The following is a 72,089-nucleotide window of genomic DNA, read 5'->3' on the forward strand; positions in this document are numbered from 1 at the left end:
CAACGGAAGCATATGGTAATCAACTCATCTCAACTATCTCAACCTATGTACTCGGACTCTGCATCTTACTTAGTCTGGCATTATGCTGGATCGGTAACTCCCCTTTCTTGGAATTCTCCATGTTGAACCTCTTCAACACTTTATCCAAGTAGGTACTCTGACTAATTCCAATTAGTCATTTACTCCTGTTTCTCAGTATCCTTTCCTAGGATATATGCAGCTTCTCCAAGGTCCTTCATAGCGAAACACTTCCCAAGCCAGGACTTAACGTCTTGCAAAGTTAGGATGACATTCCCTATGAGTAGTATGTCATCCACATACAGTACCAAAAAGCTAACTATACTCCCACTAGCCCTAACATATACACAGGACTCATCCTAACTCCTCGAAAAACCAAACTCTTTAACTTTCTCATCGAAGCAAAGATTCCATCTACGAGATGCTTGTTTCAGTCCATAAATGGATTTCTCAAGCTTACACACTCTATTAGGGTACTTAGCATCGACAAAACCCTCTGTCTGATTCATGTAAACATCCTCAGCCAACTTTCCATTAAGGAAAGCGGTTTTGACATCCATTTGCCATATTTCAGAATCATGAAATGTAGCTGTGGCTAGCAGAACCCCTAATAGACTTAATCTTTGCTACTAGTGAGAAGGTATCATCATAGTCAACTCCCAGAGTTTGAGTAAAGCCCTTCGCCACCAGTCGCACTTTGTAAGTGTGCACCTTCCCATTTATGTCGGTCTTCTTCTTGAAGATCCATTCGCATCCAACTGTCTTACGACCTGGTACATTGTTAACCAAGTTCCAAACTTGATTGTCATACATGGACTGAATCTCGCTGTCCATAACCTCCTTCCATTTAGCAAACTCGGGGCCTGCCATGGCTTCCCTATAATTATTAGGTTCATCCAAATCTATCAGTGTACTGTCACTGATAAATGTATCACCTTCAGTGGTGATGTGATAACCATAATAAAAATTAGGTGTGTTCCTAACTCTAGTGGAACGCCTCGGAGGTAAGGACTCATCTATCGCCTCAACAAGAGTTTCCTCCTCAGGTTGGTCGCTAATGTTTGAGGTTCCTTCACCGTTTGACTCTTGAAGCTCTTCCAGGTCAATTTGCCTCCCACTGTCTCCTTGGATTATAAATTCTCTCTCACGAAAGACTCCTCTCCTTGCAACAAAGACCACATTCTCACTGGGTCTGTAGAAGAGGTAACCAAAGGATTTATGTGGGTAGTCGATGAAAATACACCTCTCACTTCGAGGTTCGACCTTGTCGTATGAATCACGCCTCACGAAAGCCTCGCAACCCCAAATCTTGATGTGTTCTAAATTAGTAACTTTCCCAGTCCACATCTCGTGAGGTGTTTTGGCAACCTTTTTGGTAGGCACTAGATTAAGGCTATGGGCGGCAGTCTGTAAGGCATACCCCCAGAATGAGATTGGTAACAAAGCTCGATTCATCATGGAACGAACCATGTCCAACAAGGTTCGATTGAGCCTCTTAACCACACCATTTAGTTGTGGTGTCCTAGGAGGTGTCAATTGTGAGACAATCCCACATTCCTTAAGATAGTCAAGGAGCTCAATACCTGGATACTCTCCTCTCCAATCGGATCAGAGCATCTTGATGTTCCTGCCCAGTTGATTCTCCCCTTCCTGCTTGAACTCTTTGAACTTTTCAAAGGTTTCTGACTTATGATTGACTAAGTAGATATATCCATATCTACAGTAATCATCAGTAAAAGTCACATAGTATCGATTAGCATCCCTAGTGGCGGTTTTGAAGGGTCCACACACATCTGTGTGTATGAGGTCCAACTAACCTTCACCCCTCTCACAAGAACCATTGAAGGGTGACTTTGTCATTTTTCCAAGTAAACAAGACTCACAACTATCATCTGATTTTAGGTCAAATTATTCTAAAACTCTAGCCTTTTGGAGTTGGCATATGCGCTTCATGTTGACATGTCCAAGATGATAATGCCACAAGGATGCTTTATCCAAAGTAATAGAAGAATCAATATGAAATACATTATTTCCTAAGTTGTCTACAATCGAGACAGTTTCATATACACCATCACAAGGTAATGCTTTAAAATAAAACACATCATTATAAAAAGCATCAATAGCACCAATTTTATTATCAAATAAAAATGTGAATCTTTGCTTTTACAAACTATGAAGGGAAATAATATTTCTCGCCATTTCTGACGAGTAACAACATTTATCAAATCTAAAGTTAACACATTATTAAACAATAAAGAATAAACTCCAATCTTGGTCATAGGTGATGCTTTCCTATTGCCCATGATTAAGTTTATCTTCATGTGCTCCACTTCTTCACTACTTCTTAGGCCGTGCAAATCAGTATAAATGTGAATGCCACAACCTGTATCATGCACCCAAGAGTTAGTATGCAATGAGTTATTAGACAATATGGTATAAATACCTACATGGGTGGGTTTAACTTTCCCATCCTTTACATCCTGCAAGTACTTAAGGTAGCTTCGCTTCTAGTGCCCCTTTTCGTGGCAGTAGAAGCATTGTGCTTCCTTTGGGTTTGAAGAAGGAGGAATGGGACCCTTCTTCGTCCCACTTGAAGAGGATCCATCAAGTGACTTTCCCTTGGTACCCTTCGAAGGGTCTTCCTCTTCTTCCCTTTCCCTGCCCATTTGCCAGAATAGGGGCTATTGTAGGAGTAGGAGTAGAAGTAACAACCGATTTACCTTTAAGACCACTATCAGCGATCCTTAAAAGTCCTTGAAGTTTGCTAAGTGTGACTTCCTCCTTGTTCATATGATAAGTCATTCGAAACTGGTCATAACTTGGAGGTAAGGAATGGAAAATGATATCAATCTCCATGTCCTTAGGGGAGTCCACATTAAGCTTCAGCAACCGGTTCACGAACCTTTGCATTTTCTACAAGTGACCGGTGATGGGTTCACCATCCTTCATCCTGTCTGTTATCATGGAGGAGATGATTTCATACGTCTCTTGACTTGCGCTCTGATGGTACCCTTCCATAAGATCCAGGTGTATCTCATAGGGGTAGAAATCTTCATAGGATTTATGGAGTTCGGGAGTCATAGTAGCCAACATAATGCAGGACACTTTAGTAGCATCCCTTTCATGTGCAGCATTCTCCGTAATCTCCTCAAGAGTAGCAGTGGACTCATTGATAACCTTAAGCTCCTTGTCAAGGACATATGCATTGTCCTCATAGCGGGTAATCATTCTGATGTTCTAATCCATTCATTGAAATTAGAACCATCAAAAGTGACTTTCCCACACAAGTTCATAAGGGAAAAAGAGCCTGTAGGGTTTGAGCCAACAGCAGTGTTGGAAGACATCTGAAAGAAAAGAAAGACAAGTTTTAATTAGATAGAGAGTCCTTAATAAGTCACCCAAATGAAATATTAAGGCTAGGATCCTACAAACTATTTCATAATTTAGAAGCGGGATGTCGTAATCCAAGCTATAAAATATTTGAAGGTAGGTAAATGACGATTTACCAATTTCCACCATTATAAACAAAATAAATTATTAACTTTAATTGGATTTGAAACTCCGAGATCTTTTGAGATACATTGAACTTTCAATGGCATGTTTAAATCTCGATTGTGCCCTCTCAAGTTTGTGACTAGGATGCCGAGGATCACAAACAAAGTGTGAATAACCATGCAAATTGACTTGGTACCCTTAATTATATATATATATATATATATATATATATATATATATATATATATATATATATATATATATATATATATATATATATATATATATATATTGGTAAAAGTTTATTTGAGACGTACAAAATTTTCTCAGGCTGTGGGACCAAATTTTTGTAGTAAAATAATCTAATATGATACAATTGATAGAAATATAATACAATATATTCTAATGTTATATGTTTTACAAATATTTCAATGTAAAATGTGTTAAGAATATTGTCTTAGAATATTAGAACATTTTTTAGATTGAGAACATTTTAGAACAAAATTTAGCGTATTACATTCAAGAATACGCGTGTCCTTTTCTTAATTAGCTTCAGGGGTATTTCTGTAACTTTGCTCTAATGAACGAGTTTTCATCTGATTTTGTTTCCATGTTTGACGTAACTTTGGTCGAGAGTATCGATTGAGAACATAGTGATTTGTTAGGATTTCTACGAAATTGCTTCTAAATCTCAATGATTTCTACGATTTTTATTCCTAATTCATTGTGTTTTGTTCATCGATTCTTATAGAAGAAGTAACTGCATCGTCATCGAAGAAGTTAGGTGTAATTGTTTGTTTTATCGAAAGGTAAAAATCTTCACTTTTATTTACCTTTTTTTATTATTAAACACTCATATTTGTATTTATTTCATCTATTCTAGTAACCAAATCAGTTATTTAACATTTTTTAGCCTGAAAGGAGTTAGGTTTAACATATTGTTCATCAAAAAAATAAAAATTCTTACTTTGCAGAACTTATTTTGATCTATTCTATTAATCGAAAAAATTATTTAACGTTTTGAGTTTGAAAGGAGTTAAGTTAAACATATTGTTCATCAAAAAAGTAAAAATCGTCACTTTGCATAACTTATTTTGATCATTAAACATCGATTCGTGCATTGTAATTTTGTAAGGTGTAAGCTTTCACTACATTTATGATATTTAACTCATATGTGATTAATATCTTTTATTAACAATTTATTATTAGCTATTATAGAAACAGGTCATTTGGGAAAATCATGTGATTGATATATGTTATAAACTATAATATAATTTTTAAATCATGTATGGATAATATATGTTATTATTATAATTGTTTGTCATATATTATTAAAATCATATGTGATTACTATGTTTTATATACACAAATATATTCTATCATATTTGATTAGCATATGTTATGAACATTTTCATTTTATATTGAAGTGTTTTAAAGTATATATAAATAATATTTGTTTTAATAATAAATGTTTATATTGTGATTGGCAGGTTCCGTTGCTTGACAATTCCTTTTAAGTGATAATGTGAATTTCATTAGAAATGAAGGTCAAATTAGTTCTTTTTTGAGATTATTGAAGATGTTGAACATTCAAGTCATCAAAACCATAACTACAGTGTTTCAGGTAAATTTTATTTTAAATACTTATTTAATCAGTTTTGATTACATAAGTAGTTCATTGTTTTTTTAATTATTGATGTATTTAGAATTGAATCTGTTTTGTTAATCTTATGTGCTTATTCATTAGGTTTTTTTTAATAAATCTATTTAATATAGTATTAATCATATGTGATTAATAACTATTGACACATGTTTAGTTTATCTATGTTGAAGTCTGTCTAGTAATCACATATGATTACATAAGGAGTTTATTATTAATCACATGTGATTGTTTGATTATATAGGTGAGTGTTCTACTTCTTCAATTGATGCATATTCAAGTAGTAGGATGAGTACAAGTTGTGTATCAGATTTTTACATTTCATAGGTTCTACATGATATCAAACCAGATGTTACTGAAGAGTTTAAATTAACTAAGTCAATGAGGTTCAAAGATGTTCTTGAGGGAGTTAATTTTTATAAAAACAAAATATGCAAGGCTAGTTTTGATGTTTGTTTGAACACATTAAGTAAAGCTGGTGATATAATAAAGCATAGATACGTAGTTTACAACTAAATGGGTAAACCAAAAATAAACCCAACGAAATGTAATACAATCTACAGGGTGACAGAATGTAAAGATAAAATTATTGTGAAATGTGTCAAAGAAACGTGTGAGTATAGGTTTGAAAAGTTTCAATAAATGCACAACCACGAACTTGATGTCATATTTCTCTTTAAAATTTCAAGGAGTCTTTGATATTCTGACAAGGAGTTCGTTATTCGGGCTTCTACAACGAAAATGGGTGCTACAAAAGCTTACAAACTCAAATCAACCTTGAAAGGTAGCTTTGATCATGTAAGGGGAAAGGTTGTATATTACAGAAAATTAAAAAGGGATATGGGCACCATAATTAGATTCAAAAATGCTTAACTTATTGTGAACAATATGACTGATCGGAAAAGTATTTATCTGAATTATTATTTTTACTATCGATGCGATGAGAATCAACTCTTAAATGCAATGTTTTGGGCTGATGAAACAAACAAAGCATACTATAGTGAATTTGGAGATGCTATGTCGTTTAATGCAACTTTTTGTACAAATAAGTTAGTGTTTATGTGTTTAATCATATGTCATTGATTAATGCTCAACAACTCTGCTAATGAATTATTTTTCTAATCACATGTGATTTATCATTTATTAACAAGTATATTGATGTGATTATGATTGTAATCCTATGTTATTACAGTCAATAAGCATATTAATTTGGTTTTCTGTTTAATCACGTGTGATTAATTGTTAATTTATAAATATTTTAATTGTATTTTGATTATGTCGTTATATATGAAACAGGTATGCATTGGTTTTTGTTCCATTCACCGTCATTGATCATCATAAATCATCTATTACTGTCGGAGCTGGTTTGTTAAGCACGAAGGATGTGGATTCATATAAGTGGCTACTTGAACAATTTCTGAAGGCTCATAAAATAAACAAATAAACAATGATGACTGGTTTTCAGTTTTAACTAATCAAGATGCAACACTAAAGCAAGTTGTTGAGTCTATTTTTTTTATCAATCAAAGCACAGATTGTGCATATGGCATATCATGAAGAAAATGCCAAAAAAATGTATTTTTTTGTCAAGTTTTTCTTTTGTTTACTCAGATGTGTATAATCAAACATGATTTTACACATATATGATTGAATATATTTGGATATATAAAATATGAATAATTATATATTAAATATTTATAATCATATGTTTTAATCATATATGATTGAATATCATTGGATATATAAAAGATGTATAATCATATGTGGTTAAGACATTTAGGATTATACCATATGTTAATCATATATGATTTAAAACAATTTATAATCATATGTGATTAAAGCGTAATTGTTTTTATTAAATTTGTAAACTTTGAATCACATGTGATTGTTACAACTAATTGTGGAATTTCTTAAATCACAAATTTGAAGAAAAGATTCAAGAATCTTGTTTGGAATATTTATATCGACCGTCATATTTTCGAGAGGAATTGGGAAATTTTGATGACAGAATTTAATCTTGAAGATGAAAGGCGGTTTAAAGATATTTTTGAAAATAAGGAAGCATGGGTACCATCATATTTCCATGATTTTCCAAGGTGTGGGTTGATGAAGACAACATCAAGGTTTGAGAGTATCAATTCCATTTTCAATGTTTATTCACAAACCAAAAACTTCCATCTAAATTTCATGATGAGTTATGACAATTCTATTAAAAACCAACAATATAAACAACGTGAACTTGATCATAAAACGAAAGAACCACATTATGTTTGGAAGTCACCACATATTATAGAACAACATGCAACAAAGGTGTACACGAGCAAGTTGTTTTTTGAAGTTCAAAAAGAGATTTATAATGGAGGATGGTTTGGTCATGTTAAAGATTTAGGCAAGGGAGATGGGTTATGCACAAGAACCAGAAACATGAAGTAAAAGCAACACATAAGGTATTTTATTTTTGATTTAATATCTTTATTTTTATATTTATGTTAATGTTTTAATCATATGTGATTTATCATAACAAATATAAATCTTTTAATATTAATATGTATAATCTAATGTGACTATAATACCTGTTATTATAATCACATGTGAATATGAGTACATATGATTATAAAGATAATGAATTTTAGATGTTATCAAAGAAAATTTTAATTGTTTAAATCACATGTGGTTATAATCAAATATGATTAAACTTGAGTGTAATCATATGTGATTGTTGTAGAAAAAATATTTTTCATATATAAAAGATTGTAATTAGATTTGATTATTCCAGAATGTGTGATCGTTTATTTGTAATGTGTAATCATATGTGATTTTTTATTGCTACAGGTTGAACTAAAATATGTTGAAAAAGAAGTTAATTGCACTTGTGGACATTTTAATCATTTTGGTATATTATGCTTTCAGAGTATTGATGGACAAAATTTTTAATAAAGTACATGAACAATATATTCTTATGCAATGGAGAAAGAATATAATATCTTCAAATTATCATCTATCGAGAGACCATTTTGATGAAGAGGATGCATTTGTTACGAAACTGGTTAATGAAGTATTTTTCAATATTGAATATTATTTAGATATTGTTAGAGTTGATAAGCAGAAGCTAGCATCTTTTGCTGAAAAAAATACAACTTTTATTGAATGATGTGTAGTGCAATTCTACATGCGAAGAGCAAATCACAAATTTGAATGTCCATGAGAAAATTTATAATGTTACTATTCCAGAAGAGGTGAAAAATTTTGTTCCAAATGTTCAACATAATAAAGGATGTCTATATAAGAGGCTTGTTGGTGAAATTGAAAAATCAATTATGAAAGCTCAAAAAGAAGTCCGGAAAATGCTTAGTATGTGGTAAAAAAGAACCACACAACAATCCTACTTGTCTAAGCAAATTTATTGCAAATACATTATGTATAGAATTCTTATCACATTCATTTGTGATTATTAGTTTTCAAATTTTTAAGCATAAAATGTTTCATAACAGATGATAATCATATGTGATTTTAGTTCAGTTTATTCTTCCTCAGACAACTTTTTTTTGCTTTTGCTTTAGTGTTCTTTTTTATTTAATCTATTTGTGTATATTGCAGATGGTAATCAAATGTGATTTTACCAGAATATGTCTTATTCATAATAGATTAAAATCATATGTGTGATTTTGTAATGTTTTAATTTCATGTGATTTAATTATATATAAATGTATAATCAAAGATTCTTTATAATAATAGTAATTGATTTATAAATTATAGAGTGTTCATCAAAGATTCTTTATAATCATATGTAATTGATTTCACAAGTGATTTTTGAATTGCTTTAATATTTGAAATCACATGTGCTTTAGAAATCATCTGTTATAGTGTTCATAACAAACACAAATGATATGTGATTTTCAAAATCACATATGTGTCTAATCAGATGTGATTGATATATAAATCTTACAGTGTTCTTAACAAAGGCAAATGATTTGTGATCTAATTATATGTGCTAATGACATGTGATTATTGAAATCATATGTGATGACACAAATAATCACAATGTTAATCACATGGCATTGTACAAAGAACTAGAGATTTTATAACTATTAGTAATAAACTAGTTATCTATATTAATATCATCATATCTTATCATGACTTGTATTAATCATTTGCGATCTTTTTTTAAATATTGCCTTTTTGTAATCACATGTGATTTTTTTATACATATCAGACAAATCTTACACTTTATTTTATACTTATCACATATAATTATAAGAACAAAAGACATTTAATCACATATGATTAATATCCTTTATACACCAAAACAGATTCAATCACATGTGATTATCATCTATATGCTTATTAAAACAAAACAGTTAGAAATTTGTAAATCATATGTGATTTAAAATGAAACATTGTATAAACAATAATTTACTGTTAAACAAAAAAAACAGACATTGTTTTCAAAGGAATAAACTAGTTATCCATATTAAGATCCACATATCCATCATATCATTTATATGTTCAAACATTCATATAATTAAAAAAGTAAAAATTGTATTAAAAAGCAACAAACATTCATTTAATTAATAACTAAAATTGTCTTAATAAATCAATAAAAAAAATTATCCATATCAGCATCATATCATCAAAATTACACTCAGCACTTTAGAATCTAATATCCACCACTTCTCCTTCACCTTTACATTCACCACTTCACCTTCATAATAATCCACATTCACTATCTCCACCATATCTACTTGACCAAGTCACATGCATTTTCAAGTTAATCTCTCCAACCTTTTTTTGATTTTACCAAATGCATTTTTTGTACCATTTTCTATTTTCTCTTTATCTTGTCTGTTGTATTCATGTAAAAGCTTGTAGATTTCGTCCTTCATTAAATTAATTTTAGAATTGATGATTGTGTAAGCATATCTGGTTCTTACCTAATCAAGCATCGCATCCTGAATTCCTTCTTTTGGAAATCTAGTTTTTTATTCTGTTTTCCCCATATATGTTTCCATATATCTAAAAAGTCCTAAAAATAAGACCTAAAAATTTCTTTTTTAATTTAATAAAATCTATTCCAAAAACTTCATCAATACGATCTGGGTAAAATCTATGTATCAATCATCATCTCAAATCAGAGTAAATCACAAAATGCAGAACGAGGTGGTGTGTGCTGTGCAATCATCCCAAGCCTTCCCCTTGGAACTAGAAGTACCTGCAACATAAACTGAAAACCGTAAGCACAAAGCTTAGTGAGTTCCCAAAAGTACCACATACCAGACATATATATATATATATATATATATATATATATATATATATATATATATATATATATATATATATATCACATAATGGCCCCCGCCCAATGAGTAAACGGGCCTCGTCCTAACTCACATAACGGGCCCCGCCCCAAATGAGTATAAAGGGATTAAATTCCACAAATTGGATCATGCTTCTAGAAAAATCATATCCGTGGAAGTGTAAGACTCCACAACGGTAGATTCTACCCTGGAAATCCAGAAAGGCTGGTAAACCAAATGAATAACCTTCGTACGCTAACGCCAAGTCAAATATCATTTTCTCAATATGGATGGAGGATGAAGGAAGAACACCTTACTTTTTTCAAAAGACGGAAACAGAGTAATTTTTCCCACTAACCTAACTAATGATTTTAACTCACTTTGTTATATTGTAGAACGCCCCTCCCCCCCCCCCCCCCCATACAATCCATATAAGCATAACAGTTAATAGCATACATAATAACCAACGGGCCCCGCCCAATAAGCATACAAGCACATACACATACCAGTGACACATAGACTACGAGGGTTCTAACATAACAGATCATGGGTCGACATTGGTGCCTTTGACTCGCAAAACATGGTGAGGAAACTCACCTTGCACTGCTGAAACAAAATGATAATCCTTGGCTTCTGATCCGATAAATCCCCAAGCTATCAATATCAAATAACACCCGACTAACAATTAGATTCCAATCTATAACTATCAATCCATACGTAGGGTAAAAAGACCATTTTACACCTTAACTAGTTTTGTCCAAGACTAAGACCCAAACCTACAATCTAAAAGGCCCAAACCAATTAATCATCCAAGGCCCATACATGGCCCAATTTTCCAAATTGAGCCCAAACCCTTACACGGGCCTTACCCCAGGGCCCACTAATTCTCATAGTCCAAAACACTTGTACTCAGATGGCCCAACAAGGCCCTAAGCATCCAAGTCCAAAATAATGGCCCAAAATTGAAGCCCAAAACGTGAAGCCCATCAGACTAAGTACGAGGGGTATACTCAGCACATACGTGCAACGTACTCGCTTGAGGATTTGTATGCTAAACGTACCTACTTGTACGCCTATCGTACTCACCCATTCAACCAAAAATAAATTTTAACTCTCAATGCATTAACACATTGCTTCTAAAATGTAGATTTGACTTCCCTGCGCTGGATTATCATGTAAAGTTGCTAACTTTATATTCATGCATGAGACCCAATACTCCATAAAGTTGGTACCTTTATGCGTAAGGAACTCCTAATAAGCTCTGATCAAAAGGAATAAGTCCTTCAAATGTCTTAACTCAATCACCAACCCAAAAGGGGGCCAAAGGCATAAGATATCAAGCCATAAAGAGATGTAAGCATTTACAAGCAAAGGTATGAACTTGATACCTCAAAAGTCTTGTGAATAGGGTGAAGATTCTGGATCCACAAACTCCCCACAAGGCAAGGGACCTTCAATCTTCTTCACTTCCACCACAAAGGGAAAAATAACCACCAAAATCCTTTCAAGAATTCAAGAACACCACCAAGAAAGCTTAAGGGTCGATTTAGGGTTTTAAGAGGTTTAGGGGCTGGTAAAGAGGCCAACCCTATGGACTTAAGGTCCTTAAATAGGGTACCACACCTTAAAAATTAGGGTTTCAACATCACCGAGTATGCTAAGCGTAACCCTCACACGCCCAACGTATGAGGCCCCGCAATCCCGTCTGCACACTCACTTAGTACACTAAGTGTACCATGTGGTACGCCCCGCATACTACTCCAAGGATCAAAATGCAACATTTTCAAAATAAAAGGGAAATAAGGAACATACCAGAAATCCAAGTGTTACAATTCTCCCCCACTTGAATCAGGCATCGTTCTCGAAGTCCGCTTCCCTAAATAACTTCGGATAATGCTCTCTCATTTCATCTTCAGGCTCCCAAGTCCACTCTGAACCCTTGTGGTGCTGCCATTGCACCTTCACCAACTCAACAACCTTGTTCCTCAATGTTTTCGTCTTCCGATCCAGAATCGCCACCAGTCTCTCAGTATAATTTAGGCAGTTATCCACCTGAATATCCTCTAAAGGTACCACTGTGGAATCATCCAATAAGCACTTATGTAGTTGAGAAACACGGAGTGTGCTATGAATCTGACTGAGCTCTATGAATCTGACTGAGCTCATTAGGAAGACCCAAACGATAAGCAACTTGACCCACCTGAGCCAAAACCATGAAATGAACAATATACCTGGGGCCCAGCTTGACCCGCTTCCTGAACCGGATGACACCTTTCCCAGGTGACACCTTCAGGAGAACCGTATCTCCCACCTGAAACTGTAAATCTGACCGACACCTATCGACATAACTCTTTTTCCGACTTTGAGTTGTCTGGAACCTACTCCAAACCTGTTGAATCAGCTCAGTGGTCTTGAGTACCATCTTGGTACTCCTCATAACCAGCTAATTGACATCGCCCCAACAAATCATGGTCCTATACTTCCTTCCATAGAGCATCTCGAAAGGAGGTCGATTAGTGTTGGCGTGATAACTGTTCTTATATGAAAAATCCGCTAACAGAAGATATGTATCCCAACTCCTATCGAAATCCAGAACACACGCCTGCAGCATATCCTCAAGGGTCTGAATAGTCCACTCACTCTGACCATCGGTCTGCGGATGGAAGGTTGTGCTAAAATGGAGACAAGTTTTCAACTTGTCATGGAACCTATCTAAAACCTGGAAGTAAACTGGTCATATTTTTCAGAAACCACCAATATCGGCACCCCATGACGTGCCACAACCTCCCTGATATAAATCTCATCCAGATTCTCTACAGATATACTCTCCTAAATCGGGATATAGTGCACACTCTTGGTCAAATGATCCATAATGACCCAAATCGAATCCATTCCACGTGCAGTCTGGGGTAGCTTTGTAATAAAATCCATGGTGATATCTTCTTATTTCCATACGAGAATCCCTAACAGCTACATCTTGTCGTGAGGTCGCTCATGCTCGACCGTGACTTTCTTGCAAGTCAAGCACCGCTCCACATACCAAGCAACATCCCGCTTCATGCGGGACCACCAATAATCAGGACGAAGATCCATATACATCTTCGTTGCCCTAGTATGAATGGCGAACCTAGACTTGTGGGCCTCCTCCATCATAATATGGCATACACTGCCCAATACGGAAACCAAAGTCGCCGATGCAGAGTCAACAATCCACGACTATCATAAGTGAAGGAAGCCACTTGACTCACAATACGCTCTCTCTTTCGGTGATCTTCTTTCAAAACCTTAACATGTGCCCCACGAATCCGCTCCAACAATGGAGTAATCACGGTCATCCTCGAACATATGTCTCTGATCGGAGCCGCGACTGCCTTGTGGCTAAGAGCATCGGCCACCACATTGGCCTTACCCTGGTGATAAAGGATCTCACAATCATAATCCTTAACCACATCTAACCACTGGTGTTGCCTTATATTCAGATTCGACTGATCCATCAAGTACCTCAGGCTCTTGTGATCCGTGTAAATAGTACAACGGACCCCATAAAGGTAATTCCACCAAATCTCGAGGGAGAAAACCACAACCCTTAACTCCACATCATGTGTTGGATAATTCGCCTCATGAGGCTTCAGCTGCCTCGAAGCGTAAGCAATCACGCGAACCCTCTGCATCAACATTGCCCCATAATCCTGTGATCGAAGCAACACAACAAACAACGAAATCATCAATACCCTCCGGCAGGGTCAGAATTGGCATCTCATACAACCGCTGTATCAAAGGTTCAAGAGTTTCCTACTGCTCAGGCCCCCAACAAAATGTAATCGTCTACTTTATCAGTCGGGTTAATGGAACAACTATCTTAGAGAAATCCTGGATGAATCTTCGATAATAACTTGCCAAACCAAGAAAAATATGAATCTCAGATGGAGACCTCGGAACCTCCCACTCCATCACGGCCTCAACCTTGGCCTGATCGACCAGAATACCTTTCTGGTTGACAAGGTGCACCAGAAACCGCACTTCGGGCAACTAGAACTAACACTTGGAGAACTTTTAGAAAAGTCTATCCCTCCTCAAAGTCTCCAATACTTCCCTCAAGTGCTCCTCATGGCACTCCTGAGATTTGGAATAAACCAAGATATCATCGATGAAAACAATAGTAGAACGATCCAGCATCATTCTGCACATGCGGTTCATGAGATCCATGAACGCAGCTGGAACATTGGTGAGACCAAAAAGCATCACCACGAACTCGTATTTACCATAACGAGTCTGGAAGGTTGTCTTTTGCACATCCTCATCCCTGACCCGCATCAGATGATAACCAGATCACAAATCAATCTTGGAGAACCAAGATGCACCCTGAAGCTGGTCAAATAGATCATCAATCCTCAACAGTGGATAATGGTTCTTCACCATTATGTTATTCTGCTCCAGATAGTCAATGCACATATGATGAGACTCATCCTTCTTTTTCAGAAACAGGATCAGTGCTACCCAAGGTGAACTGCTAGGTCGAATAAACCCCTTGTCAAACAGCTCCCGCAGTTGTGTAGACAACTCCTGCATCTTGGGGGGAACCAATCGATACGGTACTTTGGTTATCGGAGCCACACTAGAAAACCAGATCAATCCTGAAATCTACCTGCTACTGAGTAGGCACCCCAAGAAAATCCTTTGGGAACACATCGGGATAGTCCCACACAATCGACACATCATCCACGGTCGCCTTACCCTTATCCCGAGTATCCATGACATAGGCGACATAATCGGAACAACCCTACTGAAAATAGTGTCTGACCCTCGCTGTTGAACACAAAATCGGCCCGCATTGAGATCTCTCCCCATGAATCACTAACTCTACCCCACTTGGGTTTGAAACCGAACTAATTGCTACTCACAATCGATCATTTCCCTATTAGGACTCAACCAATCCATACCCATAATAACCTTGTTCCCACGCACAGGAATGGGAACCAAATCAACTAGATACTACTCGCTGAACAATTGGAGAGTACAATCCTGATGAAACCTCGCAACCTGAACATACATATCATCAGTAATCCCAACATCTAGAGGACAATCTAGCTCCCCCAGAGCTCTAGCAAATATCTTGCTAAGAACAAGCGATACAAAAGACCGGGTAGCCCCTGAATTAAACAATACCAAAGCCGAAATACCATTCACGAGGAACGATCCTAAAATAAAACACATAAATATAAGCATCAAATCAATATAAATAAAGAGATAAGGGAAAGATACATACCCATCACCACATCAGGAGGTGCATGAGCCTCCTCGACCATTAACTGGAAAGCCCTGCTCTTTACCATAGGCGCATATGCCTGGCCCTGGCGGCCGTTAGTAATCCGAAGACTTGCAGGAGCTGGTGCTGACATCGGTCCTGCTGCAGCCAAACTCGGACAATGGGCCTTCTTGTGGCCCCTCTGATTGCAATGAAAGCAAATCAGATAAAATACCATGGTGGTGGTGGTAGTAGTAGTATAATCCTTGCTAATATGACCAGCCCGGCCGCACTTGAAGCAGCCAGAACCAACCATCCTACACGTCCCCTCGTACTTGCCGCAACGGCCTCGGATCTACTGGCCCTTCCCTCTTGTATCAACAACCTTGTTCCTCTTACCCGAACCCTGTGATACTTGAACCCCGTACGGCTTCCTCTTCCTCTCCATCTCAAGGTCAATCTCTCTCTAGCCATCACTATCCTATCCTCCAACGTCTTGCAGCTAGATCTGCTCACAAACTGTCGAATGTCACTCCTCAACCTCTTATGATATCAAACCTTCTTGATCTCCTCATCTGCCACATACTGTTGAACCAAAAGTGCCCTCTCCCGGAACATAGTGGTGATCAGAGCCACCGTATCCGTAGTATGGCAGAGGTCCTAAAACTCTCGCGTCAACTGCTGTACCTCACATACTGTTGCGAACTCAGCCCTGAACCTGGTCAGAAAATCATTCTAGGTCATCAAATAAAAAGCATCATCACCCACTGTGCACCCGACCTCCTCCCACTAATCTCATGACCTGTCCTTCAGAAGATAGGAGGCAGGTCCAACCATTGCCTCCTCGAGGCAACTGCTGGTGCGAAAGGCATTATCATCATCTGCTAGCCACCTCTTTCTCACTATTGGGTCCTTCTCCCCGTGATAGTTTGGAGCTCCACGTGCCTGAAACTCCCTGAAAGTCTATGAACACGCCCCAACCAAGGCAACCATCTCTGAGCGAAAGGTGCTCAACCGCTCATCCATATTCTCCAAGATGCCCTCCTTGATCGTACCAAAGATCACAAGAGTCTGATCGAGAATGTAACGCGTAATCTTAGACGTGATGAACTCCCTGGTCTGATCATCCAACTGCCCCGCTCCAGAACTTGAGCTCGAGCCCTCACCAGCACCAGAACTGATAACAGGTTTGCCTTGTAATGTCACCATACTGATAATAGAACAAATAAACCATCAGAATGCGCATCACAATATACATCAAGTGATCACAACTCCACAAGATTCCTGCTTTCATTGCAGCTCTCCTTGAATTGAGTATGGATCCTCTGCTTCTAGTAGTATGGGCCTATACTACCTTCCACATATATTCGTACTTCCTTCAAGAATTTCTTTAATGCCACCAAGTCACCTTATATCCATACAACTTCCCCTCACAGATAAGGCTCACAACACTATCTCATCCTAGGTTTTCCTAGGGCAGACTCTACACCACTCTCCACCATTAGCTGCAAAAGGAAATCCCACTAACTTCCTCTAACTATCTCACGAATACAATTACATATTAGTAAAACCAGATAATTCTTCGAATGAGAGGACTCACACTACAACACTTAGACTCTAACAAGATTTGCGCAATAGAGTAAATCACAAAATACGAAACGAGGTGGTGTGTGCTCTTCAATCATCCTAATCCCTCCCCTTAGAACTGGAAGTACCAAACATATATATATATATATATATATATATATATATATATATATATATATATATATATATATATATATCACATAACGGGCGTCGCCCTAACCCACATATTGGGCCCTGCCCAATGAATATAACGAGCCCCGCCCTAACTCGTATAACGGCCCCACCCAACTGAGTATAATCGACCGCGCCCTAACTCAAATTACGGGCCCCACCCAAACACAATTCATATAAGCATAATATTTGATAGAATACAAAATAACCAATGAGCCCTGCCCAATAAGCATACAAGCACATACACATACCAGTGTCACACAGACAACGAGTATTCTAACTTAACAGATCATAGGTTGGCTTTGGTGCCTTCGACCCGCTAAACACAGTGAGCAAACTCACCTAGCAGTGCTGAATCACACTTATAATCCTTGGATATTGATCCGACAAATCCCCGAGCTATCAACATCAAATAACATCCAACTAACAATTGGATTCCAATCTATAATTATCAATCCAAACAAAGGGTAAAAAGAGCATTTTACCCCTTAACTAGTTTGGTCCAAGACTAAGGCCCAAATCTACAATCTAAAAGGCCCAAAACCAATTAATCATCCAAGGACCATACATGACGTAGTATTCCAAATTGGGCCCCAACCCTTACATGGGCCTTACCCTAGGGCCCACCTATTTTCCTAGTCCAAAACCCTTATACTCAGATGGCCCAACAATGTCCTAAGCATCCAAGCCCAAAAGAATGACCCAAACTCAAAACCCAAAATGTGAAGCCCATGAGACTGAGTACACGGGGCGTACTCAGCACGTACATGCAATGTACTCACTTGAGAGCCTGTAAGCTAAGTCAACATGCTTGTATACCCATCATACTTACCCATTCTTCCAAAACTCGATTTAAACTCTTAATCCATTAAGACATAGATTCCAAAACATAGATCTGACTTCCATCAGTTGGATTATCACGTAAAGTTGTTAACTTTATGTTCATGCATGGCTAAATGAAGCTATTAAGCTTAAAAAGGACTTAATATGTGACTTAATGCATGCATGAGACCCAATACTCCATAAATCTGGCACCTTTATGCCTAAGGAACTCCTAATAAGCCTAGATCTAAAGGAATAAGTGCTTCAAACGTCTTAACTCAACCACCAACCGAAAAAGGGACCAAAAGCATAACAAATCAAGCTATAAAGAGACCTAAGAATTTACAAGCCAAGGTATGAACTTGATACCTCAAAACTCTTGCGAAGAGGGTGATAATTCTAGATCCACAAACTCCGCACCATGAAAGTCACCTTCAATCTTCTTCACTTCCTTCACAAAGCACAAAATAGCCACCAAAATCCCTTCAAGAACTCAAGATCACCACCAAGAAAGCTTAAAGGTTGATTGATGGTTTTAGGAGGTTTAGGGGGCTGATAAAGAGGCCAGTCCTAGGGACTTGAGGTCCTTAAATAGGGTACCACACCCTAAAAATTAGAGTTTCAACATCACCGAGTACATTAAGCGTAACCCTCGTTCTCCCCACGTATAAGGCCTTGCAATCCCATCTTCCTACTCACTTAGTACGCTAAGCGTACCATGTTGTACGCCCCGCGTACTACTCCAAGGATCAAAATGCAACATTTTCAAAAGAAAAGGGCAATAATGAACAGACCATAAATCCAAGTGTTACAATATCTCATTACAAATACTCCACAGTCTCTTTATTTATTTATTTGTTTTACATAACATATCTGTTAGACTTGGTTGGAGATTTGTCTTCTAGAGCATGACATCTTGGATGTTTGATCTCCTGTAAATATTTTGTGAACTATTTTTTTCTGAAAATTGAAAAAGAAGTAAGTTAGTCACATACGATTAAACATAGAAAATATGTTATCAATATTTACATAATCATATGTCATTAATAATGTGTGTTAAAATATAAAATCATATGTCATTACTATTGCTTATTAGTATCTATTTAATCATATTTTATTAAAAATATTTTTATAATCACATTTGATTACAAGCATCAAATAATGTTTTATGTTTCAATCATATGCTCTTTTTTTTATGTAATCACATGTGATTACAAATATTTTATTCAATCATAAAACAATCAAATGTTACTTACGAGATTTGTAAGTACAGGCATGTACTAGTCTTTGATTGTTGCTTTGAGATGTTGTTGTCGAGTATCACTATGTTCGCGTTTTTAAGATTAAAAACAAATAGGTACATGTGGGTTTCTCAATAAATAGGGAAGAATATATGAATTTAAATATGTATGGTTATATTTAGGAAGGATATAAATTATAATAAGATTTTAATTAACTTACCAGATCATCATTTTTCATTTGAGTTTTTTCTTCATCTCCATTCAACTAGTCTATGAGGTGTTGATTGAAGATTTTGTATTTGTTCTCATCTTTTTGCATTGCCTCTATTTCTATTTTTTCTTTCATTTCTTTATCTACCTTTTTCTTCTTGGCATCTTTTGGTGGTTTTGGAATTTCTTTTGTAATTCGCTCATCCTCCATGTACCTTCTCTAAACTATGAATCATGTGTTTTATAGTTTTAAAATATTAATTTAAATAGCTAATATTAATGTAGTATTAGAATAACATATGTTTAACTTATAGTTATTTGGATGTTGAAGAAAATTATGTATGGAGATTTTTATGTCTCTATCGTTCTCATTGTAGTTTAGCAATTCAACTTATGAGTTAATTACATCCGAATACAAGTATTCTACAAGAAACCTACTTTCAAATACATAATGGATAACTACTCGTTTTTTTATTGTAACTAACAGTTGATCATTGTAAATATTAAAACCGTTTACTTAATTCATATTTTTATATATTCATAATTGTAATCAAATGTGAATGAACAATGTTGAAAAACTATATTTAACAAAACTTGTAATCATATGTTATTATGTTTGGTAATCAAATGTTATTAACTAATGTTTAACAAGTATGCTAAACATTAATAACTGTAATAACATGTGATTGATTCATGTTGAAAAAGTATACTTAACATCACTTTAATCATAAGTGATTATTATATTCATAATTGTAATCGCATGTGATGGATCAATGTTGAACAAGTATGTTATTTTTTTTTATAAGTAATAATCACATATGAATAACTTACTATAAACTTCCTTGCAATTTGAACATCTATTCTCCAAACATTTCCTCTTCAGATGTCAACTTTGTTTTCAAGCAAATAGCTCGTTCTTTATAAGGAGACCTCCTTACTTGAACATGTTTTGTTTTCCTCTTTTGGCGAGGTTTTTCCGTTATAATTTAGTTTTTTGAATCTTGAGGCATAATTTGTTTTCATTGAAATAGGAATTTTAAATCTTTTTGGTTTTTGAGCTTGAACTTTATCCACTATAGGATTCTGTGATTGTGATTATATATAAAACATAATATTACATGAAGAGGAAATATGATTACATTTATAAACATATGTGACTACAAGTTTCAAAAACAAGAAATATTACATGTGTTGGTGTTAGTTGGCTTATGTTCAGATCATATGATGGCATTAGGCTCCTGTCTTGAACTTCAACTATAAATAGGCTCCTCTCTTGAACTTCATCCACTATAGATTCTTTCCCTTTAAGTTTTTCTTCTTAAGAAGGATTTTGTGATTGTGGTTATATATAAAACATAAAATTAACTAAAATTAAAAAATTGATAATTACTTTTAATCACATGTGGTTTTACATTTAAGAAATACTGAAATCATATGTGATTATATTTATAAACATTTGTAATTATAAGTTTAAAAAACAAGAAATATTACATGTGGTGGTGTCATCTGGCTTATGTTTAGATCATATGATGACATTTGGCTCCTCTCTTTCTTTTCTTTATAATCATCCATTGTTTTTTCGTAAATAGAGTTGACTCCATGATCATTAAGTAACTCCATTGTTTTTTCATAAATAGAGTTGACCTCATCATCATTAAGTAACTGTGATTCTAAAAATTCGACTGTCTTCCCAAAAATACTTGTGATAGTGTTCTCTATAGTTTTGTCAACACTGTCGACATCTTCTTTGTTTATTTTTCTAAAAAAGATAACACAAATGAAAAAAAATAGTATTTTTTCTAAAAATAAACAATGTTAATATGAGATTTTATTTAAGTCAAATCATTATTTATATTATTATTTTATTTGAAAATGCATGCGATATGGTCATATATATACTGATATGTTTTTGAATAATCATATGTGATTATACAAAAGCATATCAACATTTATAGACAATATTTAATGAAGAGTTTCATATAATATAATCATATGTGATTATCTGTTATATCCAAAAGATTTTTAAGTTGTTAAAATTACATGAAACAAAATTTAAAATAATTAATACATACAAAGAAAAGTTGTTCTTCAATACAACATTTTTATCAGATAAAAGTATTAAGTAACTTCTTCTTCACCAACATTTTTGACCATCAATTTTGTATATAAGTAAAATATGTTAATAATCATATATGATTGGATGAATATATTATTTATAATCATATTTTATTATAACATATGTAATCATATATATATATATATATATATATATATATATATATATATATATATATATATATATATATGTATGTATGTATATACTCATATTTACCTCCCCCAACAATTTGTAGATGTTCACCAGTTTTTCCTTCTCTAGCATTCTTCCATTCCATAATCATCCACTCCATACCTAAATATAAATAAAAAAAATTATAATCATATTTCATTATAACATATGTAATCATATTTACTTTATAAATGTATATTTTTGTTTACCTCCTCCTTAAACATCTTGTTCTTCTTCATTATGACAAATGTTTTCATTATTCCCAGCAACTTGACCATTATCACCTCTTACATCTCCCGCACGAACTTTATGTTTCTCGCCACCTAAATATAATTAAAATACATAGTTAACCACCTGTGAATGTAAAAAGATATTTATAATAAGAGTATATGATTGAGAAAAATATACATATGTGATTATACAAAGATATTTTTAATATTCAAATGTTAATTACTAACAGATGCAGGTTTTACCTATTTTTTGAACATATTTTTCCCTTCTATTTTCCCTTATCATCAATATCTTTTTTTACCAACTCCTTCATGTACATTTCCATCCAAACCTTTATATAAATAAAATATGCAGTTAATCACTTGTGATTCTATAAAGATATTTTATAATAAGAACATATGATTTAGAAAAGTATTATATTTCTTACCTCATTCTCTAACATTCTCACAACCTTCAACGTTTTCATGCTCATTATCATGATCATGATCATCTTCATCTTCATCTTCATCTTCTTCATCTTCATTATGATCATCATCATTTTGCTTTTCTTCTTCATGACCTTCTTCCTCATCACTATAAAATTCGTCCATTATATTTTTCAAATGATTGAATCTTACATTTGTTGGGAAACTATTTACTATATTTTCAATCAACAAACTGAGCTTCCTACATTTGTCATAATCATTTCTTCATAATCCTAAATCAAAAATAATTTAAAGTTTATATTAGCATATATGATTAAACATTAACACTATTAAAGTTTTTTTGTATAACTGTTATAACTAATTTTACCTCCTCAATGATATCTTCTTCTACAAACTATTCATTTAAATGTCATGTACCAAATTCCTTCAATACTTATTTTTTGTATATTTCTTTGAGCTTCATATGCTCTGACTTCCAGTGACAGATAACTAGACACGTTCTTTGAACATTCATTACCGGGGAATGGACTCTATCTACATAAAGAAACTGCAAAAGAAGAAATAATTCTTATTACAATCATATGTGATTAAATTAATTTTCTTTATGATCACATGTGATTTTAATTATTTTAAAAGTTAATATATTCACATGTGATTATAATATTTTGTGTTTATTATCATATGTGATTTAAAACATGATGAAATAAAAGAGATGTTATTAAACGTACCAGTAAAAAATCTGATGCTCCATCAAAATTGCTTATTGAATTCGATGGATCAAAAAATCGTGTACAAGTCAAGCAAGTAGGAGCACCAATCAATGTTTCTTATGTTTGCTTTCTTCGTTATGTATTTCATGGGATATGTGTTTGCTTTTCCAGATGAGCTTGATTCTATAAATGAGTTGATCAACAAAGCAATGAAGTTCATCTAGAGGTTAATATTCACATTGTCAGAGGCGAAAATGTTTATCTTTATCTTGTGAAGTCTTATCATTTTTTTTGTTATCAAATTGTTCTATCCATTCTCATAAGTTGTATTGTCTTCTTTTTGAAATGGAAGTTTTGAAAACATTTTCATCCTAAAGGAAATCAAGTATTTGATTAACTAATTCTCTAGATTAAACTTTTTCACCCCATTTTGAAGAAAAAGTTTCATTGTTTTCAGATTAAACTTCTCAAGAACAAAGCAACTTAATGCCCTAAGACTTCCGTCGTTTTCATCTTTAATAGTTCCCCAAAACCCATATGCCTGACATAATCTTTTTGAAGTTTGTTGAAACCTCGGATAACTGATAGCAAAGTTCCAGGTGAGAAACTATTATCAAATACAACAATTAATGAATTTAATCATATTTGATTTGAAACAAAATTTAGTGATTGATTTCAAAGAGTTGTTTAACTAAAAAAACATAGGGAATATAATCATATTTGATTGATTTATTTTATGTATATAAAAGATGGTTATCACATGTGATTATGTCAGACTGTGTTCTGTTTATCTATATAATCACATGTGATTGATTTCAATGAGGTTTTTTTTTTCAAATCATATATTCTTTTATTCATATATAACATATGTTAATAATATTCGATTTAAAGCAGATTTTATAAAATTTGTTATTCAAAAGTTTATACCTATCTTTGATTGTATTGAATTGGTTCTTCACAATCTTCTTCCTTCCTTTCTTACTCTCCTTTGTTTCAGAATTTGAATCTTCATATCCAGAATCTGATATTTATGGGAATGCTTAACTTGAGCTTTTATTTAATTCTTTTTTGATTTACTGGTACAATCAAAGTTGTTTTGTAAATCATATGTGATAGTAATATGTTAATACATTTTAAATAAGGAAATCAAACATGATTAAACCAATTCTTAATAAATAAGCAATATATTATTCAACACATATTATAACCACATGCTATTGAAGTAATAAGTTTTTAAAACAAGTTTTAATCACATGTGATAAAATAAGTTTAATCCTAGTTATACCTTTGTCGTGTTTTTCTTTTGACCTCTTTTCTTTTGAGTCTTCTTCACTCACTTCTTTTTCTTTTGCTTTTAATTTTTCTTAAAACATATAAATATAATCGATAAAACAAGGTTATTATAATACATCATTCATTGTTTTTAATAGAGGTTAATTACATGTGATTAAACATTTTTTTATGATGTTTTACACATTATTATTTAATAGGAAATCACATGTTATTTAACAAAGTTTTGATAATTAAACACACATTGTTCATAATAGATTTTAATCCCATGTGATTGAATGTACACAATATGTTAATATGTATAATCAGTTGTGATCAAATTATACCTTGATCTTTCTTTTCTTCGGATAATTTCTCAGTTTCATGTTCAATTGTAACCTTTTTTTCCTTTATCTTTAGGGTTATAAGAGAACATATATAATCATAAAATCAAATATCATTAAACCAAGTAAGCATTTAGTATTCATATAAGATCATGTAAAAGATCATATGCTAATCACATGTGATTAAACAAAGTTGTTTTTGTTTTTGGTTTGGGGATCTCTGAGATATATAAATGTAGATATAATTAAAAAAATAGATATGAATCAAATCAAGTCACAATAAATAAATATACATTTTTCATAATATATGTTAATTACATTTGACTGAACCATAGTATTGTATGTTTTGTGTATGTCAAAGATCGTAATATATGCTAATCACATGTGGTAAAGCATTTGAAAAATACATATGACTAAACCAATTAATGATAAATAATCATATAGTGTTCATAATAGATAATAATCATATGTGATTGAATCGCTTTTGTTACATAAACAATACATTTTCTAACTATTTTTCTTGGTGATTTTCATGTGATTTCTTTCTTTATAGGTTCTCCTTTTTTGGTTATGAAATATATAAATAAAGATATACTTAGAAATTTATATATGATTAAACCAAAATCATTTCGTGTTCATATAAGATCATGTCAAAGATCATATGCTAATGGCATGTGATTAAAGAAAGTTGTTTTTTTTTTTTGGTCTAGGGATCTCTGAGATGTATAAATGTGGATATAATTAAAAAATGGGAGATGAATCAAATCAAGTCAAAATAAATAAATATACATTTTTCAAAATATATGCTAATTACATGTGCCTGAACCTTAGTATTGTATGTTTTGTGTATCTCAAATATGGTAACATATGCTAACCACATGTGGTTAAATATTAGAGAAACACATATGACCTTCTAGAATCCCTTTTGGTACACAACAAATAATAATCATATGTGATTGAATCCCTTTTGGTACATAAAAATAAATACCTTTTCCAACTTTATTTTCTTGGTGATGTTCTTGTGATTTCTTTCTTTGTAGACGCTTTTTTTTCTGAAATATATAAATAAATATATAATTAGAAATTGTATATGATTAACCCAAAAGCATAAGTTGTCCATAACATATTTTAAATCACATGTTGTTAAAAGATATCAATCACATGTGCTTAAACAACATTATAAATCATATATTTTGTAAAACACATGTGATTAAATATCTTTTGTTCTTATAATTATATGTGATATAATTATACCTTGTTCATTTTTCTGCTTTTTTCTCCTCTCTATATTTTCTTCTTAATTGACTTTCTCTTTTCAATTTGTTTTTCCTTTGTAAGCTTTTTTTTTTTTATTGTTCTTTACTTTTATCTAAGATGTATAAATGAAAGATATAATCAGAATATTATATATGATTAAAACAAGTCATCATATACCTCTTTTACTTAATCACATGTGATTAAACAAGAGTATAGGATTTTTTATATGTATAATCATATGTGATTAATATATACATTTTTTACTTAATCTTCTGGTTGATTGTTTTGCGAATCCTGATTTTTTATCTAATACGTATAAATACAGACAATATTAGAAAATCATAATTGTTTGTTCAGAACAAATGGTAATGACATGCAATTTGATATCTTTTTGATATACATATAAGATAATAATCATATTAGACAATATGTGACTAGAAAACCTTCAATAACTTGTTCAACATAAAAAAAAACTAGGTTTTTATGTATTGGCTCCTCTTTATTGTTTTTTGAGAAGTACAAATACATGTTTTATAAGAAATCACATATGATTAATCCAAGTCATGACTAATAGTATTGTTGGGTTGCAGATTCGTTTAGTATTGCGTCATTGGGCTCAGTTAATAGTCCAATTATTTTGTACTCCGGTTTGGGCCTGTCCAACCGTGAGCCTGTTAGGTTTACTATATAACAATATGCTTGCATGCATATTAGAAAAACGATCTAGAATACAATAGAGAGAATTACGATAGCTTTGATTTTCTTTATCGTTCCTGTAAACCTTTTAACTCTCTACAGTTGATGTTCTTGATCGAGCTCTTCTGAGGGTTGTTTTATAATCATTCGACACGTTTGATTCATTCTTGAGTTGTTTATTGTTTTCGTGTTCTTGCTGTTTAATCTTTATTTTACCTGTTTGAGATCTAATCGATCTTCAAGATTAAGTTTTAATCTTATCAATTGGTATCAGAGCAGGAGGCTGTGTAATCGATACACTTCTTTTCTGTGAAAAAAGGTTTCAATTAGGGTTTTCCGCAATTACTGATATTTATTGAGCCGTCATCTCATTATTGACGTATCTTGATATTTATTGTTTTGCCCTAATTCGATTTATTACAAGTCTGATCTTTGAACAGGTTATTTGATCATAATGGACGAGTCGCAATCGAATCCCATCAATATTTCCAACAGCATTGGATCAACCACGAAGATTCCCATCCTATACACCCATGATTATGAAGTCTGGGCACATCACTTTGAAGACTATGTTATAGGATCTGAGGATAATGGATACCTCATCTGGGAAGCAATTGTTAATTGACCGTTTTCTCACTCTGCAACTTCAAGGATTATTAAAACTCAAAAGGAGTATAATGATCTGCTGAAGGATGTTAAAGATATTGCGCAAGACGAAAAAGATAAATTCCAGTGCAATATCAAGGCGCTAAGATTGATCAGATTCGCCCTTCAATCCAACACTTTTAGGCTGGTGAGTTCATGCATGACGGCAAAGGAGATTTGGGATAGGCTACGTGAATTATACTCTACAGATGAAGACCTTGAACACTCAATTCAAACCTTACTCTTGTCTGAGTTTGGAGAATTCAGGCAAGGAGCCGAAGAAACTATGACCCAAACGTTCGATCGCTTCAATCATCTTCTCAGCAAGATGATCAAACATGACATTGAAAGGAAGCTTATTGAGCAGAAGGTTACGTTCTTGAATGGTCTCAGATCAGAGTAGAGAGCAGTTGTGTCCACAGTGAAAGCCCACGAGCAGTTTAAATCATATTCCTTGGCGAAACTGGTGGGCATTCTCAAATCTCAGGAGAAGATTGTGTTGCAGGAAAAGAATGTGGTCTCAAGCCTAGGTTCGTTGGACCTCTTGTCAAAAAGTAAAGCTGTGATGGAGGACGAAGACCTCAACTTGGAGGAGTATGACCTCACGTCTGAGGATTATGCTATGATGGTGTCTAACCCCAAGAGGTTCATCAAGAAGAGATTCCCCAACAACAAAAACCGAAACTGGCAGGGGAGTTATAGCTCAGAAAAGGTTAAAGATGAACCGAAGGTTGAAGAGTCTAAGAAGGAACCGAAGGCAGAAGGTGATTCTGGAGTAAGCTGCTACTATTGTGGGGGAAAGAACCACTATGCAAAGGATTGTGTCCTCAAAAAGATGGCTGAAAAGGATGAGGATAAGGATGAAGAAGCTTTGCTGCAGAAAAAGCTTGATGAGATCAGGAAGAAGAAATCTACCGCTAACCCTTCTATGAATGCTCTAATTGTGCAGGGTTCGGTTGTTGATGACGAGTTCGGTGGCGTGGAGGTTTGGTCAACCGAATCTGAAGACGATGAAGTGAGGAAGCCCTCTCATGGAAAGGTTTGTGTGGCAAAAGAGGAAAGCAGTGGAGGAAGGTGCTTGATGGTCTCTGACGTATCTCAGATGAGGGGATACAATACTGATAGTGGGAGCAATGAACTAAAGGAGCAACAAGATATGTGCTTTACAGCCAAACCGCTCAGCGTACAGTTCAACGAGCTCGATGAACTAATCAAGAAGGTACAATCGGTTTTTGTCTCGTTTAAAGTTCCACAATGCTCATATGAAAAAGAACTAAAAAGTGTTAATTCACGAATCTCTCATCTAGATAGTAGTTTAACTCAAACTCGAGTCACCAATTCTAACCTAACTGATCAATTGAGCAGGGTGTCTTCTAAGAGTGAGGAACAGCGCATGTGGATCGAATTGAAGGAGTCGGAATTAGTCAAAATAAAAGATGAAAACATTTATTTACAAAGAGACAATTTAAAGCTTTTAAAACAGCGAAATGTTTTTTGTTTGATTGCAAAACGTCTTTACACTAATATTACCCAGCTTCATTTGGATTGTGAAATAGGACAAAAGATTCATCGCATGATTTTGCCCTTCCTTGAGTTTAAGGAGGACGAAATTAATGCTGAAGCATATAATTGTGAAAGTGTGATATCATCTGAGGACGTTAATCCGACTTATATGTATGGACTGGACAAAATAGAATCTTTCATTAAATCCAAGGACCATAAGGACATGCTCAAAAACCTTTTTGATGAAAATGATAGACTGAAACTGAGAACCGAAACCATACAAAAATTTGACTCTTTAAATGCCAATTTAAGCTCAGAAAACAAAATTGATGTTGAAAATGCATCTGAGCTTAATGAGGATGACAATATGAGTGAAATTTCTGTGGAGGACACGGTTGACTGCTCAGAATCTGTGAAAAGCGAACCTGAAAACCACAAGAATCTAATTTCAGAAAATTCAGTAGAGTTCACTCGATTGTCCCAACAAAAGTCCCCGATCCTAGCAGAGAAGGTTGTTGTATATCAAAAGGTTAGGACCACTCCAAATCAAGTGTACAAGGTCACAGGAGTAACCGAACATCAGACTGCTGAACTCACAACAATTGTAAACGAAGACAATGCTGATGGCTGCGATGAGTTCTTCTGGTCAGCTCCAATCGATAATGTTGATGAAACGGTTGGCTTATCTGAAAGGACCTCATGGAAAAGTAAAGGGAGATACGTGCCAGAACCCTTGAACAAGCCTGATAATTTTGATGTGCCAAGTACCAGTGGTACGAAAGATATTCCTCAAGAAAATGAAGTTCGGAAAAAGAAGACATTCCCTCTAGTTCCTCAGTTCAAAGTGAAACTTCCTCAGTTCAAAGTGAACCAGCCAAAGAGAAACCAAAAATGAAAGCCAACATCCATCATCAACCGAAGCAGATGAGGAATCAGAAACGTCAAAGGAATCAGAGATACAGGAAGAATCTCTCTGAAAGGAAACAAGTCTGGCAATCCCAGAATGCTTATTTCTCACATCAAGACAAGAACCTAAAGTTTGAGAATAATCCTGTTGAAACTCAAAAGAGCCGCAACAACCGAAAGTAAAGGTTCGGTTCAGAAAAGAATACCAACCGAAAGCAAAGGTTCGGTTCAGAGAACGACTCCAACCGAAAGCAAAGGTTCGGTTCTGAAATCAAAAGAGATCAAAACTCTAAGGTCAGTCCTACCCATGATCAAAAGCAAAAGGGTCACCTAGAGTCTCCATCAAAGAAGTCATCTCAATCTAAGCTCTCTCCTTCTCACTCATCTAATTCTTCTAATTCTTCCAATTCATCTCCACTTAGCTCTAAATTCCATTCTGTTCATTCTCAAAAATCTCATTCTTCAGCTGAACAAAAAGGCAAATAGAAGGTTTCAGCATCCAAACCAGAATCTAAACCGAACGCACCTAATCCGAATAAAATCAAAGTTTTCACCATCAAAAAGAAAGATGAGAAACCACTAATAAAACGAACATATCTTGTTGACATCTCTCTTACTATTCCTGTACCTGTGAAAGGCTCACGTGGACCCAAGAAACTTTGGGTTCCTAAATCTGCTTAACTTTTGCAGGTTATCAGTGACGAGCAGTTTGACGAAGAATGGTACATCGATAGTGGCTGCTCGCGTCACATGACAGGGAGGAAAGAAGAGCTGAGGGAATACAGGTCTCTTTCAAATGGTGGCAACGTCAAGTTTGGAAACAACTCCTTCGGCACCATAAAGGCATACGGAATGATCACTAATGGTGATTTCACAATAAGGAAGGTTACATACGTGGAAGGACTACAACACAACCTCATCAGTGTATCACAACTTGTTAGAGGTACCGGTCTCAAAGTCTCATTCGACGATGAGGGTTCTGAAATTATTGAGAAGAAGACAAAGAAAGTTATTCTCAAATCGGAGCGTAAGGGTGAAATGTTTCCTCTAAACCTCAAACCCATCAAAGGAAACCCAGCTATATGCCTGTTATCAAAAGCACAATCTGACGAAAGCTGGTTGTGGCACCGAAGGCTCTCTCATCTCAACTTTAAAGACATCAACAAACTTGTCACTGGAGGTCACGTTCGAGGTCTTCCACTGCTCAAGTTCGACAGAGATCATTTGTGTGCTGCATGTGAAATGGGGAAGCAGAGTCGTCAAAGTCATCCATCTATAATAAACACTAAAGTTGTTGAACCACTTGAATTACTTCATATTGATTTGTGTGGTCCATCATCTATCGAAAGCATCGGTGGTAGCAAGTATATTCTTGTTATTGTTGATGACTTTTCGCGGTTTACATGGGTGTTCTTTCTAAAGCTTAAATCTGAAGCGACTCATAAGCTGAAAGTGTTCATCAAGCAGATTGAAGTACAACTGAAGAAGGTGGTTCGCAACATTAGGAGCGACAATGGTCTGGAATTCAAAAATAGAGAATTCGAAGAATTCCTGGCAGAAAAGGGAATATGTCACAACTTCTCAGCTCCCTACACACCTCAACAGAACGGAATTGTCGAAAGACGAAACCGATCTTTGTGTGAAGCTGCCCGAACCATGCTAAGTTTCGCTTCCTTACCTCTTTATTTTTGGGCTGATGCTATTTCTGCTGCTTGTTTTACACAGAACAGGTCATATCTCAACAAACGGTTCACACTCACACCTTATGAGATTCTCAACAACAGGAAGCCCAATGTGAAATTTTTCCACGTGTTCGGCTCACGGTGTTTCATCTTTAACTCTAAGGAACACCGCAACAAGTTTGATGTCAAAGCCGACGAGGGAATCTTTCTGGGCTACTCTCTCACTTCCAAAGCATACAGAGTATTAAACAAGCGTTCGAGGAAAATCGAAGAGACTTATTACGTGACTTTCGATGATATCTATGTCAAAAAGCTACAGGCCAAAGATGACACAGCTGGGGAAATCTTTCCTCATACTGGCCAAGTCACAGTCTCCATCGCTAATCTATTCGAGAAGTTTATGGAGCTATTTGACGAACCAGAGAAAGCTACTCTCTCAGAAGCAGGTGCAGCAGACAACAAGGTAGACCATATGAAGCAAATTGTCGAAGAAGCTGCTAGGAGAATGAATGAAGAAGGATCAAATTCTGACGAACCTCCATCAAACGATGCTTCAGTTGAGGGGGAGGATCAACCGTCATCAAAACAGCCGACCTCACATGTTGAGGGGGAGCCAAGATCTCCAACTGCTCCCGAAAGCACTTCTCCAACCGAAAGTGCTTCACCATCCGAAGGTGCATCAACGCCTGAAAGCCCAGCACCACAAGAAACCTTTGAACCTCAAGTTTCTCAAAGCATTCCAGAAAGCTCATCTATCGAGGGGGAGCAAGCTGATATGTCATACGACTACGAAAGCCAATCCGAGCCAGAAGAAATGATCAATGCTGAACTAGACCCAACCTTTTATCCAAACTACCCTCCCCTAACCAAATGGACCAGAGATCATCCTATCTCTCAAGTGGTTGGTGATGTCTCTGAAAAGGTTCTAACCCCATCACAACTCAAGGCAAAACAGACATCCTTATTTTCAAAAGTTGAATTTTGCATGTTTAACTCATTCGTATCAAAAGTTGAACCGAAGACAGTTAACACTGCTCTTGATCACTTTGATTGGGTTCAAGCAATGCAAGACGAACTGAACGAATTCGAGAGGAACAAAGTCTGGCACCTTATTCCAACTCCTCCAGATGCCTCGGTTGTTGGTCTCAAATGGGTCTTTAGGAACAAAATGGACAAGGAAGGAAACGTTATAAGGAACAAAGCTCGTTTGGTAGTAAAAGGATATTGTCAGGAGGAAGGAATTGATTATGAAGAGACGTTCGTTCCCGTAGCTAGGCTGGAATCTGTAAGAATATTTCTTGCTTATGCTGCCCACAAAAACTTTGAAGTTTTCCAAATGGACGTCAAGTGTGCATTTCTTAATGGAGAACTCGAAGAAACAGTGTATGTGGAGCAACCTCCAAATCATTGCTACATTCTGGATAAAGCTGTGTATGGACTCAAACAAGCTCCGAGAGCCTGGTATGAAACGCTAACTAAATTCTTAAAGATATCCAAATTCAAACAAGGTTCGGTTGACCCAACCTTTTTTCGCAAAAAGGAAGGTAACCACCTTATGATCGTTCAAATTTATGTCGATGATATCATCTTTGGCTCAACGAATCCTAGCCTAACAGCTGAATTCAGAAAGCTGATGGAGACTAAATTTGAAATGAGCTCAATGGGTCCTATTAACTTTTTTCTTGGCTTAAATATTAGACAGGGACCCGAAGGCATCTTTATCAATCAGGAAGCTTACACAAAGACTCTCTTAGCAAAATTTGGCATGATGGGAGATTCCAAAGCCAAAGTCCCAATGGCATTCGGCACCAAGCTCACTCCATCCCTGGACAAACCGACTGTTGATATCACGCTCTATCGTCAAATGATAGGCTCACTGATGTATCTTACTGCTAGCAGGCCTGACATCATGTTTTCTGTGTGTTACTGTGCTAGATTTCAGGCCAACCCACGCGAACCTCACATGCTTGTAGTGAAGAACATTCTACGATATCTCAAGCGAACTGCCTCCTTAGGTCTATGGTATCCTTCCAACTCAGGCTTCTTCGTTCAAGCCTACTCAGATGCAGACCTTGGAGGATGTGGACTCGACAGAAAAAGCACCATTGGCGGCTGTCAATTCCTTGACGGGAAGTTGGTTAGCTGGCAATCAAAGAAACAAACGTGCGTGTCGTTGTCTACTGCCGAAGCTGAATACATAGCAGCTGCATCCTGCACCTCTCAAGTGATTTGGATCCAGAGTCAACTTCGAGACTATGGACTCAATATGAAGAAGATCCCACTATATTGTGACTCTGAAAGTGCAATTAGGATCTGTCATAACCCAGTGCAACATTCCAAAACTAAACACATAGCACTGAGGTATCACTTCATCAAAGATCATGTGGAAGATGGAAATGTTGAAGTACACTTTGTTCGTACCACTGATCAACTGGCTGACGTCTTTACCAAAGCTCTTCCTGAAGCATCATTCAACAGAATTTTACAAGGGATAGGTATGATGGAATCAGAGTCAGTACCTCAAACTACCTCTCAACCTCAAACGTAAGAAGCGAAATTGATCGAACGTTCAGGTTCGGTTAAATCATCTGACTCGCTCATCACCATAAAGGTAGTTTTCTTGGTTGTAAATTTCATGTACAAAGTTGTTTATCTTATTGTCAAAAGTATTTTCTGACTACAAGCCTAAATTCCTTGGTTTCTCAAAATTTTCCAAAACCGAAACCTACCGAAGGTTCGGGTTCGGTTTCTCAAAATTTTCCAAAACCGAAACCTATCGAAGGTTCGGGTTCGGTTTTCCAAAATTTTTCTAAACCGAAACCAACCGAACGCTCGGGTTTGGTTTTTCAAAATTTTCTTAAACCGAAACCAACCGAACGCTCGGGTTCGATTTTTCAAAATTTTCTTAAACCGAAACCAACCGAACGCTCGGGTTCGGTTTTTCAAAATTTTCTTAAACCGAAACCAACCGAACGCTCGGGTTCGGTTTTTCAAAATTTTCTTAAACCGAAACCAACCGAACGCTCGGGTTCGGTTTTTCAAAATTTTCTTAAACCGAAACCAACCGAACGCTCGGGTTCGGGTTTTCAAATTCTACTCAACCGAAACCAACCGAACGTTCGGGTTCGGTTACCAAATTTTTCCAAAGTTTTTTTTTACTCTTTCTAAGTCTTATTTTTTTTCTTGCTTATTCTTTTTATTTTATTTTATTTTTATTTTTTTATATATATCAAAAACTCCAAAAATATTTTTTTCTTTTATTTTTGTGTTCGTTCATTTATGGGGATATAATTGTTGGATTACTTAAGTGTCCCTAGAAGCATGCTGCTGTATGTGTCCCAAGTCTCATAAGATTCTGAATAATAGCCTTAATGACTTGGTATAAACAAACCTTGTCTTCCCAATTAGACTATAACATTTATTCTAATCGTGAGCTACCTCACTCTCTTCTCACATGAGATAAGAGTTTTCTGCTTGGTCCTTATTTTCGCAACAGAGGTACTTTAATTTCTTACACCATCTCCATTATATTTCTCCATTCCATTCGTTTCATCAACGTAACCCTTGAGACTCTCAGAAATTACCACTGAGGTTTATGGTTACACAACAACTGTGTTTATGATCTTAGTTTCGTGCCACTACGAGCTGAGTGAAACCCAAAATTCACAACCAAATCTGAATTGACGGTGAACAATTAATTTGCTCAAGTTTTCACCAAAGAATTGACGGATGTATCTTGATGAAATCTCAAATTTTTATTTTGTTTGATTCCTATGAAATTGTTAAACACCATAACATTTCTTCCCTTGGGATCCAGTTTTTAATTTTTTGTTGAGATTTCATATTTTCCAAGCCAATTTAAAATTAATTCCTACCTACTTGTTCAACAGACTACACCGGTCTCACAAGTACCTTGTTCACTTTCTACCTTATTTCAAGATTAGAATTGTTGAATCAAAGCGAAAACCACCCTTAAGCAGTCTAATTAAAAGAAGCCTTTCAACATTTATTAATAAGTGTTTGATCGTTATTCAACGGGAAACCACATTCACACTTTAAGGTCTCTCTTGACTTTGAAGGAAGAGATTCGTGCCCGGGATCATTTGTTTCGTGTCATTATTGACATCACATTTATTCCTAAAAAGAGTTGCTTTATTTCTTTTCTTTTTACACTCTTAGCACGAAAATCTTTGATTTTCCAAAATTCTGGTACTAATAATTACAGGTTGTTTTCCTAAATTGGAGGTTATTTACAAGTTGCGGTCAAAAATAATCCACGTGGGAAATTTATTCAAAAGATGTCATTCAAAAGATAAGATGAAGGGTTGCTGACTCAGGCGGGAGTTAAATGGATTGAATTTCAAATGACGGTAAAAAGGGACGCATGCGAATTTGAAACGCCCAGTCCATAACTGACGTCGTGGACGCGTAGGAGAATATTAAGCGGTTCCTCTCTGGCACTAAACAGGCGCGTGTGGATTTGAAACGGTTTCTTCTGAAACGGCGCTTGTTGGGCGGCGTGTTCCAAGGAATCTGACACTCTCTCTCCTACGTGATCATCGCATGCCTTAACTGTCACGCATCTGTCATTCCGGGAAAACCTTTTCGTATTTCCATAGAAGATTTGAACAGATTTTTCTCTCTCCTTACACCCACTATAAAAGGCAGTCTCCTCTCCCATTTACCTCTTTACTACATCCGATTTCCCAAGAGAGCAAAATTTCCTAAAGCCTTTACTGTTCATCTTCTTCTTCTTAACTTCAACAATGGCAGAATCATCTTCCGTCCATGCCACCTCACACATCCTTCCCATTCGCCCACAACAGTGTTTGGTGATTGACCTAACCCCTCAGGTGTACGATTCCTACATGTTTCCGGTCATCGAGTGCCTGAAGTATTCACAAATCGCTCCTGCACTTTCTAGGGTTGAGTCTGTGCCCATGGAGCTCCTATCGCAGGTGTATGTGACTGCACATTACGATAAAGCAGTCGATAGGGTTTTCTTCGAGGTCTATGATCACAAGACCTCCATTTCAAGGCAACGTTTTGGCGCATTGCTAGGGTTTGCTGCTGACCCTTCAAGGATTAATCCGGAGACGATTCCGATTGGGCATCTTTACAACATGTTTTACAATATGGGGTACACGGAGGCGCTCACCTCCGTAGCGAAGTTTAAAAAATCCTGCTTGCCGCCACAGTGGAACGGCATGTTCACGGTCCTCTTCAAGGGCTTATCTGAACGGAGCTCAGGATCTAACGGCTCCAGTCGACTCTTCTTGTCGATCATGTATGGCGTTTACAACGGTGTCAATCTTGACTATGGGTTTGTTCTCTGGCAACAACTCATCCAGAGCCTCTCTTCTTCTTCACGACATTCTGAGGTGTCGTATGCACGGTTCTGGACTCTCATCACCAAGTGGGCGATGGATAAGTTCGATGTCCCCACTGCTGCCGGTGCATCGATGTCTTCGATCGGTACTTTTCATACCATGAAGATTATCGTCTCAAATGCATCCAAGTTCTCTTTCATTGGCTCTATTCCGGAGACCATGTACGACGATGTTCCATCTGACAGCAGGATCATCAGGACTATTAAGGAGTTAAAGGCGTCTGGACCTAGAGAACTCACACAGGAAATGCTCAAGTCCATCCATGACGCTGATAAGCCTGTTAATAGGGGCAAAAAGGCAGATAAAGGGAAGCAAGTTACCAAAGGGGCTAAAGGTCCTTCTCCCAGGAAGAGGAAACCAACCAAAGCTGCACAGTCCCCGCAGCCGAAGAGGCGAAAGACTCAACCGAAGCGAAAGCTTATAATCGCTTCCTCTTCGAGTGAATCAGAAGGTGAGAGTTCGGATTCGGACGACTCTCAAAGAGGCGAAACCCCTCCCAGAGGCAACACCCCACCCCGATCACCTACCCCAGACATGGAAATCCATGTCTCCCCAATTCCCTCTCCTACTCAAACAATCCCTACTTCCATTCCCACCATAAACCCCTCTACCACCATTCCAAAAACTTCTTTCCCTATACCACCACCCATTTTCACTGATACAACAACAACAACTGCAAAGGTTACAACCAACGAGTCTGATACGGGGGTTCATACCGATGCAACCGAAACACCACCTGTAACCGAACCTCCTCATACAACCGAAACCTAGCATACAACTGAACCTATCCATACTCAACCACCACCCGAAACTACCCCCACCAACACTCAACCTGAACCTACTCATACCACAACGCCCCCAGCTTCACCACCCCCAACATCTCCAGATCATGCCTCTGATGGAGATAACCCTTTTCTTGGAGGGGAAAATATGACCTTCGATTCGGTCTACTTTAGTCCGTTTCAGGTCCAAAGCGACGACGATGAGGAAGCTCCAGTAACAAAGAAGCATATTAAGGAGCTGCATGAGAAGGTGGACCTGCTTATTGCTTCATCCTCCAACACTCTATCCTCTCTTTCTGAAGCCGCTCTTCAGAAGATTGTTGATGCCTTCTCCAGGGCTCAACATGATTATGTCGCCTCTGCCACTGCAGCAATTGACGCCTCCACAAAAGCTTGTGAGGCAGCGACCGCAAAAGTCGATAAACTATTCACTGACGCCTCTTCCCTGTTAAAGTCCTTATAGGAGAGTGCAAATGCAACAAAGACAACGTTGGAACCAATCGTTCAACAACTGGCCACGTTCGTCTCAACGGAGTTGAAGTCGTTCGCTACCCTTCGCCAATCCATCAGCGACGACAACTCGGCCCTTCGTGCCTCTATTGACGAGCGCCTCGCTAAACTTCAAGAGGATCTCGCTGCCGAAAACTCGTTAATGGACGTTCTTGCAAGTAAAACCACCGCCCTCAAGGTCAAGAGCGCTCAACTTTCCAACTCTCAGCAACAGATTGAAGCTCTTCGATCCGAACGGGAGGTTATCAAAACATGTGTTTCGGATGTACAATCTGCCCTATCCAACATCCTGGAAGCACACGATCCGATTCTTAATCATTCGGTGAGGCGAACCCTTGCTGAAAAACTTGCTCCTGCCTTGGACCTTCTCAGCAAAATTGAGGGGCTACCTAGTATCATGTCCACTCCGAAACAAGGGGAGAAGTGAAGTCCGGATCGAAACCACCTCCTTCCTCCAAAGCTGCTCACACAACCGAACCTCCTCCTACTGGTCAAACTTCGGGTTCGGGTGTGAAAGATAAAGGAAAGAAGATAGCTGAGGAAGAGGATGAAGATGATAAAGAAACCATTGCTGACTTGCTGAAACGCAAAAATAGTCGCAATGTTGAAAATGACAACATTCGTGTGGCGCAGGAAGCTGAAGAAGCCGAACGCAAGAAGAAAGAAGCCCACGATCTCCTCGAGAGCAGGAAGACTCTTTTCCCTGCTTGGACTCGAGAGAGAATGATAAAGGAGGCTATCGATACTCCGAGCATCCTTTGGCTCGAACCGGTGATCTCCTTCGACTGCTACAATTCTGTTGATTCGCAGTTTGATATGCCCTTGACCCGAAAGGCGTTTATCTTCCACGCCTTCTCCAACATTTTTAAAGTCCCTCATCCTAATCCTGAGGTTGATTGGGAGTTAATCGAATTCTATCTGAAGGCTGCTCAACCACAGTACCAAACATAGAGCGCTCAGAAGATCGTTAATGTTCGGGTTTTGAAGCCATATACCGAAGGGAGATTCATCAACGTTCGGTTCAGGGTGATCAGAGGGTCTGCAAGAACCGAACATCTTATATCCTTAGCAGATCTACCGAACCTCAACTCCCATGATTGGATCGTTCTGCATAACATCCTTTTGACGAATGAAGCTGAATATGGTCCAATTATAGACCATCTCAAAAGGATAATAGTTTGTTACATCATGGAGGTCGCCTTGATGGATCAAGAGATAGCCACAGTCTTCAAGAAGAAACCGAAGATCTCTCCTGTTGGCTCAGCCAGTGATCTCAATCAGATGAAGATGGGAAAGATTGACCCAAGGCGAAATTCGGTCATGTTCACTAGGGCTGAAGGACAGAAATGTCTCTTTGCCTTAGCGGATAAACATCTTTATACCATTGCTTGTCTAGAGCATGTGCTGTCGATCATCCATCGGTGTAAAGAGAATGCAGCGGATGATATCAAATACTTCAATGATATGATTCAATGGTACATCAGATTCAGACAAACGATACTTGCTCTTATCTCTCGTCTATTTCAGACTGTAAAGAAGAAGGTACCTGCCGCTGCTACTGGCCCAAGCAAGAAGTGAAGATCTCGCTCCAATTGACGCAAAGGGGGAGATTGTTGGGTTGCAGATTCGTTTAGTATTGCGTCATTGGGCTCGGTTAATAGTCCAATTATTTTGTACTCCGGTTTGGGCCTGTCCAACCGTGAGCCTGTTAGGTTTACTATATAACAATATGCTTGCATGCATATTAGAAAAACGATCTAGAATACAATAGAGAGAATTACGATAGCTTTGATTTTCTTTATCGTTCCTGTAAACCTTTTAACCCTCTACAGTTGATGTTCTTGATCGAGCTCTTCTGAGGGTTGTTTTATAATCATTCGACACGTTTGATTCATTCTTGAGTTGTTTATTGTTTTCGTGTTCTTGCTGTTTAATCTTTATTTTACCTGTTTGAGATCTAATCGATCTTCAAGATTAAGTTTTAATCTTATCAAGTAGTATGTGATTATGCTAATCAAATGTGATTTACAACATAATATTACCCGTATCGATTGTTTTTTTTATCATTTTTTCTTTTGTATGTTTTTCCGTATGTTTTGGTTTTTCTATATGTATAAATCGAGGTTATTAAAGTCATAATTATCAGATAAACAAAACAAATAATCATTAATGAAAAACACAACATAACAATAAAAAAATTTATATAAAATGATAGATAACAGTTAAAATCTACTATTATTCAACTTCATTATGTCAATAGTCAATATATGATCACAAACGATCAATCGGTAACACTTGATAAGACTCGTAAACAAAAAATAGAGTAAAAAATTCCCAAAAACCAAACATAAAACACTTAATAACGGTGAATATCGAGTGAAAAATAGCATAACAATCAAAAAACCATAGACAACAGTTAAAATCTACTATTGTTCAACTTCATTTGGTCAATAGTTATTCGAGAAGATTCGTAAATGAAAATTAGAGTAAAAAATTACAAAAAACCTACATAAAACACTCGATAACAGTTAAAATCGAGTGTTATCAACTAAAATCATTTAAATAACAGTTGATATCGACTGTTATAAACTAAAATCTTTCAATAATTGTTTCTATTTGAAAACAGGTGACCAAATGTGAAATAATAGTGAAAAACTCGTTTTATGATTGTTGTAAGTTAAAAACAAAATTAAGGAATGTGTCATTTTTACTTGGTTTGTAGCACTTCTTTTCGTGAAATCAGTCGTTGACGACATTTTTTATTGTATCAAGCTTTTGGTGTTCAATTCAACGACTATCGACGAAGATTTAGGGTTTTTTTCGAGGGTTTTTGGTTCTGAAAAATAGAGAGAAAAATTATGGGGAACGATGAGTAAGGAAATGAGGGGGAACGAGTTGTTATATGAAGAGCAGATACATTTAAAGTATTCATCATTTTTCAATACTAGAACCACCAATCTTCTTCAAATGGTGTGTCTAAGCCATATATAAGGTCAAAATTTTTTATGACAATTTTATTCATTTATTTTCGTAATTTGCATGTATGCATAATCAGCAGTTGTACGGACTGCTGATGAGCATAATTAGCAGTCATATGGACTGTGGATGTGCACAATCAGCAACCATATGGATTGTTGATGAGCAATCAACAGTCCATATGATAGCTGATTGTGCTCATCAGCAGTCCATATAATTGATGATTGTGCTCATCAGCAGTATATACAACTGTTGATTATGCTCATCAGCAGTCATACAAAAAAACCAAAAAAATAACAATATCGTCAAATCTTTTTTTAATCTAGATATGACTTTGACGCACCATTTGGAGAAGACTGGTGTTTTTTGTGATGAAAATGATGAGTAGATTATGAGTTCGCAAGTTCTCACGAATGTTTTGGTTCTCAAAAGAACCTTGTTATATATATATATATATATATATATATATATATATATATATATATATATATATATATATATATATATATATATATATATATATATATATATAGGTTCAAATGCTTCTAGCAACTATTGTGTGCATGAATGCACTAATAGGAATTTAGGAATAATTAAATAATTAAAAATTATAATAAGGGTAATTATGTAACTTTAGCATGATAATTAAAATAAAATCCCTTAATTCATGGAAACTACCATAAAAATTTGTTTGACCAACTATTTAACCCTAGCCTCTCATATCATACGCAAGGTCGATCAATGGTCCAGTGGCCGAGCAAACCCTTGACTAGAAATTTAATTATTGCTGCCTCTCGGTGTTTGGGGGATGAAGCGAGGGAAGTAAGGGCTGCTTGAAAAACCAGGTTTGAACTACAAATTAGAAGAACTGAGAAAAAAATGAGAGCATTACTGGGTTTTCTTGGGTCGCTGTTGATGATTAATGTCTTTAATGGGTTGTTAACTTCTCGAATCAATCGTATGACTAGCAACAACAACAGTTATCTTACGAAGAAAGCTTTGTGGTTGAATCAGACTCTCGATCACTTTTCCCCCTATGTATGAATCCTCTCTCTTTATATATCTCTATGAATGTGTTAGATTGTTATCTATGATTTTGGGTTTCGATGATTTCTTTTACAGGCAGAGTTTGGGTGTAATTTTCAATTTATGATTATAATTTATTCAATTGAATGCATTCCAAGTATCATTAATTAAATTGCATTGCTTTGTCGTTTAATTAGAGCGAATTCAACAACAAGATTATGAACTTTTAACTTTTGGTATATACACGACGATCATAAATTTCAACAACGGTATTATGAATACTTAGACGAATTCAGGATTCCTGATCGACAAATCTTCTTAGTAGTATGTGGTGAATCTGAATGTCGTGGAATAACAAATGACTATATGAGTGTACGTTGGATCTTTTCTTGTTGCTTTTATGGAGTTTTAATTATAATTGAAAAATTGAAATACTAATGATGATGAAGCTTTTGAACTTCATACAGGTTTTGGCTAAGAAATTTGGAGCTGCTATTGTTACTCTTGAACATCACTACTATGGAAAAAGTCCCCCTTTCAAAACTTTCACTACAAAAAATCTGAAATTTTTCTCATTTAAACAGGCGCTTTTTGACTTGGCTGTATTTCATCAATTTTATCAGGCCTAGGAGATTGTCTCAGAAGCAGATTATACTAGAAGGTGAGACTGAGTTTTAATGTTAATCGCATATGTGTATGCACATCTGATATAAAATACATCTTTGTAGTTATTCATTCAAAATACATCTTTGTGTTAACATGATCATTTCCTATATTTATATTTCAAATGTTTTGTTCGTTGGGTGTATTCTTGATAATACAAATTCTTTAAGAATATTCAAAACCATTATGCAAGAATACTTTATTCTGTAAGAATATTATTGTTGTATTCTGATAGAATTGTAGTTAATTAGTTATATGTTTAATGTGCAGTTGTTATAAGTGTATCACTACAAAATATTTAGCAATGCATTTATGATAGAAATGGCTTGAAGACCTGATGGGAAAGGCTCCTTGTATAAAATCTTTCTCATGCAATACAATTCTAACAGAATGTCAATCTCACAAAATGTCAATCTCATACCTGCTAGCATATTTTGAAGTGGATTAGAGGTCAAACATACACAAGACATCTAGAAACGAAACAAAAAAGTGAATAAGGATTTTTTCAAGAATGTCGATATTTTTTTGCAAGAGATTTCAAGAATGAATGTAGTTTATGTTCATAGTTGAATTCTTTAAGAATGAATGTAATTACTTATTCTAAACTATTAAACTTCGTCTTATATAAAATTTGTATTCATTAAAAATTATTGGTCTTTTTAATATGTGTTTATAATATTATGTTCAAAGTTGTATACCATTCTGATAGAATTACAGAATATCATTATAACAAAATAACATTCTGATAGAATAAAATCGGTTTATTTTTCCAAATTACGTTTGAAATTGAGTTAATTTGAAAAAAAAAATCAGATCTTTTAGATCAAAATCATTAATTATCCCATAAAACTTGATTTTTTTTTTTTTAAATTTGTGTCAATTGATTAAAATGTCTTTATGCTGAAATTTGTTTGATTATATGATACATGTTACCCTATTGTAATATGAATCATAGACCTCAGATCATGACATTTGATTCTATTTAATCCGATGATCCAGATCTATACATTCTAACACACAATAGTTAGTAGAAAATAAAATAACCTAAGCTATTATATATATATATATATATATATATATATATATATATATATATATATATATATATATATATATATATATATATATATATATATTCGAAAAATTTGTGAAGGTGACTTTAAAGATTTTAATGTATCCATATGTACCTACAAAGAAGATCTTAAACCATGAACACCAAAATCTTGTTGATGTCTCCCATCAATCCTTCTTACTTTGCCTTTTGTTTTTACATTAAGAAATTTCTCATCAAATCTCAATAGTAAATATTTTCAAAGATCTTTAATGCGTACCAACTAGAAGTCTTCATTCCCAATATGGAAAGAAACAAAGTTATTTTCATTTCTTTTTAGTTTTTATTTCTACATTAAATCTCGTCAGGTTTTCTTGATATTCTTTAACTTATTTAATATTTTTTTATTAATGTGCTTTTTATTTATCTTACAGGAATAAATTACATGTAAGTCCTATGCATTGAGTCACAGTGAAGAAAAGCGTTAATTTGTTTTGCATCCATAATGGGAACCTTTTTTTTTTTTTTTTCTTAAAACTCATGTTTAATTATTTTGTCAAGCTTCAACACCCATTGTGTTGGTTCCATCGAAGACACACACGGACGCTTTTGATGGTGGCTTTCAGTAATATTATAATTTTGGCAATCTCTCTCTCTCTCTCTCTCTCTCTCTCTCTCTCTCTCTCTCTCTCTCTCTCTCTCTCTCTCTCTCTCTCTCTCTCTCTCTCTCTCTCTCTCTCTCTCTCTCTCTCTCTCTCTCTATATATATATATATATATATATATATATATATATATATATATATATATATATATATATATATATATATATATATATACACACACTACAAGAAACCAATGTATAAATCGTAAGCTTCGAAAATTATACAAATCAACGACCAAATAAATGATTGTATATTTGTACATTAAATGTACATACAACGGATTATATAAAAAAAGGGAAAAGTGAATATACCCTTAAAGGTATATAAGCTTAGGTACCCAAAGCCAATATAATACGTCATTTTGTTTTATATATTCATTATAATGTTTTTAAATTTCAACCCCTAACTTGATTTACTTTCAAAATTTTCGAAATTTCACTATTATTTTCCTCTTACATCACATTTTTATGCCAAACGCCTACTAGGCTATATATATTACAGTTGAAAATGAAAATTATGTAAAAGGAAGATAAACGTAAAATTTATAAAAATCTTGAAATTAAATCAAGTTAGAAGTTGAATTAGAATAGCATTGGACAATTACAATGTGTATATATGATACAAAACGACGTAATATGATGAGTTTGGATACCTAAGCTTATATACCCTTAAGGGTATATTCACATTTCCCATAAAAAAAACTCATAATCTTTCAATAGAGATCAATATTGATATAAAAAAAAATGGTTTTTTCCGAAAAAAATGACTTTGTTTTGTTGTCATCCAGGAAGAGCTAGCGGCGTAGCTTGTTGCCCGTTTGCCTTCAATCAATATGTATTGAACTATAATATTTTTAGAATATCTACCAATTGATTATTAATTTAGACCCATATTTCGGTTTATTTTTATCTAAAAAAACTAATTATAACAAAAATCACAATTTTTTGTCATCAATTAATAAACATCAACATAGATTAGAAAAAAGTTATATCAGTTCAGATTCACACTATGAATATGAACTTTAAATATTTTAATTATAACATTACAATATGAACCTAACATACTATTACAAATCTTTGATCATTCACAAATTAATTTAGTAAAATTTACATATAAATCGAAATATATTTCTATGTAATTTTATAATATTTTAACGTTTTGATTACCTATAAATTAATTTTGTAAAATAAACAAATGACTTTGTTCACATTGTGAATCTGAACTGTATATATTTATGTTTTCAGAATTCATAATATGAATCTGACTTATTATTATTTTTCAAATTGTGAATCTGAGTAGATTGACAATATCAATCAAAACTGAAATTTGAATTTTATTTTTACATCAATATGAATCTATCTTTAAGGAGTACCAAAAAATGTGAATTTTGATTGATTTATTAATTTTTTTTGATAAAAAATAGACCTTAACTTTTCATAAAAGAAGGAAAATGAAGTGAGTTTTTTTGAAAAAAAAATTCAATATATATATATATATATATATATATATATATATATATATATATATATATATATATATATATATATATATATATATATATATATATATATATATATATATATATATATATATATATATATATATATATATATGGAAAAATGATGAAAACTCATAAATAATGTTATATTCTGTTTTTTTTCTTTTGATAAAAAACATTGCCTAAAAAAATTAAATTAAAAAAAACAAGTGAGTTTTTGTATAATCTGGTGCATGCATGTTCATTGTAACTGTCTATAGTCCTTCATTTTCTCTTTGATCGCTTTAAATTTCGACACTTTGGATTGCTTTATTGGTTCTTTGATTAATAATGGTTCTTTACATGAATAGGCCATCATGTAGTTGCCAAAATGCACGTTCAGTCCCTATTTTCAAAAATTAACTCGGACTGTTTCTAGTTTGTTTAAAACTTGCACATTTCATCCCTCTAGACAAAAAAGATTGTTTTGCTCCTTTTTTATTTATTAATTATTAAGTCTTTGAAAAAAAAGTGTTTGTTAAATATTTATCTCTACCTACTGTGAACTCAAATACCATCCTAGTTCTTCTCTCTCTTTATAGGTCGGATCTTCAACCACATCGACTAAATTGCAAGTTTGAGCACTTCAAAAATCCAGATTCGATATGAAGAGGCAAAAAGAACACACAAGAACTTACTATATTGAAAAATCTTGATAGATTAACAAAATCAGAAGAAAACATATGTATTTGAGTCTTAAGAAATGGAATCAAAACACCCAAAAGCCAAAAACCTTCATTTTTTTCTTTTGTTTCTACTTTCTACCCAATGAGATGAAATGGTTTTGTAGAGTTGATGAGAGAGGGAAACGTTATATGGATTTAAGAGGGGAAGTGAGATTGAAGGCGGATGGTTGGTTGATTGTGTTTTTGGGAATTCATTGAGGATGTCTTTGTCTGCAACTAAACCACCATCATCGTACCTGCAACATCCTGCAACAACTTCTAGTCACCTTAGGCACCTTTTACAACTACCACTAGTCACTACCCAAAATCAATTGAAATTAGAACCTTAAAATAGTAATCAACAACAAACCTTAGTCTCAAACCCAAATGAAACATGAATATGAAATCTGAAATCCTTAAAAATCAACAACAAACCTTAGTCTTAAGGAGTCGAAATCAGCATGACTTCAACTCTCTATTTATTTTACAAGACATTGTTGTTTTCGACACTTTGATGTTTAGTCCGTGCAATTCTTTTGTAGGTTTGTTTTTATCCTATAAATAGGATAGGTACACAAAGTAGAGTAAGAATTTGAGGGTCATGCTACAATTTGTACTCTCGAACTCGTGTACTCTTTCAGACTTTTATTCGAGCCAACCTAATCATATTTAGATCTTGTGTTTTGTATAGCTTTGATTATATAATTTGTGTTTGTAATCAATCCTAACATACTTCAATTGGTATCAGAGCATGATTCACTCAATCGATTGAAGTTTTCTTATGTTTTTCATCTTTTTTGAATCGCTCTTTCCGATTGAAAATTTCCGCAATTTGAATATGGAAACTTTTGTTGATCAGTTGTTTTGAATAGATTTTGTAGTCTACATGTTAGAATGATTTATTTTTGATCAATCTTTGTTTGATTTCTTTCTTCTATCTTGTTTTAAATCTAAAATCCTTTTTATTCAAAATCCTTACAACAATGGCGAATTTCAACATGAACATGATGTCAAGTTTCTCTCATTTGCTCGGATCATCAACTAAGATTCCAATGTTGATTCCAAAGTACTATAAGCAGTGGGCTGATAGAATAGAAGATTATCTGAATGGAATTGATGAAGATCTGATGCGATCCATCAAAAGATGTTGGTTTTGTCAGGCGATGTTAGTCGATATTGGTACATCTGCAAGTTTTGATGACATGATTGCCAGAGAAAACAAGATGAAGGCGAATGATAAGAAATATCTACGTGAATTACGTGGTTCTCTTCTGCTAGTAGTTTACAACTATGTTCGTGGATGTTCTACACCTAAGAAGGTTTGGGATACCGTCAAAGAGAAGTATCAAGGAGATAAGGAAACAAAGAAAAGTTAGGTAAAACATTGCTTGCTAGAGTTGGGAGAGGTAATGCAGAAGGGGAATGAATCGATAGAATTGTACTATGATCGATCAAATGAATTGATTTCCAAATGTTCTCGATGCAGAGTGACTTGTTTGTCCATGGAGTTCAATCTTACATTTGTTATGGGCTTACGAAAGGAGTGGAGAAACATCAGTTTGATGATCAAGACTGAAGAAAGTTTTGATGGTTACTCATTGGAAAATTTGAACAATATTCTGAAAGCACAGGAAAGTGGAATTAATGAAATTGTTGAAGTGTAAGGTGTCACACCCAAAAACCGAGAACGGCGGAAACGTTCTGGGGCTGAGGACGTCATGTATGCATCACAACAAATGTAAAGTAGTAAACAAGAAACAACATCATCCATTGCATTAATAGTATAATTTTAGTTACAAGTGTTTTCTTTCATAGTACAAGACATGATGATAACTTATCAAAAAATAAAAGACGAGTCTTGACTGCTCCGTCTTCTCTAAACCTTGTATCGGCACCTGTCTATTTGTGACCTGAGAATACAAGTTATTTTGAAAGAGTAGATCAACATTTAAGCTGGTGAGTTCATAAGTATTTAATGTCATTGCTTTGATTAGTTGATATGAAAGACTGGTGAATGATTGATGAAACATTTAGTATAAGTATGAAAACTCTAGAAAATCCCATATTTCCTACTAGTATAAAAGTAGTCTTCTACCAAGACCCGAATGTTTTGAAAGTAGTCTTTTACCTAGACCTGACTGTTTTGAAAGTACGCATCTCTTGAAAATGTGATGGTTTTTCCCGGTTTAACTCTTATTAGTTAGTCCCTTAAGTATACCTGAAATGGTATCAACCTAAAACATTCGTAGATTGTTCATTTACCTCTGTTGCTAACAGCCGGGTTTAGGAATAGTTAGTCCCTTATGTATACCCGCGATGGTATCAACCTAAAACATCCGTAGATTGTTCATTTACCTCTGTAGCTAACAGTGGTTGTCGGAATGGTTAGTCCCTCAAAGTATCATGTGGTACTAGGAGATAAAGTCCCAATCTATCTCGTCGGTGATGTGATTGAATCACAAGGTAAAGATAGAAAGGCGAACGATATAACCGTATCTAAACATATAACATGTAGTAGTAATTTGCCATATAATGTCTATGTAAAAGTATTCATGTATAAGTATTCATGTAAGAGTATTCCTTCATATAACATGTAGTCTAGACTAATGAATGAACTGACTCCGGTGTAATTTCTTGTAGTAGGGAAAATGTTTTGTTTACTCTAAACTATTCCTATAATAGTTTACTAGAATGAAATTGATGAGTGTCCAAGTAGGTTTATACACCATTGCTACCCAAGAGTATCGGAACTAAATTAACTGATGGAACATTTATGACCATATATGTATACATGATATATAACTGGTATTTAAACGACTTTTGGACGAATACCCAATATCCCACCAGACCACATCTCAAGGCGCGAAAAGGAAATAGGGTGGATAGTCTTCCTAAGTCTTTTAAACATTTCTTATATAACTATACATATAGAGGCATGCAATTTATAATATAAAAGCATAAAGAAGTTTTGTAAAACCGTTGAAAAGTCTAATAAAGAATTTGTGACTTGATGTCAGTTTATAAAATGATTGAAAGTATTTTGTTTGATAAGACAGTTTAAGTACACGGAAAACCACTGTTTTGAAAACACCTTTATAACCGAGTTTGAAAGGAAGCTTACAGTATGTAAGACAGTTTGATAACGAGCCTTAATCATGTAAAAACGTTTAAGAAAGTCATTTGAAGTAATATGTTTAGTGAAACTGTTAAACTTGTAGTAAATCTATTTGTATACTAGTTATAAATCACATAAGATTGATTTATTAACAAGAAGTATCCCAAAATATTGATGGTTTTCGTGCCAAAATAATCGTATGTTTATAGTATCGAAGGTAGACACATATACATACAGTATAAGTAGAGTGTTTGATTTGTATATAAATAGCAACACTTTTCATTTCAAAAGATATGATGTTATCGTGATACGTTTTGCATACGAAAGTTTCTTTATAATAGTTATAAATCACATGCGATTCTGTTGATAAAAAGTGTATAATGAAACTTTATATAACATACAATAATCATCGTGTGTTTTACTTGTATTCCCCCCCTTAAAAGCATATAAAAATATTTATAAAACATTTAAAAGTGTGGATTATAGGGGTATGAACTCACCAGAAAGTTTGAAGATAGCGAGATGGAAAACCAGGCAGAGTTTCGTCTCGGGAAACAGATTTTTCTCGGGATTCTCGGGAATCTCGGGAGTAAAATCGACTCTCGGAACCTGAGCAAAAGGACCAGGGCTTCGGGTCTGAACGGGCACGGAAAACGAGGCCAAACGTAAGAGAAACGAGAAGAATTGAGCCCTTTTTCCGGAGACCCTCGCATCTCTATTTATAGTGGTGCTGAACCGCCTCGGTACGCTAGGCGTACGAGGGTACGCAGCGCGTACGAGACGTCATTGCTTACGCACTTCGGATGGGACGGCGGGTCGGACGGGCGGGTCGGTAGCTTCGCATAGGGCGACGTGGACGATCCGAGGCCTTCGATCTGAGTACGCGGGGCGTACGAGCGTACGCAGGGCGTACTCCGGTCCTATCCGATGACTCCCTTTCGGATAATACCGGGAGTTTTTATTTAACTTTATATTTATTTTAAATAAACTTCAAAAATTCATATCTCCTTCATACGAACTCCGTTTTCGACGTTCTTTATATCCACGCGAAGGTGAGACTAAGATCTACAACTTTCGTTTAGATTCCGTTGGCAAATTATGAAATAATTTTTATTATTTATTTATTAAAATGACGTGATTAAGGAATTTCTTTAAAAATTCATAACATCTTTATCTGACGTCGGTTTTTGCCAGACTTTTTACCGCTGAAATACCATTGACGAGACCTTCAATTCTCGTTTAGGTCATTCCGGCCAAAAGTCGCTCGATCTCCGATTCAAGTTTTTACGTAACTTCGTATTGCCGTTTTTCTGTTGGAAAAACTTAGAATGGTCATAACTTCTTCGTTATAACTCGGATTTTAGTGTTCTTTATATGCTTGGAAACCTTGATACGATTCCTTCTACTTTATTTAACCCAAATAAGATTTTAGGAAAGTTAAATTTTGACCTTAATTTGACTTGCGTTCCATCATATCGTCTTGAAATATCGGGTTGTCACATAAGGTTCGAAGGATGTAGTGAGGTGTCGAAGTACACTTAGGCCCGGGTAGTGTCGATGTCGAAGACCTTCACTTCGAATGTATGTATTACGTAAGGCAGTCTTAGTGGTCGAAGCTTAAACGTTTAGTCCATATCTATTTTTTTTATATGCGTTTGTATCAACCGATAAATAGGGTAAGTATACGAGTCGAGAGTAAGCTTTTGAGCTTTTGTGCTTTTTACTCTCCCGTGTTCTTGTACTTGTTCAGACGTTATAATTGAGCCAAACAGAATTTATTTACATCTGTGTTCTTTACGCATTATGTTCTCGATTTCATTCTTAATACTCGATTCAAACAAACTACATTTGGTATTAGAGAAGGATATAATCAATCATTTCTGGTTTTCTCAACCTTTTCAAAAGTTTTGAATCGTTATTTCCGATTCAAAAGATTTCCGCACATTTGATTAAGAAAAATAGTTTTATTTGAGTGATTTGTTATGAGTCTCTGGAACGCTAACATAATCTTCAACATGACTGGAATGCCTCACCGAGCCTACATACTATCTGGAACGTTCTCTGTGCCTAAGGCCTGACTGGTACACCACTCGGGCCTGCAATGTCACACCCCCAAAGCAGACGGTGGAAACATTCGGGGGTGGAGGACTTCATTTGTAGTATCACAACACATGCATCATAGTAATCAAAGTACAAACAACCATTGTATTTAAAAGTATAAGTATTTACATGAGTTCAACCATTGTATATTGAAACCAAAATAGTTATACAAAAGAAGAAGATATGATTCAAAGTAGCTCCATCTTTTCAAAAAGCTCGGGGAGTACCTGCTTATTGTTTCCCTGAGAATACAAGTAATTTGAAAAGAGAGTATCAACATAAAGTTGAGTGAGTGTATAAGTGTTTATGTTTGAAAGGATGTCTTTGTATATGAAAAGTAGTTTTATTCACATAAAACCATTCTATATGTAAATCATGGTTTTGTATTTGTATTCCTTTATGTAAAACTTGTAACTGAGGGTGTGCCTGGTTCCACCAGCTGTTATTGGAAATAGTATTGTACTATTGTAGTTTGTATTCTGTAAACTGGTACTTTGAAGGTGTACTTACGTTTAGTTAATTATACACTAACGTATTGTTAATATCTTTTTGATGAGTTATTATAACCATACTAAGACATGATGGCCTGAAACAAACGCTTTGTGGGCGTTTAAACTGTCGATAACAATTGCCACTCATTGGCGTGTATGCCTGACTATAGCTAGCAGCCTGAGTGCAGGGTTGTCAATCCCGATATAGATCTACACACAACTTGTTTTGATCCCCTGACTGGAGACTCTGGTTATAATATCAGGACTTTACCTTGGTTGTCTAAATGAATTAAACAACCTGAATTAAATGTCTCATAAAAAGCATATAAACGTTACTTGTATAATGAAAACCCAATCATTCTGAAATAAATGATTAATTGTATATCCATGAATTAACATGTATTTGAAAACTGTAAACCCTTGATTTGTTTTGAATCAAACATTTGTTTCTTGTAAAACGGTGTATTCTAGTATACTTGAATCATGAATTGTTGTTCTATGTATCATAAATTATACCTATTATAATTTATATGTACTTTATGAATTGGTATTTAACTATTTTTGCATGTAACCCCTTACTCAACATGTTACTGATGGGTTTTAGCCATAAGAACTTTCCTATGTGCGCATGCAAAACTCTAATGCTTGGATCTAGGCTTTCTAATTAAACATGCTTTGAATCCAAGACTTCTAATGACTAATTAGGTGTAATAACAATACTAAATCAGATCTAGAATCATGCCTTTGAATCTCTTGTTTGATCTTGTTGTCTTGGAGCTCTAGAGTCACAATTGTCACTCCTCTAATGGCTTACAAACACCAAATAGCAAGGAGGATGATTTGGGAGAGATGAGAGGGGAGGGAATTCGGCCAGGGGTTCTCTACTTTAGTTGAAGTGCCGATTTCCCTTTGCCATAGGGTCTATTTATACTTGTAGACTCCTTAAGGGTTACAGCTTAAACCCTAGTTGGATAATCTTCTCTTAAAGCAATCCATATCCTTACCATAGATAGCCTTGGATGATTTTGAGCTATCCTTAGCTCTAGAATTCGTCCAACCCCTATCTAATAAGGATTTACAGTCTAAAGTTTAACTATCAAACAATTGACAGTTTATACCCTCTTATTTAATTAATCTCTTTAAGTCACCAAATTAATTCTAATTAATTTATGACTTATATTAATCAAATAATAATATTATTATTCTTTATATTATTCTCATAATATATTAATAATATTTATTCTCTCTTAATAAATCATCCTATCAAGTTGCTATGGTGAAGGCAACCCAAAAGGACCATGCACAACCGGGTCAAATACTTGCCTAATATAGTTGCAGCCTTAGACGCTATTCCAACAGTCTCCCACTTGGATAAGTCTAGTAACTATATGCACAAGTACAATCCGATTTGCAATTGTAGCTCTCAAAGACGCTGTCAAACTCTGATCTAATCAATCTTGTCCTTCAGATAAGGGATCGTACAGTCCTCTGTTAGATATCATGCTGACAATTCTATGGAATGATTAGTCAAGCATTTAGGTTTCTCGATCTCTGATTTATTCAACATAGAACTTAATCGAACACATCAATTCAGTTCTGACCGGGCCTGGCACATAAGTCAAATCAAATCATCGAGTGGCCGAGATATCGCTTTTACCTTCTTAGGATAAAAGTTACAGATAAACTTCGACTTATATGCATTTACTTATTCATTAACCAACTCTACACAACAATGCGTTTTATAACACCGAGTTACTGATGCATTTTCGCATTATCAATGTACAATCAATTAATAAATAACAAACCATATATCTAGGTTTTAAGACTATATGATATTATCGTCTTGTGATCACCCTTTTATATCATATTCCATAAGGTGATTCCAGCAAGCGCGGGTTTGTTCCAATGCTCAAAACCAGTTCATAAGCACTCATGAATGTTGCAGCAACCCTTTGCCATGTCTAACACCATTTAGACAATCTACAAACCAATTCATGACAATCTTCATTCATATCTACTTCCAACATATGAACGATTGTGGACAATTTGAATAATTCGATTATTCTTAATAAATTCAATTATTCTGGAACTCAAAACGTGCAAAATGAAACAATAGTTAAACAATTAACATAAGATAGTAACATTACTCATAAATAAAACTCCTTTATTTAATCATCAAATGTTAATTACATTTATCTATTACACGTTTCTAATACTATCTATCTAATCTATGCTAATATCATCCATTAGCTTAATACTCTTAGCATGCTGCAAGTGCTTAACCCTACTCAGTCCCTTCGTAAGCGGATCTGCTGGGTTGTCTTCTGATGATATCCTCTTTACTACGAGTTGTCCTTCTTCTACACGATGTCTGATAAAATGATATTTTCTGCCGATATGTCATGATCTACCATGATCCCTCGGTTCCTTGGTCAAGGCAACCGCTCCTTCTTTATCGCAGAAAATCTCCATGGGCTCCTTTATGGCAGGTACAACTCCAAGATCACCGATGAAGTTCTTCAGCCATATTGCCTCCTTCGACGCTTCGCTCGCTGCAATGTACTCTGATTCTCACGTTGAATCAGCTACGGTTTCCTGCTTGGAACTCTTCCATGTCACTGCTCCTCCATTCAGGGTAAAGACCCAGCCCGACTGCGAACGGTAGTTGTCCCTGTCGGTCTGAAAGCTGGCGTCACTATACCCTCGCACCTTCAAGTCATCACTCCCTCCGAGGACTAAGAACCATTCCTTCGTCCTTCTAAGGTACTTAAGGATATTCTTCAAAGCAATCCAATGGGCTCTGCCAGGATTCCCTTGATATCTGCTAACCATTCTCAAAGCGAAGGCTACATCAGGGCGAGTACAAGTCATAGCGTACATGATTGAGCCAATTGTGGAAGCGTATGGTACTCGGCTCATTGCTATTTCAGCTTCGGTACTCGGACTTTGAGTCTTACTCAACTTGGCATTACTTTGTATCGGTAATTCTCCCTTCTTTGAGTTTTCCATACTAAAATGTTTTAGTACCTTCTCTAAGTAAGTGTTCTGACTAAGTCCTATTAGTCTCTTACTTCTTTCTCTTACTATCCTTATTCCCAAAATATAAGAAGCCTCTCCGAGGTCCTTCATAGCGAAGCACTTCCCGAGCCAGGACTTAACTTCCTCCAGAGTCGGGATGTCGTTTCCTATGAGTAATATGTCATCGACATATAGAACGAGGAAGCTAACTATACTCCCACTGGCTTTGACATATACACATGATTCATCTTCGCTTCGTACAAATGCAAACTCTTTGACTTTCTCATCGAAACAAAGATTCCATCTGCGACACGCTTGCTTAAGTCCATAAATGGACTTCTCAAGCTTACACACTCTATTCGGATGCTTCGGATCCACAAACCCCTCTGGCTGAGCCATGTAAACATCCTCAGCCAACTTTCCGTTAAGGAAAGCGGTCTTGACATCCATTTGCCAAATCTCATAATCATGAAATGCGGAAATCGCTAGCATCACTCTAATAGATTTTATCTTTGCAACTGGTGAGAAGGTCTCATCATAGTCAACTCCGGGAGTTTGAGTAAAGCCCTTCGCAACCAATCGCGCTTTATATGTGTGTACGTTTCCATCCACATTGGTCTTCTTCTTGAAGATCCACTTGCACCCAACGGTCTTACGTCCGGGCACATTATCAACCAAATTCCAAACTTGGTTATCATACATGGATTGGATCTCGCTATCCATTGCCTCTTTCCACTTTGCAGACTCCGGGCCTGCGATGGCTTCCTTATAGCTATTAGGTTCATCAAGATTTATTAGTGTACCATCACTAATATATGTGTCCCCTTCGGTAGTAATATGAAAACCATAAAACTGGGGTTGAACTCTAACTCTATCGGAACGTCTAAGAGGTAAGGACTCGTCAATCAGTTCAACCGGAGTTTCCTCCTCAGGTTGAGCGCCAGCGGTTGAGGTTCCTTCATCCATCGACTCTTGAATCTCTTCAAGCTCGATTTGCCTCCCACTGTCTCCTTGGCCTATGATTTCTCGCTCTCGGAAAACTTCTCTCCTCGCAACGAAGACAACATTGTCCTTCGGTCTATAGAAGAGATATCCAAAGGATTTCTGCGGGTAGCCGATGAAAATACATCGGTCACTTCGAGGTTCGAGCTTGTCGTGAGTGTCTCGTCTTACGAAAGCCTCGCAACCCCAAACCTTGATATGTGCCAACGAAGGAGCTTTCCCTGTCCACATTTCATGAGGTGTTTTGGCAACCTTCTTAGTAGGGACTCGATTAAGGATATGGGCGGCAGTCTCCAAGGCATACCCCCAAAAAGAGATTGATAGTGAAGCACGACTCATCATAGAGCGAACCATATCAAATAAGGTTCGATTACGCCTTTCTGCCACACCATTCAATTGTGGTGTCCTAGGTGGCGTCAATTGTGAAACTATTCCACACTTTTTGAGATAATCGTGGAATTCAAGACTTAGGTACTCTCCTCCTCGATCGGATCGAAGCATCTTGATTTTCCTGCCCAATTGATTCTCCACTTCATTCTTGAACTCTTTGAACTTTTCAAAGGTTTCTGACTTTTGCTTGATTAAATAGATATACCCATATCTACTATAATCATCGGTAAAAGTTACGTAGAAGCGGTTCCCATCCTTCGTGGTTGATCTAAACGGTCCATATACATCGGTATGTATTAGGTCCAATAAACCCTCACCCCTTTCACACGTACTTGTGAAGGGTGACTTAGTCATCTTTCCAAGCAAACAAGATCCGCATGTGTCATCTTCCCTAAGGTCGAATGACTCCAACACTCCATCCTTTTGGAGTTGGGCTATGTGTTTCTTGTTGACATGTCCAAGGCGACAATGCCACAAGGATGCCTTATCCATACTATTGGAAGAATCTATATTCAAAACATCATTTCCTAAGTTATCAACAATCATAACAGTTTCATAAATTCCATTACATGGTATAGCTTCAAAATAAAAGACACCATTTAGATAAGCCAAAATAGAACCATTCTCATTATTAAAAGAAAATCTAAAACCTTGTCTAAACAAACCATGAAATGAAATGATGTTTCTAGCCATTTCTGGTGAATAGCAACAATTGTTCAAATCTAAACTTAAACCATTCCTAAGCACTAAAGAATACACTCCAATCTTGGTCACAGGCGACGATCTTCTGTTCCCCTTGATTAGATTTATTCTTCCAGCCTCTACATCCCTATTTCTTCTTAGTCCCTGCACATTAGAACAAATGTGGTAACCACAACCGGTATCAAGAACCCAAGAAATAGTGTGAGATGATTCATTAGATTTAATTGTATATATACCTGCGAAAGACGGCTTGATCTTTCCTTCCTTGATGGCTTGCAGGTACTCTGGGCAGCTTCTCTTCCAATGTCCTATCTTGTGGCAGTGGTGGCACTCTACCTCCTTTGGATTAGGGTAGGGCTTAGCAGGATCAACTTTGGTCCCACTAGAAGAGGCACCATCTCGGGCTTTAACCTTACGATAGTTCTTAGACGAAGCCTTCCTCTTCTTTCCCTTTCCTTGTCCAATAGCCAAGACAGGAGCAGCGGGTGGATTGGGAGTTGGTGCAGCAGACTTGTCCTTGAAGTTGCTCTCAGCGACCCTCAAGAGACCTTGGAGTTTGCTTAGGGTGACCTCTTCTTTGTTCATGTGGTAGGTCATCCTAAATTGATTATAGCTCGGAGGCAAAGAGTGAAGCACCATGTCGATCACCAAGTCTTCCCCAAAGTCAACATTCAACTTGCGAAGGAGGTCGACATACCTTTGCATCTTTTGCAGGTGCACGGTAAGAGACTCTCCATGACCCATCTTAGCGGAAATCATGTTAGTGAAAATCTCATAACGCTCTTGTCTCGTGTTTTGGTGGTATCTCTCCAATAAGTCTTGATACATCTCGTACGGGTACATGTCCTCATAGGACTTTTGGAATTTGGAGTTCATAGTGGCTATCATGATGCAATGTACCTTCGTTGCATCGCGCTCATGAGTTTCAACAGCGGTCATTTCAGCCGGAATAGCGATTTCAGGGTTAATCTTCTCGAGCTTCTCATCGAGGACATACTCCTTATCATCATAGCGAGCAATAGTGCGAATGTATCTTATCCATTCGCTAAAGTTCGTTCCATCGAAGGTGACCTTTTGGCAAAGGCTCATCAATGTGAAAGAACTAGCAACAGCGTTTTTTGCGTTCGACATCTACAATTAGAAAGGACAAAGATAGATTAGAATATGAATCCCTAATTATCACCCAATAAGAAAAATTAGGGCTAGGATCCAACAACAATATTTACATATTAGAAAAGGGATGCGGTAATCCAACATGCAAATAATATGAAGGTAAGTGAATGACGATTCACTAATTCTCCACCACAAAAACCTAACTATTAGTCCTAAATGTATTGAGAATTCCTAGGTTCGGATGAGATTCATTGAAACTGTTCCATGGCATGTTTAAATCTCGATATGCCCCTCTTGTTTGTGACTGGGATACCGAGGATCACAAAGCGGGTGTGAATTACCATGCAAATTCACATGGTGCCTTCATTGTAACGATCACCTATTCGATATGCCGGTAAACCACACACGCTCCATCGAACTATGATAAACAATGAATCACCCTTTGCCACCTTTGCTTAGAACCGATTAGTGTGCCGGTAAACCACACGTGCTCCACTAACTTCTTAGTAAGGGTGCAAAGTGTAATTTCATGGAATTGCATCAATTCACTTTTCCTAACGTAACTAAGATTGGGAAATTTTAAAAAAAATGTGTGTAGTTACTTTATATTTCTTATTACACTTTTAATGAGAGGATGAGGTTGTCATATCCTACCCGTTCGGCTAACGACCCTCCACCGATCAAGCAAGCGGTGGGTGTGAGTGTACACCCATTAAGCACCATTTTATAGGCCGCAACCTTATACCCACCTTATAGATCAGCTTCGTGAATGAGGCCTACTAACGGTAAGACTAGCATATTTAGTCATACATATATATATATATATATATATATATATATATATATATATATATATATATATATATATATATATATATATTATTCTTGTAATATTATATTAGTATAGGGTTGTATTTTAAACCTTTTAAAATCTAGGGTTTGAAATTTAAATTGTCTAAATTAAAACCTTTAATCACAAAATATAAATTTCAAAACTTGAGGACAAGTTTTAAACATTTAAAACATGGAGGATCAAATAACAAATAATTTCAATTAACAATTAATTCCCTAATTATCTATATTTGATTTATTCAAGATTTCATGCAAGATAATTACCAAATTAATCAAAATAATTAATTAATTATCATATAAGGAAATTAAATATTTTATTAGTTGATAATATCTTTAATTAGATCAAGATTATAGTCATATATATATATATATATATATATATATATATATATATATATATATATATATATATATATATATATATATATATCAAAAAATCGGATTAGAGTTGATCTAATATGATTAAGGTAAGTTTCCATAAGATAATGAAGAAGAAATCCCGAATTTGGCCATTCCTGACGCTTGGACTCGCCGAGTGCACCAAAGGACTCGCCGAGTCAGGCCAACTCGCCGAGTCCATGACTCAGAAACACAAAAATCGAATTTTGCAGTTAAGTTTCAAACAAACAAGCAACAATTTAATAGAAACCAAGCTAGGCTCTGATACCACTGATGGGTTTTAGCCATAAGAACTTTCCTATGTGCGCATGCAAAACCCTAATGCTTGGATCTAGGCTTTCTAATTAAACATGCTTTGTATCCAAGACTTCTAATGACTAATTAGGTGTAATAACAATACTAAATCAGATCTAGAATCATACCTTTGAATCTCTTGTTTGATCTTGTTGTCTTGGAGCTCTAGAATCACAATTGTCACTCCTCTAATGGCTTACAAACACCAAATAGCAAGGAGGATGATTTGGAAGAGATGAGAGGGGAGGGAATTCGGCCAGGGGTTCTCTACTTTAGTTGAAGTGCCGATTTCCCTTTGCCATAGGGTCTATTTATACTTGTAGACTCCTTAAGGGTTACAGCTTAAACCCTTGTTGGATAATCTTCTCTTAAAGCAATCCATATCCTTACCATAGATAGCCTTGGACGATTTTGAGCTATCCTTAGCTCTAGAATTCGTCCAACCGCTATCCAATAAGGATTTACAGTCTAAAGTTTAACTATCAAACAATTGACAGTTTATACCCTCTTATTTAATTAATCTCTTTAAGTCACCAAATTAATTCTAATTAATTTATGACTTATATTAATCAAATAACAATATTATTATTCTTTATATTATTCTCATAATATATATATATATATATATATATATATATATATATAATATTTATTCTCTCTTAATAAATCATCCTATCAAGTTGCTATGGTGAAGGCAACCCAAAAGGACCATGCACAACCGGGTCAAATACTTGCCTAATATAGTTGCAGCCTTAGAAACTATTCCAACAGTTACAGAGGGTAATTAAACTAATGAAATAACTTTTATAATTATATACATATACACTTTTATATATAAGTAAAATTTAAACGACATTCGGATAAATAACCGGTACTATAAGTCCACATCCAAACAAGGAAAAGGACCTAGAATGAGTTAGTAGTCCTAAGCCTTCGTTATAACTCGGATTTTAGTGTTTTTTATATTTTTGGAAACCTTGTTAGAATCTTTACCATTTGGTTCCCCCAATAGAGTTTGTTTAATACTTTATTTTTTAGGGTGAATTATGTAAATATACACAATATGCTAAAATTCTCTTTAATATTTTAAAAGGAAGTACAAATTGACCTACATTATTACATAGATTTGAAATAACGGTTTGTTACATTATCCCCCCATTAGAGAGAATTTCTTCCCGAAATTAACATTACAGATATACTAGGGAGAAAGATGTGGATATTTCGGTTGCATTTGATCCTCCCACTCTCAAGTGAGTTCAGGTCCCCGTTTTGCATTCCAGCGAACATTCACTATCGGGATACAACTTTGTTTGGTTTTCTTAACTTCCATATCTAGAATATCTACGGGTTCTTCCACAAAATTGAGGCTCTCGTTTAACTTGATCTCCTCAAGTGGTATCACGAGAGTCTCATCGGATAGACACTTTTTCAAGTTCGAAACGTGGAAGGTAGGATGAATCTTACTTAGTTCTTGGGGTAATCGATGTCTGTAAGCTACAGGACCGATTCCAGCAAGAATCTCGAATGATTTCTGGACCAGTGAGAGCACTGTCAGGAGTTTGACCTCTAGCTAGCTGCGTGTCACCCACTTCTGCCCAGCACAGAGGGGATCTGGTCTTGCGGCCATAGAGGGCTTCGGATGGAGCAGCCTTTATGCCAGTGTGATAACTGTTGTGATATGAAAATTCAACAAGGGGTAAATGAATATCCCATGCCTTTCCAAAGTCTATCACGCAAGCTTGTAACATATCTTCTAATGTTTGAATCGTCCTCTCACTTTGTCCTTTGGTTTGTGGATGGTAGGCTGTACTCATGTCCAGCCTAGTTCCCATAGAGTTTTGTAAAGACTGCCAAAAACGAGAGGTGAATCTACTATCTCGGTTCGAAATAATAGATATTGGTACACCATGCAGTCTAACAATCTCCTTGAGGTATGTTCTTGTTAGCTTCTCCATCTTGTTGGTCTCTTTGAATTGTAAGAAGTGTGCGGATTTGGTTAATCTGTCGACGATTACCCAAATAGTATCATAACCACCCAATGCCTTGGGTAACTTGGTTATGAAATCCATTGTAATCCGCTCCCACTTCCATTCAGGGATTTCAGGTTGTTGTAATAAAATTGAAGGTTTCTGATACTCTACCTTAACTTTGGCACAAGTAAGGCACTTTCCCACAAAGGTAGCAATTTCGACCTTCATGTTAGGCCACCAGTGTAGTTTCTTAAGGTCCAGATACATCTTGTACGAACCTGGGTGGATGGAGTATCGGGTTCTGTGTCCTTCATTCATAACCACATCTCTGTAACCACCGAACTTTGGTGTCCATATCTGGTTCATGAAACAATAGACTCCATCATCCCTGACTTCGAAGTTCTTATCCATTCCTCTCAGGGTTTCACCTACCACGTTTTCGGGTTTCAAGGCTTCAAGTTGAGCTTCTTTGATCTGCATGGACAGATGTGAATGGATTGTCATGGTCAACGACTTTACCTGGCGTCCCGAGTATTCTTTTCTACTAAGGGTGTCATCTACTACGTTTGCTTTACCATGGTGCTAAAGAATTTCACATTCGTAATCGTTCAGTAGCTCCACCCATCTTCGTTGTCTCATGTTCAGCTCTTTCTGATCGAAGATGTGCTGGAGACTTTTATGGTCCGTGAATATTGAGCATTTCGTGCCATATAAGTAATGTCTCCAGATCTTCGGAGCAAACACCACTACTCCTAGTTCAAGGTCATGTGTTGTATAGTTTACTTCGTGTGTCTTTAGCTGTCTTGAGGCATATTATATAACCTTTCCTCTTTGCATAAGAACACATCCAAGCCCTTGATTAGAAGAATCACAGTACACTACAAAATCCTCTGTCCCTTCAGGGAGAGACAGGATCGGTGGACTACACAAAGCTCACTTTAGCGTTTGGAATGTTGTTTCTTGCTTTTCTCCCCAGCTAAAGGTTACACTCTTTTGGGTTAGGGTAGTAAGAGGCTTAGCTATTCGATGGATTTCTATAGGTGTTTTGGGTGCTGACCAGTTTTCAATTGTCGTTATTTTGGAAGGGCCGACGTGTATTCCTTCTGAACTGACCACGTGACCTAGGAAATCAACCTTCCTGATCCAAAATTCACACTTTGAAAACTTCGCATAGAGCTTCTCTGATCTAAGAGTTTGTAATATTTGACGAAGATGTTGGCCATGTTCCTCTTTGCTTTTTGAGTAGATAAGGATATCGTTAGTGAAGACTATGACGAATTTATCCTAGAATGGATGACACACTCTGTTCATTAGGTCCATGAACATAGCAGGTGCATTCGTTAATCCGAATGGTATCACTATAAACTCGTAATGACCATAACGAGTTCTGAATGCGGTTTTGGGAATGTCTTTCTCCAAAATTCGTAACTGGTGATGCTCGGATCTTAAGTCTATCTTCGAGAAGTAGTTCGTATCTTGAAGTTGGTCGAACAGATCGTCAATGCGAGGCAGAGGATATCGATTCTTGATGGTAAGTTTATTCATCTCGCGGTAGTCTATGCACATGCAGAATGATCCATCCTTCTTCTTTACGAACAAAACCGGTTCTCTCGAAGGTGAGAAGCTCGGTCTTATAAAACCTTTGCTTAGGAGTTCGTTAAGTTGGCTGGATAATTCCTGCATCTTAGAAGGTGCAAGATGATAGGGTGATTTTGCTACGGGGGTAGCTCTAGGGATTACGTCAATTCGGAATTCGACTTGTCGTTCGGGAGGCACCCCTGGAAGATCATCGGGAAATACATCGGGAAAGTTGTAGACCTCAGGAATGCTCGCGATGTCTTTCACTTCTTTCTTTTTGTCTACCACGTGAGCTAGTAATGCACAGTACTCCTTGCGAAGGTATTTTTGTGCCTTGATGCAAGAAATGATCTGAAGGTTCGTTCCGGGTTTGTCGCCATAAATAATAAGAGTTTCATTAGTTGGTAAGTTCAAGCGAATAGCTCTTTCATAGCATAGGATGTCGGCATGGTTAGGGCACAACCAATCCATACCTATTATGATGTTAAAACTTTTGATAGAGACCGACATAAGGTCTATTGGGAAAGACAAGTCATTCAAGGTAAGGATACATCCTATGTATATATCGTTGGTGGATTCGAATTTCCCGTTAGCCATTTCTAATGTAAAAGTTTCATTTAGTGGTTGGGAGTTTTGATTTAGTAGACGTTTAAAATTATGGCTCACGAAGCTCCTCTCAGCACCACAATCAAATATAATGCATGCATAAGTATTGTGGAGAAGGAACATACCCGTGACCACTGCAGGGTCTGCCGCTGCTTCTTCGTGACCCAATGCTAAAATTCTCTCAACCCCACCAACATTTCCAGCTTTTGGACAATCTCTCTTGAAATGCCCCACATCACTGCATTGGTAGCATGCTCGACCTACTCTAGTGGTAGGTACTTGGTTAAGTGGTTGAGGTGGTGTTCTATAGAATCGGTCAGTATGTCCTTTCCTATTGCAGTTACGACACTGCATTTCTTGGCAATTTCCGGTGTGGTGAAAATTGTACTTGTTGCATTTAGGGAGGCTACCAGCATAGGGCTTAGTTGGTGTTGGGTTATTAGGAGCAACAACAGGCATAGTAGCAGGTATAGTAGTGGCATGGACTGCCACTACTTGTTTCTTCTTTGAAGGTTCCAGAGGAGATTTGCCCTTCCTTTTGTTCCAACCCTTCTTTTTCTTGTTGTTGTTGTTCTCCTTAGGTTGTTCTGGGGCAGTAACCACAAAGTTTTGACAATTTTCATGGTCAATAAGTGACTGTGCCAGTTCCTTGGCACTGTCAAAGGTAACAGGCCTAGATGCAATGATACTTGCCTGTATCTGGGGCGACAGTCCCCAAATATACCTTTCAATCTTTTTGCTCTCCAGAGCAACCATTTCTGGACACAGAATCGTCAAGTCACAGAACCGATTCGTGTAAGTTGTTATATCTGCACCGGCCATGGTAAGACCCCATAGTTCTTGCTCAAGTTTTTGAATTTCCCCTCACGGACAGTATTCCTGCATCAACGTGATTTTTAAGTTCTCTCATATTATAGTATTAGCCACTATGAAAGTCAGTGACTTAACATGGCCATTCCACCATGTGAGGGCCCTATCTAAAAATGTACAGGCAACAAATTTAACTTTGCTACCCTCTGGACCGGAGCAAATTTCAAAGATTGCTTCTGTCTTCTCAATCTACTGCCTTAAAACCATCACTCCTCTAGTTCCATTAAAGGTCATGGGTTTGGCATTCGAGAAGTCTTTATAAGTGCACTCTCGTGAGTGCTCATGACTCTCACCATGGTTAGAAGGATGTGCACCACCTCTCGACCCATTAGCACCAAGAGTATTGATATGAGACATGGCAGCCGCTACAGCCACCGTGACAGCTGCTTGAATCATAGCAACGTTGAACTGAGGAGGTGGTAGTGGAGGTGGCGTCAGTGCTTCATTTTCATTGTTACGTCTTGGATTTCTACAAGGATGCATCTTTTTCTATAAAAGTCAATAGATAAAAAGATAATGAGATATCAAGAATGAATATGAATTTGATATCTCTAAACTTAAACACTTAATTCAACAAGAATCTTGTAAAGAATTGGAAATAGATGTCCACTGCAAGTACCACTTGCAACAGGATAATATAAAATGGAGTGGTTATTTTTCAAAGAGTATGAAAATACATGTCGATTGTATTGGTATATTAAGTATATATAATTTGGATACTTGACCTTAAAGCATGTCTATAATATACCACAATACTACGAAAGCGTCGACATCAAACCGACCTACTGAAAATAAAATTTGCGCGGTCATATTGAAAAATATGAAAAATAACACTAAAACATATCTGTAAACCAAAACATTGAAATAGGATTGTAATAACTCTTGTTGAAGTAAAGTGTTTGTTACTTTATTGATACTCGGTTTGTACATATCGTGAAAAGTAGTACATACATTCGATACATAGAAATATAATTTAGAAGTGGTGTAAACACTACTTGCGGCGGGTATGGCTCCTAGTACGAGGTCCCACCTTATGGGATTCTGACTCCCTCAAAGACCTGTCCAGAGCAGTCTGATGCTCTTGGAGAGCTCTCATTTCAATCTGAGCCGCAATCATTTCCACATGGAGCATGTCAGTGTGGTGTCTAGTTTCATCATGATCTCTGTCTAGATGATGAATATTTGCGGCGTTTTGTTAGGAGGTAGCTATGACTTCTAGTATTCGGTTGATCGAAACTCTCACCTGATCAGCTTGGCGGGCTATTCGATTTACTATAACTGGAAGAGCTCTATCGGTTGTTCCTCCTCTAGAGTCGTTATAGAAACCTCTTTCCATTCTGTAAGGAGGGCGTTGGCCATCATGCCGACACCAATGGTTTATATATTGGCCCCACTCAGGTATAGGTTCTGCTTCGTTTTGTCTCAAGGGACGTTCCCCAGGGTTGTAGTCTTGTGGCTTTGTATCCGTACCACTTGATTTGCTGTCTTCAAAGGGTTCTTCATCTGAATCTTCTTCTGGATCCTCCACTACCCATCCTTCGTTGCCATGGTTTGGAAAATAAGGGTCTCCTGGTAAATGATAGCCTGCCATTGTGTCCGTACGAGAATAAGGTCATGAGAAATGCATGAAAAACTAAAGCATATTGATGTTAAAATATTCTTATAGTATTTTATATTATGTTCTAGAGTTTCTTGTGTAGTTGGTAAGTTTTAGACATGTGACAACACTACTATCACTCCTAAACACATGTTGGTCATCTGAAATCAATATAGTTGATCAGGCTATATTAACTCCAGATATGATTACATAACTGCCCAGGCTTGACTGTGATGTTCAACATCCAAATACTTTTAAGTTCTTATGACTGTGTACTTGTAGGTATGAGTGTTAGTATACTTCTTGTAAAAATACTTAAAGTTTTAAAAAATATACTTGTAGCCCGAGCTCCTAGCCCTAATGTATTTATAGTTTGTATGTCTTTTATGGATTGATATACTGAGTTCACTATAAATAATGCTCTGATACCAATCTGTCACACCCCCAAACCAGACGGCGGAAACATCCGGTGGTGGAGGCCTTCATTTGTAGTATCACAACACATGCAACATAGTAATCAAAGTCCAAACAACCATTGTATTTAAAAGTATAAGTATTTACATGTGTTCAATCATTGTATATTGAAACCAAAATAGTTATACAAAAGAAGAAGATATGACTCAAAGTAGCTCCATCTTCTCAAAAAGCTCGGGGAGTACCTGCTTATTGTTTCCCTGAGAATACAAGTAATTTGAAAAGAGAGTATCAACATAAAGTTGAGTGAGTGCCGAAGTGTTTATGTTTGAAAGGATGTCTTTGTATCTTGCATATGTAAACTGTTCAAGAAAATCCTATATTTTCTGTTGTATATGAAAAGTAGTTTTATTCACATAAAACCATTCTATTTGTAAATCATGGTTTTGTATTTGTATTCCTTTATGTAAAACTTGTAACTAAGGGTGTGCCTGGTTCCACCAGCTGTTATTGGAAACAGTATTGTACTATTGTAGTTTGTATTCTGTAAACTGGTACTTTGAAGGTGTACTTACGTTTAGTTAATTATACACTAACGTATTGTTAATATCTTTTTAATGAATTATTATAACCATACTAAGATTTGATGGCCTGAAACAAACACTTTGTGGGCATTTAAACTATTGATAACAATTGCCACTCATTGGCGTGTATGCCTGACTGTAACTAGCAGCCTGAGTGCGGGGTTATCAATCCCGATATAGATCTACACACAACTTGTTTTGATCCTCTAACTGGAGACTCTGGTTATAATATCAGGACTTTACCTTGGTTCTCTAAATGAATTAAACAACCTGAATTAAATGTCTCATAAAAAGCATATAAACGTTACATGTATAATAAAAACCCAATCATTCTGAAATAAATGATTGATTGTGTATCCATGAATTAACATGTATTTGAAAACTGTAAACCCTTGATTTGTTTTGAATGAAACATTTGTTTCTAGTAAAACGGTGTATTCTAGTATAGTTGAATCATGAATTGTTGTTCTCTGTATTTTAAATTATACCTATTATAATTTATATGTACTTTATGAATTGGTATTTAACTATTTTTGCATGTAACCCCTTGCTCAACATGTTACAGAGGGTAATTAAACTGATGAAATAACTTTTATAATTATATACATATACACTTTTATATATAAGTAAAATTTAAACGACATTCAGATAAATAACCGGTACTATAAGTCCACATCCAAACAAGGAAAAGGACCTAGAATGAGTTAGTAGTCCTAAGCCTTTTAAATCTTATTTATGTTAATATATATATATATATATATATATATATATATATATATATATATATATATATATATATATATATATGAATTTTTGGGAAAAATATAAGTTTATAAAAGAGTTTAATATTTGGAGTATTTTTGATGCCTTAATGTCGTTTTATTGTGATTTGAAATCATTTATTTGTAACACAAAGCTCTTGTGTTATACTTGTATTCCCCCCCCCCCCCCCCCTTTTAAAATAGTAAAAATTATGAAAATACGGGGGTATGAACTCACTTGATAAGTGGTGATTTGGATAGTGTTTCATTTTTCTGGAAAAGAGTTTATTTGATGAACAATCGCCTTTAATTGGGCAGAGTTTTGACTGGAGAGAGGTTGTTTGTCTCGAGAATATCGGGGCTTCGAGGCTTGCTTAGGGATTTAGACTTGATATCGGGGCTTTAGGGGTTGTATATAAGTTGGTGGAAGTGAAAGAAGTGAAAAGAAATGGAAAATGGGGTGAAGTGTGTGAAAAATCCGAGAAGTCTCGCACCCTTTATATAGGGGTGTGAGGGTGCGGTCCGAGGGGTGAGTCAGTAGCCATGTGTCATCAGCAGCGAAGGCCACGAGGCTGAAGTCGGAGCCAACGATGCGAGGTTCGGAAGGTGCCACCGGTGTGAGGCGCGCGTCGGATCAGGAGAGGACCGGACTTGGGTCCAATTAGGAGGAGCCACGAGCAAGGTTGTATCAATCAATTTTGTCAGATCTGGAGCTTATGTGATCTTATTTTTGAAAGATTTTTTGTGTTTTAGGATAGATCTGTAAAAATTAGGGGGGGGGGGGGGGGGGTTGTTCTTTGCGTTTTTCATAAAAACGAGTTCTGGATCGAGTTTTGGAGCAAAAATGTTGAAAAACGTCGTATTTTTTGAGATCTGAAGCCGTGTTTACGGCCCGAAGGGAGTTTACGGCCGTAAACAGTTCATGACCCTTGGAGTTTATGGTCCGAGATTACGGCCCTCGCAACTTCGGTCCAATCAGCAGTGAACACGTGTCTGACACGGGGAGGCCTCGCATGTGAGGTGACGTGGCAGAAGGGTGGCCATGCGATTTTTCCCGGTTTTCAACATTTTTCGATTTTTGTGCCAAAAACTTGAGAAATTCATAAGTTTCGCATACGAACTCCGTTTTTGACGTTCTTTATATGCACGCGTAGGTAAAATTGTACTCTACGACTTTCGTTTTTGATTTTCTTTATTGCTTTTAATAAACCGGGACAGGAAAATCCATTAAAAATTCATAACTTCTTCAGCTGACGTCCGTTTTTGTCTGTCTTTTTGTCGTTGTACTACTATTGATGAGACCTTCAATTCTGGTTTAGCTTGTGTCGGCTAAAAATCGCTCGATCTTTATTTCGAGTTTTTAGCTATACACTGCTATACTGAAACTTAGAAAAATCATTACTTTCTCATACGAAGTCAGATTTTGGCGTTCTTTTTATGAATGTTCTCGGTTTTACATCATCTACAACTTTCATTTAGATTGTTATGGCTAAAAAGCCTTTTATTGAAATTTCAGTTTTTACACTGAACAGTGTTTTGCTGGTTTTGTCGCGGATCTTCGATTGGTCATAACTTCTTCGTTATAACTCAAATTTTAGTGTTCTTTATATTTTTGGAAACCTTGTTAAAATCTTTACCACTTGGTTCCTCCCAATTGAGTTTTTTTAATACTTTATTTTTAAGGGTTAATTATGTAAATATACACAGTATGCTAAAATTTCTCTTTATTATTTTAAAAAGAAGTACAAATTGACCTACATTATTACATAGGTTTGAAATAACGTTTTGTTACATGTAGTCTGTCCGAGACGCCATGGGTCTCTTGGCCTTCAGTCCCGGCTGGTCCACCTCAACCCATAACCAACACATATCCATACGTACCATAACATAACAAAATGTCGATATAAACCTCACCTGGTTTGTTGACTCGCAGCACAAAGCAGTACAGTATCAACCTAACTACACTACGTTGACACATGCCACAAGTAAACATATAACAAGTCAACAAACAATTAGGCAGATCTACCAATCACTAAGCATGGAAACATCCTATATACCAAGATACCGATCTAATAAATCTCTACAACATAACAACATACTATCATGTAATAGTATATACAAATCACTAGGTCAACCTTGGTGCCTTCGACCTGTAAGTACAGTTAGGAAGACTCACCTCTCGGTCTGATCAATAACTGATGAGGCGTTCCAGCCATGCTAAAGGCTCTGTGAGCGTTTCAGATAGTCTCTAGGCCGATGCGGCGTTCCAGTCATGCTGGAGGCTCTGTATGCGTGTTGTTTGTTTATTATTATGTTTATGTGGTGGTACTTTAGGGGAACTCACTAACCTTCGTGCTTACAGTTTTAGTTTATGGTTTCAGGTTCTATAGAGGATTATGGTGAGGCGAAGGCGTGACTGTACACATCCTTGGTTTTAATATTGATTGGATCTTGTACTGCCTGTAGATCCGGGCTAGTCAATTTAGAGGCAATAGGGGTCAAAAACGACTTTTCGACAAAAGATTATTAAGAATAAATAATCTTAACCAAGTTTTAGTAATGTTACAAGGTTTCTGTACATATAAAGAGCGTCGAAATCCGAGTTATAACGAAGAAGTTATGACTCGTCGAAGTTTCGCGACGGAACCGACACGATACCGGGAGGCGTAAATAGTGAATTTACGATAGAGCGAGATTTAGCCTTAGCGATCTAAATGAAAGTCGTAGTATATGTTAAACCGATAGTGTGCACAAAAAGAACATTCAATTCTGACTTCGTATGAGGAAGTTATGATTTTTCTAATGACCCGCTTTCACCTAAAGAGGGATCTATTTCGAAGATACCGAAAATTCGCAAACCCCAACTTAACATAAGGGGTGTGCGTATTCGTGATGTTCCTGCTCCAGTATCACCAGCTTCGAAGAAACACAAAGCTCATGAAGTAGTGAAAATATTAATAAGAAGAAGAAACAACTGGCTGATCCACTTGACAAAGTTGTAGTTGAAACTGATTTTGAAATAGAGGAGGTTCGAACCTCAGTCAACCTTATGAACATATCTGATATGGACACAAATATCAATATGGGTGAAAGGATGAAGGACAATGAATCTTGGTATATCATCTGTTTAAACCTTTATTGTTCATACCTCACTTATTCTATCTTCTACCATCGAAACCACCCTCATTGATACTCCTACTTATTTACCACCATTCTCTTCTCCAATCCCATCTTCATTACCTGCTTTTACCATTTCATGAACTTTTTC

The 72,089-nt window shown here is 35.9% G+C and overlaps 1 protein-coding gene across 1 annotated transcript; it reads right to left on the reverse strand.

Moving 5' to 3' along the window:
* Positions 1-19,801: 19,801 nt before the first annotated feature.
* Positions 19,802-26,275, reverse strand: LOC111905975 (uncharacterized). Its single transcript, XM_052765682.1, has 13 exons — positions 26,267-26,275; positions 26,001-26,064; positions 25,827-25,882; positions 25,016-25,082; positions 24,685-24,762; positions 24,327-24,420; positions 23,941-24,006; positions 22,716-22,930; positions 22,566-22,634; positions 22,279-22,356; positions 22,069-22,156; positions 21,238-21,505; positions 19,802-19,966 (listed from the first exon to the last, which is right to left on the reverse strand). Exons 1-13 carry the CDS (start codon positions 26,273-26,275, stop codon positions 19,802-19,804), a joined length of 1,317 nt encoding a protein of 438 aa, XP_052621642.1.
* Between the last annotated feature and the right edge of the window lie 45,814 nt (positions 26,276-72,089).

The sequence above is a fragment of the Lactuca sativa genome, chromosome 7 (assembly GCF_002870075.4).
Source record: "Lactuca sativa cultivar Salinas chromosome 7, Lsat_Salinas_v11, whole genome shotgun sequence".
NCBI lineage: Eukaryota > Viridiplantae > Streptophyta > Magnoliopsida > Asterales > Asteraceae > Lactuca > Lactuca sativa.

Coding starts and splice junctions, on each gene's coding strand:
- LOC111905975 (XM_052765682.1), bottom strand. Junction 24,007..24,326: donor TTCAATACAATCAAAGATAG/GTATAAACTTTT, acceptor ATTTGATAATAG/TTTCTCACCTGGAACTTTGC. Junction 21,506..22,068: donor GTTGGGGGAGGTAAATATGA/GTATATACATAC, acceptor TATCTTTTTTAG/AAAAATAAACAAAGAAGATG.